This window comes from Phalacrocorax carbo, chromosome 1 (genome assembly GCF_963921805.1).
Source record: "Phalacrocorax carbo chromosome 1, bPhaCar2.1, whole genome shotgun sequence".
Classification (NCBI taxonomy): domain Eukaryota; kingdom Metazoa; phylum Chordata; class Aves; order Suliformes; family Phalacrocoracidae; genus Phalacrocorax; species Phalacrocorax carbo.
Window position 1 is genome coordinate 197,242,953 of NC_087513.1, and position 72,089 is coordinate 197,315,041.

General features: G+C 40.2%; 1 long non-coding RNA gene across 2 annotated transcripts; it reads left to right on the top strand.

The window, feature by feature from the left end:
• Positions 1–6,452: 6,452 nt before the first annotated feature.
• LOC135310467 (uncharacterized) lies at positions 6,453–39,813 on the top strand. 2 transcript variants are annotated; one of them, XR_010370544.1, is made up of 6 exons: positions 6,453–6,774; positions 14,064–14,128; positions 31,552–31,689; positions 32,149–32,228; positions 36,099–36,389; positions 37,963–39,813. It is a non-coding gene; the product is annotated as an uncharacterized LOC135310467 (long non-coding RNA). The 2 variants fall into 2 exon arrangements; XR_010370548.1 differs by lacking the exon at positions 32,149–32,228.
• Positions 39,814–72,089: the final 32,276 nt, after the last annotated feature.

Below are 72,089 nucleotides of genomic sequence, written 5' to 3' on the forward strand. Positions count from 1 at the left end.
TGCCAGCCAGGCACAGGGCAGAATGAACTGGCGTGGGTCATGTTGTCACTGAAAACTGGGAATAAATCTCCTTAACACTGGATGTATTAAAAAGCAGGCATTACTTTATTCGGCACCGGCTGTATGGGAGATCTCTCCTCCTAGAATGCACACCTACTGGAGGTCATTTTTGACATTTATACATGGAGGTTAACACACCATGTCTATCTAATACATAATAATTGACCTGACTGAGCATCCCCTTCTTCCGTTGGTCTGTATCTTTTCCACTTCGTTTTAAAGCTACATTAATTCACCGCTGTCGTGGTTTAGTCCAAGTTGGCAACTAAACACCACGCACCCGCTTGCTCACTCCCCCCACCTCTGTGGGATGGGGGAGAGACTCGGAAGAGCAAAAGCAAGAAAACTTGTGGGTTGAGATACGAACAGTTTAATAATTAAAATAAAATAGTAATGATAATAGTAACCTTTATGATAATAAAAATAAAGATAATATAATTAAAAGGAAAAAAAAACCACAAGCAATACAACCACTCACCACCTGCTGACCAGTGCTGCTGGTCCCTGAGCCATAATCGCTGTTTCCCCCCCCCCAAGCTCCTCCTAGTTAATATACTGGACATGACCTCATATGATATGGAACATCTCTTTGGTCAGGTTGGATCTCCTCCCAGCTTCTTGTGCACCTGGCAGAGCATGGGAAGCTAGAAAAGTCCTTGACTAGTACAAGCACTACCCAGCAACAACTGAAACATTGGTGTGTTATCAACATTATTTTCCACACTAAGTCCAAAACACAGCAGTATACCAGCTATGGTGAAGAAAAGCAACTCTATCCCAGATAAAACCATGACAACTATGCATGCTCAGGAGTGGGGGCGGTAGCCCTTTCGTCCCTCAGTTGACTCAGTGGTTGCAATCTCCCCCTGCTAGAATTACTTTTCCCCCAGTTATTGTGACTCTCACTGGTTTCATTGTTTCATGGTTGTGGCATCCCTCTGTCTTCCTTGTAGGAGAATGTTTCTTTCCGTTATCAGTCCTTGAAGTTTCTCAGCTTGCGAACCTTGAATCCCTTTCACAAGTTGGCTCATTGAGTCATTTCTATTTCTCAGGGTGTGCGTTTAGGTTAAAAAGGGCTCAAGCTGCAAGTTTAACCCTTTAGTTATTTACAAGAATGGTCCTGTCAAACATGTCACCTCCCCACCACAAAGTGGCAGCTGAAACAACCCAGTGGGACTTTATGCTCTACAGCCCTTTCAGCATGACAAGGAAGGCGCAGCTGATCCTCAGAGCATGTGGAGTAAGGGAGTGTCAACAAATGGTCATCAGCAAACCACAGAGCAGTATGAAAACATGTGGGTAACGATCCTTTACGAAATGGAGGCTCCTAGCCATAAAATGGTGGGGGAACAACCATTGACACTGCCATGGTGGATGGCAGCACTGCTGTCACCCACTGCCCTGTGCTTCAGCTTGGAGAAAGAACTGGGAGTCATCTCCAATGTGGTGGTTTTGCCATCCAGTTGCACCCCCTCTTTCAGAGGTATTTTGTGTGAGTTGGCAGTGCCCCGTGCTGTGATACAGTATGGCTAGGCTGCCTTGATACCTGCTGGTGGTGGCCAAGCTGAACCTGGTGGAGCTGGATCCTACCCCAAGGTTCAGCCATCTCCTGGCCTCCTTGGTCAGCATAGGTTCTTACAGGTCAGGCAGACACCTGCCACCACAATACTGCCATCCTCAATCCTGCCACAGGTGTGGAAGACGGAAACACAAAATGTGTCCTTGTTTGTGCAACAAAACACAGTGCATCTGTGCCTCACAGGGTGCAATAGCTGACTCTGCATCAGAAAAGATCTGTCACCTTGGGTTAGATGTCTAAAGCAATATTGGACTTTGTCCTGATTGCTTCATGGTACATGTCTCCTTTTCACAGCTGTACCTGCGATGTGATCTCTGTATATAACTCAGCATTGGTTTTGGCCTTTTCTAAAGTCAAATAATGATGGAAGTTTACTTTTCTGTCTGTTTTTTAGTCTTTTGACAAGCTTCTGTATGCTTGTTTCCTACTAAGTGTCTATGTTTGAGATTATTTTCCTTATTTTAAGAATATTACCATGCATTTCTGCACATATGAGTCTGTTCAGTCCTTTTGCATGTTCAAGAAGTTTGATAGCCTGTCTATTGTATCCACATCCACCCTTTTCTGACACCTTCCCAGTTGTCCAAGGTTTAAACTGACATTACTGTTTTATAAACAATTATGACACTTAAAGAATTTCCATTATGTATCAGAAGCATCTCAGTTCAATTTTCAGAGCAGTATTATGCATATAATACATACCCATCCCCTTTCTAGCAGCTCTGAATTACTCTTTTTTTTTCCCCTGAAAACTTATATCTGAAATAATCTTTGACTTCCAGCATTGCTGCTCTATCCCAGGAGTTGAAATTGTTGCTGAGGCTTTGAGGCAGGACAGTGGACCTTGTCTGCTTGGGCTGCAGACTCCTTAGGGTTAGGTCATGCTAAGAGGATGCAGGAGGCAGGGTTCAGATGCTGTCACGTATGTACAATTATTCAGCTGATTCGTTTGTTGGAGGACTAAGAAGAGCCTACATTTTTTGTAAGATTTAAATAAGTGAAAGATTACCTGACTGGCATACACAGTTGTGACACGGACACAATGTAATATTTAACATTTCAGCCTCATTCTGCATCAGACCAAAAAGAGGAAGAGGAAAGGGAAAACAGGGACAGTTTATTCAAGTTGTGGAAAACACCATTTTAGATAAAGTCTTGCATTTTAAACTTGTATTGAAAACTTATTTACAGCAATGGAGTTTCAGTTATCAAATTAAACTTTATGGATTAAACTCTTTTGAATTATTTGTGCTAAAAATTACATATTGTCCTCTCACCTCTGGTCTTTTATCTCAGGTTAGTACCTTAAAAACTTACTTCTTTTCTCATAATAAAATGTGCTGGGCTACTGAGAAAGGATACCTTTCTAACTGTTGCAGAGAGTTGGGAAGGTTGAATTGGTTTGGAAAGTAATGGTGAATATGGGGACCTTTACAGTCCTCCAAGTGAACCAGTGAGGTAATGAAACCTGCACACCAAAGAAACAAATACATCTGAAGATAAAAAAGAGGCATAAACAGTCAGCCAAGGACTAAAATCTTACAGAATGAAAAATGGCATCAGTTGTCTCACTTTGTTGAGGAAACTACCATTTATACTTGATGAGAATCCCAGGCACTACAAAAAAAAATGTGGAAAGAAGAGAGATCAGAGATTCTTAAGTCAAAACTTGATGTTGAATATTCACTTCTTTCTTTGGGAAAAATTAACAGGGAAGGAAAACAGAGACAACATTTTGCATGCTGACAGAGTTACTTGTAACTAAATATTAAAATATTCCTGCCTCCTTTTGAATTAATAAATATTGTTCATGAAGTCCCCTTTTCTGAGGACTTTCACAGCAACTTTTTACTTATAGTGAAGTCTTATTTAATGAGTAGGTTTTAAAATAATAAAACTGCTGTAGCAACACATTTACTGAACACAGTACAGGACAATTAAAGATGCTTCACTATATGCAAATTAATATTCTACTAACTTAGCCATATCTAATAAATATAGTTTCCCTTGACCCATCAAACCATCTTTTCTTAAGCAAATTAACTCCAAGTGAATACACAGCTTAAATATATGGCTATGATTTTTTTCTCTTTATGTAAGTTAAGTTGGGCATTTCTTTTTCCTCTTAACCACTTCAATTTTCCCTTAGTCAATTCTCACAGTCTGAAAAAGACACTAATTTCTGCTGGGAATAAGAAGGAAGTACAGATATAAATTTTATAACCAAATATGAGCTTTATACAATGTATTCTAAGGAATAATACTTGCTTTCCTATTTCCTTTCGTTTCTATACCTAACTTTATCATATATGCTACCTTTAGGAGTGTGACATTTTAAAATATTTTGATAAAGTTTCAAAGATGAGTTTCAGAGAGCAGTTGTAAAAGAGCAGACACTTTCCAGAACACATTCTGCTTTCTTGGTGTGCCTTTCCTAGTAATTCTACTCAGGTCATTCTGCTAATTCATATTCTGGTTGGTTTGGGATCAGATTTGTATTTATGCATGAATACAAACTGAACAGATTTGTTTCCTGAAATCTCTGAGAGCGATTAAGGGAACATAGTTGCATATTTGCTGTCAGGTCTAAAAGCTCTTGACGCTTGATAAGAAAAGAATGAAGTTTTCCCTGATATTGCTTGGGCTGTTCAGGTCAGATACTGTAGATTAGTTGTATTGAAGAAAGTCTTTGTGAAAATCCATGGAGAGGCAGTAATTTTGCAACCACTTGAATAAAAATTGTCTCTAGGAACATTATATTTTCTAAATCCTCAGCAGCACAAAGGGGATCCTTTGAATCTTAAGCGGGAGCTGGAGGAAATTGTATGGAATGAAAATGGCTTCAAAGGAAAATAAAAAGCATGTCTAGTTTAATGCCTTTCCCACTGAATATCACAAAATAAATGACTGAGATAAATCAAGGTAAAAATCTCTATTTCACCTTCCAGTATGTTGCTAAAAGATATTTATGTTTTCATATTTTTAATAAAGAAGCTTCTTTTTTTGCCCTTTAAATGTTTGCAAAATGTAGAGTCTACCAAGGCTTTTAACTGTATGTGCCAACAGTTAATGATCACCATCTCTGTTTTATAGATCTAAATCTTTGAATTTTGCTTGTGCAGACTGTTACCTATAAACTGTTGCTGATATGAATGCAGCATTTCCATGGAGAAAGTAGAGCTTGTCCAGTTCTAGTGACTTTTTCACCAAGGAAAGCTATTCCTGTGAGCTAATGTGTTTACTTTTAGCTATAGTATTGGAGACCTGGGCTGTGATGTAGAACATCCTAGGTTCAAATCTTGTTGAAGATCCAGACAAGACATCACAGGTTCCCCATCTTATACTGCCTATTTACAGAGAAATACTCAGTTTTCAGTGATTGATTTAAATTTATGTCCTCGTTTCAACTAGAATAGAGTTAATTTTCTTCGTAGTAACTAGTATGGGGCTATGTTTTGGATTTGTGCTGGAAACAGTGGTGATAATGCAGGGATGCTTTAGTTGTTGTTAAGTAGTGCTTACACTAGTCAAGGACTTTTTCAGCTCCCCATGCTCTGCTGGCTGCACCAGGAGCTGGGAGGGGACACAGCCAGGACAGCTGACCCCAACTGACCAAAGGGATATTCCACACCATATGACATCATGCTCAGCATAGAAAGCTGAAGGATAAAGAAGAAGTAAGGGGGGGATGTTCACAGTGATGGCATTTGTCTTCCCAAGTAACCGTTACGTGTGATGGAGCCCTGCTTTCCTGGAGATGGCTGAACACCTGCCTGTCGATGGGAAGTGGTGAATGAATTCCTTGTTTTGCTTTGCTTCTGCGCGCAGCTTTTGCTTTACCTATTAAACTGTCTTTATCTCAACCCATGAGTTTGCTCACTTTTACTCTTCTGATTCACTCAGCTGTCCCACCAGGTGGGATTGAGTGAGCGGCTGTGTGGTGCTTAGATGTTGACTGGGGCTAAACCACAACAATTCATCTACTGTTTCCTCATTCCACCTGCCTGAGGTTCTTTTTGTCATTTATATATTTCTTATGCTTCTCTGTCATTGTTTTCAACATTTGCTGAAATTGCTCTATGTCCTGGGCATAATACATTTTTGCCTCTATTTTCTTTACTCTTGGGGCTTAGTGGTTGCATGTTTTTGTTGTTTGTTTGAGTTGGTGTTTTTTTTTCCTGTTAATTTGGGAGAACTGAGTTTTGCTCTATGCAGTACACAATGCTTGATACACTGTGGAATCATTCATATTTGATATCAGTATTCTTACCAGGGGTCCAAGGCATTTAATGAACAGTTATAGATTATATAACCTGCATCAGAACCTCTTCATTACCCGCCCCCCCCTTGAAAAAAAGAAAACCTGGGAAAGATGGAAAACTGAAAGTATTATACAACTCTTTAAATCATGAAAAAAACCTGTTAAAAGGCTTTTTGCAGGTCTAGCATGTCAACATGTCCCTGCCATCCTGATGTTCATCTCAAGAGTTTGACCTTAAATTGGGTTTCATTTTTTTTCATAGCTGAAAGTCCATCTGCATTCAAAAATTGTGTTTCCATTTTCAACTACTAATGATCAATAGTCTGGCTGAGCCAGTCTTTCCTGTAATTGTACCATCAAAGTTTGCAAGGTTATAATTTCCATTTTCAGGTCACCTGCTTTTATTTTGAAGATACCTGCAATTTGATTAGCTATTTCCCTTGCATCATTAACAGAACATGGTAAAGAAAGTTGCCACTGGTTAATTTTCATCTCGTCTAATCTTCTAGACTGTTTATGGTTTGCATAGTTACCCAACATGCTTTGCCAGCATACTGGGTTCCATAACTGCTTTGTGGACAAAAGAATTCAGTAACAGCTACTATTGAGTTATGGTGAAGCTTTCGTACAGCGTTTTTTGGGTGCAAGTCACACAGACTTCAGCCATCTAGCAGTACAGTGCCAGTCTAAATTAACTATGTAGGTTTCTGTGGTGGGTTGGCCCTGGCTAGCAACCTGGCTAGCAACCAAGTTTATCTATGCAAATAATGATCCGCAGGTTTCCTCAGGCAGAAGTTTCTCTGTCCCAAAGTAACCTTTGCTGACTGGTGAAGACTTTCACATCTCATAGCATAGCAAGGCCTAATTCAAGCTAGTAAGTCAGTTTTATGTTTTTCCTTTAGTTATTCCTTACCTTTCTACTGTGCCTCGTAGCAGTCCTCACTCTGCCAGGTCCCCCTAACCCCTGCTTGCTCCACTAGCTGTTCCAGCAGTTTTTGTCACTTCAGCTCTGAAGTGTGTGTGTGTAGCATGAGAAACTAAACTTCTGTTAGCTAATGAGAGACTTTTAAACAGCTTTATTGCTTTCTACACCTTTGCTTGAAGCTCTTAACTCACAAAGACTTCTGCTTCTTTCTCTAGTCTTTGTACGCAGATGTTGGGAGCACATTTACAGAGAGATAGTTCACATACATTTCTGTACACTGTTTTCATTACAAACTTTCTCCTGCTTTATGACATAGCTTCCTTTTTGGCAGAGACACCTCTAAAATGTGGCAGCATACCACAGCTAAACAACTATGTTCAGACCTATTCATTTATCTTCCCTCCTCTCTGCCAGAAGGGAGATGAGCACAACTCTCTCACAGGCTCCTCTCCTCTGTGGAGCTCTTGGAGAAGAAAGGTCATATAGGGATTTTCCCCTTCTGCTCTGTCCATCAGGATCACATAAATGTATGTGAGATGAAACCCACCTTTTAGGGTTTTTTAATTGGTCTACAATCAGTGCCTTGCTACAGAGCAAACCCATCTAGAGTGGGTGCCCGCATGTCACCACAAACTGCTCTGTGAGTCAGGAATTAGCTTCTTTCTGCTCCAGAAAGCATCAAACCGCAGAGTGCAGCCACACAGAGAGCACTTGACACCACACTCTTCTCTCCTGATGAATGCTGAATTTAACAAACAAGTGTTAAAAAATCTCCCATAGCAATTGGAAAGCCCTTGTGTACCTTTTGAAACTGATTCTGCTTTTGTTGTTTGGCAAATAGTTCTGGCTAAGGTAACAGTGCCTTGTAAGACCTGGAATCATCCAGAAACAAAAACTAAATATTAATTGGTTACAGCTGAAAGTTAAATTCACAGTGAGATAGAAAGTTGACCTTTAAGTTTTGTTACCCTCGAGTAACTCTCAGCCTTGGGAAAAAGTACCACTGTCAAAATGTTACTGTACTCTTGTACTAGAATTAGAAAGCATTTGTTCAAAATGAGTCTAAAAGTATACAGTAATCATGGAATAGTCTTATCACAGGCTGGCTGAATACAAGATCAGATACATACAACTGTGGTTTATTTTCAGGACTAGTAGGTGATCATTGTGGGGAGGCTGATAATTGCTTTAAGTGGTTGAATAGCACCCTCTGCTACTCAAATACCTTGCTTGTCTCATTAAAACTGCATCTGGAAGAATCATGATATTTACTTTTTCATTATTTAAGGAAGGTACCATTCTGACTTCTTCTTGAATTAAGTCTCTGTTATTGGTAGTGTCTCTGCCACATAAAATATATTATTCCTAAAACCAATTCCCAAAAAGTTCAAAGCACTATGTTTATGTCTCTCACGTTACTGTAACTGCAAGGCTTTATCTAATACATATATATGTTTCCACATGACACAATAAAGGTATTGATTCTAGGTGTATTCTAAACTGTCAAGTAAATAGGCTTGATCACAGCAAAGCAGAGATCCTATTGACTTAGCTGGAGAGAGACAAATAAAGCTCCTAAGCTTTACTTGGCCCAAAATAACCCTTTGAAGTCTGATTTGTTGTTAGAAGAAAAATAGCCCACAGACCCACACCAACTTTACTTTTAAATTTGTGCTCAGTGGTTTGTAGTTTTTTTTTCCAGTGATATAAACCAAGTATAAACAGGGAAAGTTATCTACAAGGACAGTGGAAAACAAGGACACCTCTTTGGTCTATCTTGCTTTGTGTCTTGCCTTGCAGTGGTAGCACCTCAGTTTCCCTGCAGTCCTATTCAATAACCGTGACTGCAGGGCAAGGGACTATTTAAAATGAGTATGAGAGGCAGAACCTGGCCAAAGGGCATAAGTCATGCACAATCAGTGTGAGCTGAGCCAGTGATAAGAAAAAAAAAAATGCTACAGCTACCGTGGCCCTTCCTCCCCACAACTTCTGATTTTTTTCACGCACGTGCTATGTACATTTTATATTTGGATGATGGCCCGTGTCTTATACATCACCCAGCACATTGGGTCTAATCTAAGGATGTGGAACTGCTTGAGTGAGTCCAGCGGAGAGCTACCAAGATGATCAGGATGATCAGGATGCTGGAGCATGTCTCTTATGAGGAAAGGCTGAGACTTGGGTTTGTTCAGCCTGGGTAAGAGAAGACTGACCAGGGATCTCATCAATACCTACAAATATCTAAAGGGAGGGTTTCAGGATGATGGGACTAGGCTCTTTTCAACAGTGCCCAAGGACAGGACACAGGGCAATGGGCACAAGTTGGAACACAGGAAGTTCCACCTCAATATGAGAAAAAACTTCTTTCCTGTGAGGGTGCCAGAGCAGTGGCACAGGCTGCCCAGGGAGGTTGTGGATTCTCCTTCCCTGGAGACATTCAAAACCCACCTGGACGCGGCCCTGTGCCCCCTGCTCAAGGTGTCCCTGCTCAAGCAGGGGGTTTGGACAAGATGATCTCCAGAGGTCCCTTCCAACCCCTACCTTTCTGTGATTCTGTTATGTACTAAGTGAGCTGGCTGCACACTGCAAGACAGGTGTTTGAAAGCTTGACAAATGTAGCCCTGCCTCACCTAAGGTAAATTTGTCACCTTTGAAATGGGACTCAATAATTTTTAGATGTAAAGGTGTGAGTCTGCAGCTTTTTAATGACCAGACACTGTTCTTGCCAGGCATTAACCCATTGACATAGCTACAGCATAAATGCTACAGAAATAACAGAAGCAGTAGATGGATACAATCATAGTTCTTATAACTGGATTTAAAATAAGTGATTTCTTTATGTAAATCTTATATCCTCTTCCTTTCTCCATGCCCTCATCCTTACAGAGAAAGTCAAGTGGATTTTTTTCAGTCAGCTCCATAGGATCAGGATGAGGTTGAAAGCATTAAAAAAAAAGGGTTGTTAGGAGGTCTCTGCACCAAAAAATTCAGATGCAGATGTGGAACTGAGAAGCATTAGAATGAAGTTTGCTTGAAGAGGTGTCTGGGATTACAGGCTCAGTGGACAAGCCCTGCTGACATGGCATTTGTGTGTGCATTGGGCAGGAGCTGGACAAGGACATGACTTGGGAGACACTTGTGTGTCAGCATTAGGGCACACATGCACAAGGAAAACTTCACATTCACTTAATAGTCTGTGACAGCTTCTTCAGAAACCCTTCAGAAATGGCATTTCCTTCATGATGCAAGGCGAGTGTCAGGCTACTGTCAACATTAACAACTAAATTGTTAGTCATTAATCCCCTGGAACAGGGGAATTATAATAGGCACAGAGCCTGGACCATCACTTGGTTGTGTTAACAGGAAGATTCTCATTCTACTTCAGTTCTTTGGGGAAAAGTGAGGAATTAAAAATGGATGTTCTGCCTTACAGAAGAGAGTAATCATGACTGTTCAGAAAGCATGGCAAGTTGCAGCAATGACTGTGCGGCAAACCCTGAGGATTCCCACTTACAGATGAATTGGAGGCTGTGAGAAGAAGCAGGTTGCCCTTCCCTGCTCCATGCAACAGCTGCCCTCTGACTGAAGGAGCAAAGACTGCCTGGAGGATGTTACTTTGCTTGTCTGCCTTTCACTGAGTGATAGGCATTGTCTCCTGATGGTATAGTGCCAGGTTTGACCTCTGAATGGGATGGATTGGATGATTTAACAGTTCTGTTTCTTTGACTCCTTGTATGAACATGCACAGTGAATACTTGAGAGGGAAAAACCCACAAGTAAATAAAGAGCAGAAACAAACGAAAACACCTAGAACCAGAAAAAAACCCCTTTGAAATAACAGTTTGGGGTTTTTTTTTCTGTCAATGTCTCAAATTGTCTTGTCATCAGATAAAGTAATAGGTCTTTGATTCCAATTTCTCTGCCTGGCATCTGTTATTTAATTTCAAATTTATTTCCTGAGCAGGAAGCTCAGGTCAACTCTGTCTGAATTGTGGATTTCTCAAAAGGTGAAAAGAGCTCCTGAGGAGGATTCTCTGCATGGGAGTAAACCTCACCACAGTTTAAACGATGTCTGTAATGCAGTGCTCGGTATTCTGTGCAGCAGTCTGGGAGGTAAAATGTAGACCTGGCTGTCCTGCAGGAGAGAAGGCAAGGTGTGCTCAGTCCTCCCCTGTACTCTCCCTACTCTGGCGGCTGATGAAGGAAGCCACCAGGGTAATGTGGGCAACCCAAGGAACTAATTTACTGTAGCACGTACTGCTCAGACCCACTGACAGGCAGAAACATTGTGAAGACTTACATTAACAGTGTACAACACAAACTGAGGGGTATGTGGCAGGACTTGCTGCAAGGATGGCACTCATACAGCAGCAATTTTCTCTGACTAATAAGGCAATAGGAAACTTCCAAATTTACATCAGGCACTCTGTGCATTAACACTATTAGGGAACATGCTGATAGAAAAAAAATTAATCTACTTCAGTTTATCTAAGATTTACTCAAATAAGTACGAAGTTGAAATAAAGATATATTTTACTGCAGTAAAACGTGGCTATTCTAAACACCTCTAAAGAGGTGCTTTCCAAACAACAGCAATTAAACCATGACTGAAACCATAGACGCCTGAATTTTAGTAACATATTGTAACTATAATTAAGTACCATTTGTACCATTTGTTTGTTTTAGTAAGAAGCTGTAAAAATCAACACACAGAGAAAGAAGTATTCAGTTATGAATATATTTGCCACACAATCCACAGGATAGGCTGAATTCCAGTTCCCAGTGTGTTCCTACAGAATACGCTGAAGTGTACTTCATGCATTAAAAATGTTTGAAGTGTGACATTCACTGGAAACGAAAGAAAGAGCCTCAGGGCAGATGAGGCACATGAGTTACTCTTACTTCCAGTGTCTATCTACTGTGTTATGACAGTTTTCTTTAAACTTGCAAGAGATTTCCAGCACTGATGATTGAAACATACTTATTCAGCGTTAGTAAACTTTCCTTGGTCCAAATGTTTGGAATCTTTTAACGGCAATCAGCAGGTGTGATGGCTACAAACATCTCTGTTCTTCAGCAGCAACATGACAGGGAAGACAAGTTTGCAGTCATGACATCCATAAATATTCAGCTGTTACAAAGTTCTCCAGAACTGTGGCCATGGATGTCATACGCCTCGCCAGCCGAAAGGGTTGGAAAACAATAGACAAAATTCCAGGTAGTAAAGTTTTGCCTATTGTTTTCCATTTGCATTTGATGCTCAGAGAAATGATATTTCCTAACCATACAAATCTTGGTGCATGTATTTATCTTGTCATTTTTTGGTTGAAGTTATTGCCCGGATTCCTTAATCTAGAAAATCTCCCAGACTTCCCAAGTGCTGCTGGTTGTAAACTTAGTTTGCCCACTCCCCTTCTACACAAAGCTCTTCCTTATCTGTTGTAATCCTTCTCTAAAACCTGAGAAAAGGTAATTTTTGGACTGGTTTGTGGGCCAGTTAGCCCATTCTGTGTAAGCTAGGGTGAGAACGGCCATATTGACATTGCCAAAAGCATCAGCCCCAGAAGCAGTCCCTGGCCCATGAACAAAATGGTGCTGAGCTGTTGGTACTGAGGACCAGCACCACCTCTAGAGTAGAAGACACACTACCCAGCACCTTGAGTGAATGCTAGCACCTACATCCACAAGCCTTTGTGCCTATTCACAGGCCTCTCTAGCACAAAACACATGATACACACACAGTGCAATGTGTGCCTGCAGTGTGCATTCAATAACTGTGCAGGCAAAGCTCCATCCTGTGGTCCCTGGTGGTTTCCCCTTACCAATGGTGATCATGGTGCCTGCTTTTGCTGGACAAAAGGTATCACATGAGGTAAAGCAGGAGGCCTCAAGGACTTTCAGTGCAGCTGTCAGTCCTGCTCCCAGTCCAAACGCTCTTTCTACTGAGACCATCTTTGGAGAACAGCAGGAATCATTCCTCAGCCTAGTCTTATTACACTTGGCATTGAACCATCCTTGTCATGGACAACAGTACTGGTTCTGCTTCTGACTGACCTCATCCAGTGTCGCAGCTAGTCTCCTCTGCTTCTTTTCAATTTTCTCAGCCTCAAAGAGTGGTAACTACAAATGTGTCTGCTGAAGAGAAATAAAGGAAGGCCTGCCAGTTATTGCCAGCTTTAGGTGGCAAACTGTTTCGTGCACTTTAGTCCATTAGTCCTCCTTACAGATGTCTGCATCACCAAACCCACTTTGCACCTGTGGGTGCATTCCTTAACAGAGTGCACCCCCGAAGTATAGCTTGCAGAGGAGCCCTGGACTGCAAAGACCACTGAATAATAATGAATGTTCCTGTTTCCTGTGACTGGAGAACCAGCCTCTAGGTCTTGGCTGGTGAACTGTGCATCCTCACAGCAGCCTGATGCTCCACAGTTCTATATGTCATGCTGTATGATTTACTATAAGATTTTAATCCCCAGGCTCTAATCCCTCTTTTTAATTTCAGTTCCATTTTTCACAGGTCCCTACAGTTTGTGGGCATTCCTGTTTGGTGTTATGAGTGGTTGAGATATAGCCTGATAAAGTAAAATTTTCAGTTTGTGGACAGGAATGCTTCTTTAAATTCCCTTTTATCGAAGGATCCACGAGCTACTTTTTTATTTTGTGTATGATTTAAACTTCACATTTCTAGAAGATTGGAGTTAGTGGAGGGAATGAGGAAGTAACTTTCACTTTTTTTGCAGAAACATTCAGTATAACTCCAGAGATGATGTGGATTTTGTGGAAATGATCAGGATCTGTTCGAGAAGATGTTGTGTTGCTAGGAGACACTGATAACAAAGTACCATGAAAAAAATCTTCTCTTTTAAAATTGCATTTGGGCTTTGAAATGAATGAATAAAAAGTAGTTTAATTAAACACAATATCAAAAATATGAAAGATGTAAGAGTATTTAATTTCGATACTAGAAAGCCAGTGTTAAGTGCAAAAATGCAGTTCCAAAAGGAATGTGCCATAAAGAGCAGAACAGGCACTGTGGATCATTAACAGCTTGATTAGAGGCACACCGATAGCCTGAGTCAAGAACATAAAGGAAACAAGAACAGAAAAAGGTTCATGCAACTGCATGACTGTTTCAGCTTGCTGGTATTAAACCAGGTTCAACAGTACACATCACAGATATCTTCCTCCAGTTAACTGATTAAGCTTACTAAAAGAATTTACTCTCTTTTTCTCTATAGAATCACAGAAAGTGCAGCCAGAAAGGACATGAAGAAACATCTAACCCATCTTGGTGCCCAAGGAGGTCAGTTAAACATCAGTCATCCCTGGGAGATATTTGATCAGGCCATTCAAAAACCTTCTATTAATAGAGACTCTTCCTCCTCAGGCAATCTTGTCCATTACTTGTCTTTCCTTGTTGTTAGGAAGCTTTTCGTAACATTTAACCTAAATCTCTCTTGTCAAAGTTTAAGCCCATTGCTCCTTGTTGTATCCTCAATTGACATAAAGAATAGTTTATTTATTTCCTATTTCCAGCAAGTGTTTACATACTTAAAGACTGTTATCATGTCTCCTCTCAGTCTTTTCTTTTCTAGACTAAATAATCCTAATTCTTGCAAGGTGCATGCATCCATCATGTTTTCAAATGCTCTGATCACTTTGGTATTTGCTCTGGAAACTCTCCAATGCAAAGGCACTTTGTGTAAAGATCAGATAACTTCCCTTGGACTTTGGAAATAAGTGAATAAGAAAGAACACAGGTTTATTAATTCATAGCCAAGGAAATGCACTCAGGAAAACAGTGCTATTTTGATAGCACAACCTTACATTTTCAGGTCAGGAGTAAGTACTCAGTCTCATCTGTGATTGCTCATCACAAAAAATAAGTGATGCCTGAAAATGGCAAACAGAAAATAAGAGATATCTAAAAATGTCAAATGGCTTCTCGCAAGCCAGAAAGTCCAGAGAAAAGCAGTCCTTTTTCTGGAAATAACTAGGCTGTAAATGGAGATAAACATCTTTCTGTTTTCCTATGTTCTCAGTTTTGCTGAGGATCTTCACCTGCACAAGTTTTAGAAATGAATTTCTATCATGGTCTTGTTGTCATGTCTGGCGAATAGTGATGTTACAGTTTTAAGATTTTAATTAAATAAGATGCAGATTTATAATAGCACAACAGAGCTTCATACATTTTGTGCTTAATGACACCACCAGATTTCAGCAGCTCTACTGATGTGATAATGTGCCTGAAAGGGCCTCTGATACGGAAGTATGATAATAGCTTAGTCCCATCTCTCTCATTTTCTTTTAAGTTTTGCCATTAAATGTGAAGTCAATTAAGAAACAGAAAAATGATGTTCAAATAAAATCAAGTGACTGAGAAAGCCACAAAATGAAATTCAGAGTTCAAGCCAAAGCACAACAGGCACCAACCAATTGTGACTGTGTACTACCAGGGTGTTTGTCCAGAGGGAAGGGTGAATTTCGTGCATGAATAGCAGCGTGTGATAGCCTTGCAAATCCATGTGTTCAATGATTCACAGTGCAGAACTGAAACTTGTATCTACTGCCACATTTCATGAATAGGGAATTAAATTTCAAGTGGCAGCCTTACCTTAGAAATTATTTCCTTATTTATGTTAGTAGCAGACTCAGGCTCTATAGTAACTAAACATATTTCACCACCCCAGTATTTTAACTTCTTTTTTATTTCCATAGTGATGGATTCATGAGGATCCAGACCCACCAGAGCCTCTGACCTATGTTTTAAATGTCTTCACTTTTATAATGGAAGATGTGGTTGAAAAAGATTAAAAATTATTCAAGATGGTCATATTTCTACCAAATCCAGTTACAAACAAAATTTGAAAAAGATTATATACTTTTGCTGCAAGTTGAAAGCCTGCACTGAAAATATTTGAAAAAAAACAGTTAAAATTTTAATTTAATTTCCTAGTAATCAATGTACTTTTCTCTATATTATCAGAAGTACCTGGCAATTATAATAGAAACCACCTAGTAGGCTATGGTGGCATGTACATTACTGGATGAAATAAAGCAGGAGAGAACTGACATGGTGTTGCAGAGCTGCTGGCTCTCTCTGTGATTGTTTTGGACCATACACACTGACTCTCCCAGACAAAAAGCCCAGGGTTTTTTTCAGGAGCTGTTTATTGAAGGAGTGTTTAATATACTATCACATGTATCTCACAGCATGGATGAAACTAAGCTAGGTTTAGCTAACTTACCTGTAAGTGTCTGTGCTGATTTTGGCTGGGATAGAGTTAATTCTCTCCACTGTAGCTGGGAAAGTGCCAATGGCACTTTGATGCTTTAGTTGCTGTTAAGCAGCGGCTCAGGGTCAATAAGTAGCACCTGTAGTGGTTGGGGACCTTTCCGGCTTCCCGCGCTCTGCCACGTGGGCAAGAGGCCGGGAGGGGCGGGGCCACAGCCAAGACAGCTGACCCCACCTGGCCAATGGGATGCTCATTCCATACCATGTGACGCCATGACGAGTACATTAATGGGGGCAGTTGGGGTGTGTGTGTCAGGGGTTGTGGCTCAGGGTCTGGTGGTGTTGGGTGGTGAGTGGCTGCATCATGTGTGGATTGTGTTGGTTGTTCATTCCCCTTCCCCTCCCCCCGCCCTGGGTTTTGCCTCTCTCATTATTTTCCTTTTCATTGCATCATTGTTGTTGTTGTTATTGTTTTATTTTAATTATTAAGCCATTCTTATCTCAACCCATGAGCTTTCTCAGTTTTACCCTTCTGATTCTCTCCCCCATCCTGCTGGTGGGGCACTGAGCAAGCGGCTGCGTGCGGCTGAGTTGTCGGCTAAACCACAGCAGTGTCCTTAGACACTGCCCCAGAAGACCTTGCAGTTTAACAAACACCCTCAGACCAACTGCTCAGACACATCTCATACACTCTTGTGTATGTTGCAAAAATACTATGTCCGAAAGGCTGTGAATAATCCTTCTCATGTGGAAGTATTACGTCTGGACAAAAAAAAAGTTAAAAATATGTTTGAGTATGAGGAGGCTGTCATCTGTGGGTCTGAAGAGACCTCAGACTTTGCAACTTCACAAGTGAGGTGCTGGCCCAGGAGCAGGGTGGATTTGGCATTGGCAGCATGCTCAGAGACAAGACCTTGACTGGTTAAGAGACTTCTGTGTCAGTCTCTAACTTAGGCTAATACCTGGCTCACACATCTGATCAGCAAGGAGGAGGAGACAGGATGTGTTGTCCCTGCTCAGCAGCAAGGTCAGATTTTTATTGCCTGGCCCAGGACAGTCTGTGTGTCAGCTCCAAAATGAGTACATGCTCTCTCTGCTCTAATGCAAGTGTTCAGGATGCTGCCATACTTCTGCACAACTGTGCTTTAACCTACAGTTCTGCATGATCCCACTCCTCCATCCAGTGTTCACTGTAATTCAAACCCCCGTTCTCTGAATGAAGACCCTGATGATTACAGTGCTTTAGAGCCTCTCCTTGTATAAGTAGAAGAATTAGGCAGATGCCCTGGAGCACGTGAATTACAGCCTCAAATTGCTACCTATCTGGGGAGAGGCACAGAGCCCAATCTTTGATATCTGCTTAGTGAAATGAAACATGGTTAAAAGGCTGACAGCAGTTCTATGCATGGTTCTTTGGTATAAGTTAAAAACAACAAAGCTGCAAAAAGTTCCTAGAGAAATCTATACTCAGTGGTTGCAGAATGTCCTTTATTAGTCTGCTCTGTGTGTATTTACAATCTTTGATTAAAATTAAATTATGTGTTATTTGTATTATAAATTTGTTTGTTTGCAACTCACCCATCTACTCTGTACTTTGTGCAACCTCCCATAGCATAAGCTAAACCAAAGGAATTGTATTTTTTGAAGACATCACTGTGTAATGGCTCACATCACAGTATCAGACTATAACTGCTCTCTTTACTTGGCAGTCTGTCACTTTAAAGTTGTGGTGCTAATAAAACACAAAATATTTCACAACTTAAGAACACTGATCACTTTCTACACAAATGTTACATCCTTTTTTTTTTTTTTTGCTTTCTTTTTTTTTTTTTTTTTGGCCAGTCTATTCCTTTTATAATTTTGGCATGGCACTCTGGAACCTGGAGATGAATGGCAGTTTCTCACCACTTTATACTGCACTGGAAACCTTGATGTTTCACAAGAATACATATGAACTAAAACCCAAGTGTACTAATAATTCCTGTGAATGACTCATTTCATACTTTCTTTTAGCTATGGTTCTCAAAGATGGGGATGTATCAAACTGTATGTTGAACAAGACTTTAACCTGGCTTTACACTGCTTTATGCTTTCCTTTTTCCAAAATGTAGTTCCAAGTGCATTATGGCATTCCAAATATATTCAGAACCTGATAATTTATTTATTCCCATCAGCTCTCACATCAATACAACACTGTTTTTCTGGAATTTGTTTTCTTTTGGTACACTCCCACATCATGTAATATTTCAAATAGAGGTACAGTAGTATGAAAAAGTTACTAAGGGTGTAGTTTTCCTGTGTAACTTGATTCAGCATTATAACAATGCTGAAAGTTACAGCTTCATTTTATTAGTGTGTTAAGGTCATTTGCCTTGTAATAAACAAAACCATCTCAACCTATTTCTTTGAGATCATCCTGGCTTCGACAAATTTTGAAAAGCAATTGCAATAAATATTTTCTGCAGTAATTATCACACAGTTAGGAGCAGGGAGTTGGGACACAACATTCTTCAGCTTTTTCTTCTGCCCAAATTTTAATACCTATGAAATAGAAGGTTTTTCTTCTCTGGGTTACCTCACCTGTAGTTTCACTAGTTCATGGCTGGCTAGAGCCAGTGTGTGTCTGCCGGCACCATCTGCAGCTAAAGCATAGATACCATGAGGCATTATCACCAGGAATAAGCACCAGAGGCCAAAGTTCCTGTCAGGGAATATATAATATATATTATAATATATATAATATAATATATAATATATTATATTATAATATATAAAATATATAATAGTATAATAATATAATAATATATAATATATATAATAATAAATATAATATATATAATATAATCAGCAAAGCCGATGTTAAAGCTCTAGTCACTCGTCAAAGCAATGAAAGTGTAATTGTTGTTGTTCACTCTCCTTCTCCCATGAAATTAAAAGAACAGCTTGACATAAGAAACAGCTTTCTCTAACTTGGCTTTGTAAATGCAGCCTTTAATTTTTAAAAATCCAAGAGCGGTCTTTCTAGATTCATCTTTAAACATAAAGGCTGACTCTCCACTGGAGAGCTTAGGTGAAATGAAGAGGAAAGAGCAGCAAGCAGGGAACTGATTGCAGGTCCTTGATCTCCAACAGGTAGCCCCCAGGGTATGTTAAAAAGTCATAAGGGCTACCTTTAAATGTTAGACTACAGATGTAAGCCCAGCACGTTGCCACAGCCGAGCCCTGACACTACCCTGTCACCTCCTGCCTGCCTTCCCTTGCACCAGCTAGCAGAAATGTGGCTGGAGAGCCATGAAGAGGGGTGGCCATGAAGAATGATCTCTTCTTTACATCCTTAATTTTACCCTAGTAGAGATAACCCTGTGATGAGGGAATTCTTCAGGCAGAGTTCCCTGATGCCTCAGAAAACCTGAACCTATCAGTTCTGCAAGAGTAGTTGCATCTGCAAGAGTTTTATAGCAGCCACCTCTCTCCTCAGGAGGAAAGGAAATAAAACTGATAGGTGTGGTCTACGTTTGTAAGACAAAGCCCACAACAGGAAATAATTTCAGTTTGCCACATTTATTCTTACACTTTATCTTCAAAAGGAAGGATTTCCTCTTGACTCTGTACCAAGGAACTGTCTGAGAAAGGTGCTGCATGCATTGCTAGAGGTTCCTAGCACGAAACATGAGATGAGGTTCCTGACAGCTGAAGATCCAAAAACCCTTCACAGAACCTGCAGAGTGTGAGTTTTGCCATTTTCATGGGGTTACATGACAGCTTAAAGACTCTTCTGCCTCCATGTCCATTCACCCGCTTCAGATTTTTAGGAAAATAGGTAATTTATTTTGGTTTTACCTTCTTCAGAAAAGCAGGATGCCATCAGCAGGAAAAACTTTCAAAATGAGTTTTTCAGTTTAAGTCAGTATAGAGCAAACAGTGACAAAAATAAGACTGAGAAACAAAGGTAAGAAAAAGACATATCTATTTAAATATACACATATGTATATTGATGTATTTATGAGAAAGGGAGGAGGTGTGCCGCAAGGGCTGTGCTGGCTGCCTCTCTCCTCTGATTAATTGCTTTGGTGTCAGGGAACTGGCCTATCCATATATATCTGCCAGTTCAATTCTTTATGTTTTCTATCACCACTTAACCACTGTTCACCAAAGAGTCAAAAGCATTTAGCAGTCACACATTCTTGCACAAGCATACCAATAAATCCGTCTGATTTTATTAATTATGTTAGTGACAGGCTCTAGTCAGAGTAGGGGAGGAGAAAGACTTACTTTAAGTGCCTATAACCGGCAGTTTATATGTACATGGTGTATAGATGTTCATGCTTCAGAGTATAAAGCTGTGACTAATGAAGCTTTGGAAGAACTATCCTTTACTGGTACTTTATTTCATAATTGCTTAGTTTAAAGTTTCTTGCCTTCTCCTCTGAATCATCCTATTTGTGGGCTCCAGCAGAATGACACTTGGTGCAGCTCTAGTCTGAACTTGTTGGAGGTACACTGGGTACCTGCCTTCTGCCACCTTGGGGCTCTTACAAAATGTTTTGCATTGGAGGTCAAGATGGCCCATCTGGAGAAGGGGTTAATCTGGCTGGAAGCAGGGATGCCAGGGACAGAATGACTCACTGCAAGGGAGTAAAGTTTGCAGATAAGATAGGAAATGCTGCAGTAGTGTCTTGTAACAACTGGGGAACATTAGTGCTCGGGGGCCACTTTTGGTAAATAGACCTGGCACTGGGGGATGGACCCAAGACCGGGCTGACACACTCCACACCAACACTCACAGGATTGGTGCTGGTGTAAGTGTATATAAGGAATCACTTCATGCCACTTCATGATTATTAAATCTCCTTATATTTAAGCACAAACATGTGTTTCATTTGCCTCCAGGGGTTCATAATAAAAAATTCCCAACATAATATACATTTCAGAGTTCACCACTGTATGTGGAAGGATTGTTTTTCCCAGCTATACATGTCACTTTTGGTTTGTCTGCACTGAGATTGAGCTTCTAATTCTTCAGTCAGTCAGCACCATGAAATCTTTTTGCAACTCTTCTCTGTAAGGCTGGTGCAGTGGTTCCAGTCTATTTACTGGCCTGCAAGGCTCCTTTCCTGTCTCTCTCCCTTTCAGCTGACTTTGGCTTCCTCTTTGATTACAGCAACTCTGAATAAGGCACAAAAATTCTTAAGGCAAGTACTGGTTGTGATGTTTTGAAATAACTCAGTCACTGCTTCTCACAACCCAATTCTAATGGTATCTTTGAATGTCTTGTATCCTACTTAAAAAGCACCACATGAGTCTTTAATATATTTTCCAATTTTTCCAAAGGAAAGTTATACTACCTGGGGAGGATTGACGCACCCATCTTAACAAACATTTGGTTCAAGCACAGTACCAATAAAATAGACATAAACCTATCTAACATAGATCAACACAGATGATCAGTGGGGATCACCCCAACTTGAAATTATAACTCAGATCATATAGGTTTACAACCTCTCCTGTAAAAAACTTTTATTTCTGTTAGCTCTGTCAAAAGTATGACTCAGTGAATTGCAGATGAAGCCAAACAGATCAGCTAGCCGTGGGCAAAACAGGGGGGTCACTTCTGTGCTGAAAAAATCTGTCCTGACTTTGCTAGTTAATTTTTATACTGCTAGAAGGGTATAGGGAGCTACACAGTCTGGTTGCATTATTCAAAATACTTTAAGTGGATAAAATAGCCTGCATCTGTCTCTGATCTGAGGCTGTCAAGTTCATTTAAAGTTGAAATATTACATGATCAGGGAGAAGTAAAAGCCCAGTGTAGAAATGCAAGCTGAACTAATCTGAATGCTAAACTCTTATATTACTGGGAGTATCCCATCTCTTAATTTAACCCTTAAGTCTTGCAGAAAGGTGGGCAGAAGTAGGAAACATAGCCTTCAGATTAAACTATCTGTTAAAATGGAAATTCGTTTACTTTTCTCCCCATCTGTATGGCTGACAATGGATTGGGCTCTATTTTCAACCTGCTAAGTTGGGGCTACAAAAAAAGTTTTCCTCAAGAAGCAGATTTGCTGCCCTGTTTCTTTATTTTTCTGAGGAAAAGCAAGATGGCAATTTGTAGTGTCCAAAACAAGCTGTAAGGGACACACACCTAAGTGCTGGATGCTCAGTTAATGGGGAAGCCTGCATGTTTTGGGATTTTTAATCTCCTGGTCCCTAGTGGGACACATGAATGGAAAAACAAAAGAAAACAAAAAAGACAAGTGGGTACAATTTTTGAAGATCTTTGTTCCCCTCATCTGAGTTAAGACAATTTCCAGTACTGAGTTAAAAGCAAAAATTCTAGTAGGTTCTTCCTTTCTTTTTCCTGACTCTCTGTTAATAAATGAGGTTAGAGCAGACTCAGTCCCAGGGAGGGTAAGAGTCTGAGTCTGCTAATTCATCTGTTATTCATCACACATTTAAATAACCACTGTCCTGTAAAGGCTCCTGAAGTTTGAATTCACTTACAGCAAGTGCAAAAAAGAAAACCTGGATAAATGAAAACTCATTAAACTTTTCTTCTACAATTTGAAATTCATTATATTTGGTTCTTAGGAATGAGCTTTTTTTACTAGTTCACTTTAGAAGTGAAGCCATAGGTATTCTATTTATTTTCCTTGGTACTGCACAAGTAACCAGAGAACATATCTGGCTCCCAGAAAACCTTTTTCTCTGCCTGTAATCACTATGCCAGCTTTAATTGCTGCTTACTGACTGCCATGCAGTGTTCTTGTTACTTTTTGATAATTTACAAAACCACTGTAGACATCTGGTACTTTGAAAAGCCTCATGCTGTACAGTGATTTCTTATTTGCCATCAGAACAAGTTTCCTTATCAGGGAAAACAGTTTCCCCTTTTTGTATCCTCAGATGAACAGAAAAGACACCTGATGTGGCCATAAAGACCATGTGATTAATTTCCTTTCGTTTTCTCTTTATCTATTGTAGAATGCTTTTACACTTGTACTTACAGGGAAGAAGTAACAGTGGAAGTTAAATGAAAATGGTTTTATGAATTTCCTGCCTTCTGATGTATAGAAACTTCTTAATAATTGATTTGAAAACCAATTTTATTATTTTTCATACTACCTTCAGCAGGGTGGATTGCAACTTAGTGTAACAAGGTTTCCTGTCCAATATTTTCACCAGCCCGATAGTCAAAGATTTCTCTGTGTTCAATACTGTAGAGAGGAAAAAAGACAAAACAAAGTATCTCCCAGTTCTTTGTGTGCTACAGCTTGGATTTACAGAAGTACACTAAAGACTGTGCTGATCGACCCAGTACTAGATATTTCTATGGGACATCTGGTTTTGTCTTCAAGAGGGCAAAGGAATAGCAACAGAACAACTAGGTTTTGAGAAAATAAATTATAGCAAATTGTCAAAAGTTTGGTTTATCCTCAGAGAAAAAGTGACCCTGCAGTTTCTCAAGTAGAAGGAGAAACCTCCTGAGTGACTTAATAGAAGTTTTCTTTATCTCAATAGATGTGAGTTCGATGGAGGTTATGTTTCTTCAGTGTGTTATATGGACCAGTAGGAACCTTGAAACCAGGGGTAAATGAAGGATTCTGGAGATGCTGGATACAAATGTTAAACAGAATTTGAGTTTGGGGGATGATATATGCTTGAGGAGGAAGGGAAAATGCTCTTCCCTTAGGAACTCGTAGGGAAGAAATGAACTAAATGTATCTGGAGGCAAGAGGCAAAGTAGCTTTTATTCATTTCCTATCATGCAAGCCCTGATTGTATCAAACATAACAGGCCACTTTATCAGAGGTAGCAATTGGAACAAAGAGTAAATGAGTAAATGAAATGTCTTCCTGGCTGTCAGTAAGTTAGTGCAGATCTGTTATCATCTGTGAATATTCATAACAGAGAACAAGGGACAAAACACTCCTGCTGTGAAGGGACAATTGAAATAGTCTGCACAAGGAAGGCAAGAAAGTATCTGATGAATTGTACTCCAAAGAGTAGACAGATGCTGCAAGCCAACAACAGGTGTTAACAACAGCTAGTGTCAACAACAGGATTTTGTTTTTTATGACCATCGGATGCTCTGAAGACTGAGGAATGCTTGGAATAGATGGGATCCACCTGACAAAGTTGGGCAAAACCATCTTTGCCAACAGGCTGGTCAACCCTGTGAGGAGAGCTTTAAACTATGAATGACAGGGAAGGGAGACCAGCAATCAGGGGAGGAAGTGGTGCATGGGATGACAAGCAACGGGTGCTGAGTGATGGTGACAGGAGAGACCTGGTTATCAGCTGTACAGGGTTGAAGGGGGATCATCCCAAGTGCATGCACATAAATAAAGGAAATGTTGAAAGAACAGCATGATGAGGGCAGCTCTCACACATTTTCTGTGAAATTAGCGTAAGTGGTGAAACTCTGAAGTGCCTGTATACTAAAACACATAGCACAGGGAATAAACAGGAGTTAGAGATCTGTATGCAGTTGCAGGGTGATTATTTAATTGGAGTCACAGCAACAAGGTGGAATAGCTCACACAACTGGAGTGCAGCGATGAATGGATACAGGTTCCTTAGGAAGGACAGACTAGCAAGGCAAAGTGGAGCGTCATCCATTATGTGAGAAAGCATTTATGAGAGAATGCATGCAGCTCAGCCTTGGGATGGCTGATGAGCCAGCTGAGAGCTTAAGGGTCAGAATTTGAGGGTGAATCAATGTGGGTGATGTTTTTATGGGAATTTGCTACAGATTACTTTGGCAGGAAGATGTAGGTAAGGCCATCTTCAGACAACTGAAGAAGCTTCACATTTGCAGGCCCATGAGATTTAATAGCATGCATCCAGAGGTGCTGATGCAGCTGGCTAGTGTCACTGTGAGGCCAACTCTCAATAATATATGAAAGGTCATGATACTTGGAGGAGGTTCATGAGGACTGGAAGAAAAGAAATGTCACTCCTATCTTCAGAAAGGGCAAGAAGGAGAGTCTGGGGAACTACAGACCAGTCGGCATCACCTCAGTCCTTGGGAATGTGAAGTAGCAAATCTTCCTAGAATTCATTTCCAACCAATGAAGGGCAAGAAGGTGATCTGGAGTAGTCAGCAGTGTTTATGAATGAGAAATCATGCTTGGCCTACCTGAAGCCTTCTGTGACAAAATTACTAGTTTGGTGGATGAGGGGAGAGCAATTTAGTCAGATTTTCAATGCTGTCTGCCATAATATCCTCATTGACAAACTGGGGAAGTACAAGTTAGGTAAGTATACACTGAAGTGGACTGAAAATTTGTTGAACTGCCAGGTTTAGGGGGTTCTGATCAGCAGTGCGATGTTGTGATGGGTTGACCTTGGCTGGACGCCAGGTGCGCACCAAAGCTGCTCCATCACTCCCCCACCTCAGCCGGAGAGGGGAGAGAAAATATAACAGAAGGCTCATAGGTTGAGATAAGGCCAGGGAGAGATCACTCACAAATTACCATCATGGGCAAAATAGACTCAACTTGGGAAGATTTAATTTATTATCAGTCAAACCAGAGTAGGATAATAAGAAATAAAATCAAATCTTAAAAATACCTTCCCCCCATCCCTCCCTTCTTCCTGGGCTCAACTTTACTCCCTAGTTCTCTACCTCCTCCCCTGCAGCGGTACAGGGGTTTGAGGAATGGGGTTTGCAGTCAGTTCATCACATGTTGTCTCTGCCGCTCCTTCCTCCTCGGGGGGATGACTCCTCACACTCTTCTGCTCCAGCATGGGGTCCCTCCAACAGGAGACAGTCCCCCATGAACTTCTCCAATGTGAGTCCTTCCCACAGGTTACAGTTCTTCACTAACTGCACCAGCATGGGTCCCTTCCACAGGGTGCCATCCTTCAGAATAGACTGCTGCTCTGTGGGTCCTCTGCAGCATCACAAGTCCTGCCAGAAAACCTGATCCAGCATGGAATCCTCTCTACATAGGTTCACAGGTCTGCCAGGAGCCTGCTGCAGCACAGGCTTCCTATGGGGTCACAGACTCTGGGCACATCCACCTGCTACTACATGGGGTCCTCCAGGGGCTGCAGGTGGACATCTTCTCCACCATTAACCTCCATGGGCTGCAAGAGGACAGCCTGCCTCACCATGGTCTTCACCATGGGCTGCAGGGGAATCTCTGCTCCAGTGTCTGGAGTACCTTATCCCCCTCCTTCACTGACCTTGGTGTCTGTAGGGTTGTTTCTCTCACATATTCTCACCCGTCTCTGGCTGCTGTTCCACAGGGTTTTTTTCCCCCTTCTTAAATATGTTATCACAGAGGCACTACCACCATCGCTGATTGGCTCAGCTTTGGTCAGTGGCAGGTCTGTCTTGAAGCTGGCTGGCATTGGCTTGGTTGGATATAGGGGAAGCTTCTAGCAGGTTTCATAGAAGCCACCCCTGTGGCCCCCCCACTACCAAAACCTTGCCACACATACCCAATACAGATGTTCAGCTGAAGGCCAGTCACTAGTGGACTGTCTCAGGGGTTAGTGCTGTGGCCAACACCAACATATTCATTCATGACCTGGATGATGGGACAGAATATACCCTCAGCAGGTTTTCAGCTGAATCACATCTAGGAGGGGAGGCTGACACACCAGAGGGCTGTGCTGCTACTCAGAGCAACCTCAGCAGGCTGGAGAAATGAGTCAATAGGAATCCTGTCTTGCTAACAAAGATAAATGCCAAGTCCTACATGTGGAGAAGAATAGTGCTATGCACAAGTACTGGCTGGGAACTGACTGCCTGGAAAGCAACTTTGCAGAGAAGGCCCTGGGGATCCTGGGGACCCACCAGCTGAACATTACCTAGCAATACACCCTTGCGGCAAGGAAGGCAAGCTGCTTCCTTGTCTGCATTAGGGGGTTGTCCTTCTCTACTGATAAGACACATCTAGAGTGCTGGGTCCAGGTCTGGGCTCCCGAGTACAAGGCAGACATGGACTTCTGGCAGCAAGTACAGCAAAGAGCCATGAATAAGATTAGGGGATTAGGGGATCTGACATATGAGGAGACGCTGAGAAAGCAAGGGCTGTTCATCTTGGAGACAAGGCCTCTTCAATGTGTATGAATATCTGATGGGGGAAGGCGATTAAAGAAGACAGCCAGATTCTTCTCAGTAGCACCCACTGATAGGACAAGAGGCAATGGGCACAAAGTAAAACACATGCAATTCTATCTAAATGTAAGAAAAAAGCTTTACTATTGCTAGAGGGGTCAAACTCTGGAACAGGCTGTCCAGAGAGGTTATGGAGTTTCCATTCTGAAGCTATTCAAAACCTGACTGGACATGGTCCTGAGCAACCTGCTGTAGATGACCCTTCTTTGGAAGGGGGTTGGACTATATGATCTCCAGAGCTGTTCTCCATCACCAGTTATTCTGTGAGTCTGCGAATCCTGCATTGCTCCTTACATAACAGTTTTGTCTTGTGTCTTGATAGCACTCAACCTGCAAGGACAGTAAAGAGATTTTTATCCAGCAAAGCTTCTGGCTTCCAGGAACTCTTTCCTAGCAACTACTCCATCTGAAAATTATCACACATTTTTTTCAGTCCAGGGATACTTTTAATGCCATTGTCATGGACAGGAGCACAGGCTCAGTGGACAGCATGGGGACAAGAGCAGAGATGATGTCTATTTAAAAGTTAGAAAGCATGGATTTCTTTCCTATGGCATTTAGTACATCTGTCACAAGACAGGACTTGGAAGAACAAAATATGTTCCAAAAAATATGTGTTGGTAATCTGAGTTAAAATACTGGAACAGTTCAGACATTTTAGAGGAAAAAAAGGGCAATGAAAGTATTGTTCAACTACAATACTCGTGTTTCTCCCTCCTCTCCACCCCAACCCCCACAAAAAACCACCACACCCAATGTTTTCCAAAACTAGAGATATCTGAGAAAGGAATTAGAGGCAAAAATCCCTAAATATAGTTTAGAAGGTATGTATTAACCTTTTCCCCTTCACTTATATGTACATTTTCCACATATAGTTTTATAACTCTGGTTTCAAGCACAGACTTGAAAGGATGTTCAGTCTGATTTGTTATTCTGAACTGATAGGAACTCACTGGATTTGGTTTCGCCTTCTGGTTTTCAATTTATTTTCCATTTCTTTTTGTACCACCTGAATTTTAAGTTCAAACAAAACAGAGTCCTTAGTGTAAGATTCCCCTCAAATCACTTTTCCCTACTTTAAGACAAGGCTTGAGAGCCATCTGTTCTGGGTACAGCTAGATAAATGTGGTCCTGAGCACAGAAAGCATTCCCCATACAGTCAGCTACCTTGTGCATTGCCACTGAGACAAATTATCAAGAAAAGGAGAAAAAAAAAAAGTGCAGCAGTTGCTTTTAGTTTGGCTCAGGAACTTTAATTGTTGCTGAATAAGCAACTTTTAATAGGTAAGAAATCTGCAGGTGTCTCTTCCTGATTGCTCAGGGAATAGTTTTATTTGTGTTACCAATAACTACAATTATGTGTTGAAATCTCCAAAGGCAGCCATAGGTTTCTCCCAATGTGTTAACTATGAGCTTTTAAAATTACCTGAGGCCTGAACAAGGGTAGGCATGGACCACTAACCCCTATCCTGAGTGTTCAACCTGTCCTGATAGGAGTCATGAATAAGAACAGCACAGCATCAGTCAAAGCATAATAGTCAGACTGGGAATATAAACACACAGACCCATCATCATCAGAGAAACACAGAAAAGGAACCCATAATGACTAAAGTAGATCCATCTAAGAGACATGTAAGTCTAAACTGCAAAGTTTTTGCAATTGGAATGAAAAGAGGTTTATACCAATGTGTGCAATTCTTTCTTCTAAAAACATGGCAGTCTGCTAGTCCTTCTCATTTTTTTTCAGGGTGAAGAAACCTGAACCTCAGAGAAAGGTTTCTGTGTAGTGCGCATTTGTTTACAGTTGGAAGAAACTGGCTTTTCTCATGGGTTCTCAAAAACAAAGTCCTCTGTGAAAGTGTCAATTGTTCCACCCTTTATCTTCTCCCTAATAACAAGTTCAGTTTTACAGTACAGCAAAGCCACAGATTAGCAATTAAAGAGGGTTATTGCATTGTCTGGCTGGTTCTGCACCACATAACTGAAGTATCCTGTAAAATATCTATCTATAAATAACTAAACCCATACAAGTAAAACCGTAGTAGCACATTTTACAAGCAAAAGTGAAGAATATTTCACATTTTAAACTTAATCTTCAAAGCTGAGTGGGAGGACAGGGAGATCTCCAGTAGGGCAATAGTGCTCTCTGGTGGAACCAGAGCACCATCTAATTCACCAGGCTAAACATGATCAGTGGTGACATGAGGTGTTTTCAGTGCAAGGATGATAAAAACAGGAATACAAGCTGCCAGAAATGGCATACTCTGCTGAACTATTGAATTTGCTGAACTACAGGTTATAATGGGAGCCGCAAAACGGTTTCAGAGGGGAAGAGTTTGTGGTTAGCCCAGCACTAGCGTATGTGGGAGAAGGGAGGGGAGGGGAGGTGGGGGGAGGGATGTATCATAGATGATACATTAAAGTTTAGGCCTATATCTGATGGGATTTTCAAAAGACATTCTTTATGAGGTAGGACAGCAAAGGCCTGCTCGTACCACGGTGTTTGGAAGCTGCTTGGTACAAAATCAGAGACAGACATAAATATTCTTCTGATTGTAGCTTCTGTTTTCTGTTCTATGATTAGGTAAATGAATGCAGAACTAGCAGCTCCTCTGAGCCTCTGAGAAGACTTAACAAGCAACTTATCACCTAATCATGAAAAGGCCTTACTGTTAATCTTTTAAAAGTACTTATAATTTTCAACAAAATGTAGAAAGCTGTTAGTCAAAGATGATGTAAATTCTGTTGACTCTGATTCATTTATTGGCAAGTCCATCTCTCAAAGTTTGATTAAAAGCGCAACCGTATCTTATCGGTAGGAAGTATCCCACAGAGATAAATGGATGGGATAAACATGCAAAATAAATAAATGTTAAATCAAATATACATGTACATATAAAAATTCTTGGAATTTAGTTTAGACTACTTCATAGCATTAGTGCCTACAGGCAGTGAATGAGGTAGCTCAATGCCTGTTCAACTCCAAAATAGAAAGATCTTTCCTGTGCCAAAAGGCTTAAATACTAAGTAGAGAAGAAGAAAGGAGAATAAACATAAAGTATTATTATCCCCTTTGACAGAGTTGAAATTTAGGTATAAAAAGCCTGAGTCAGCAAAACACATAAGCACGTGCTTAAGCTCATTCAGTTCTTCAAATATTTTTATGTATTTTGCTGAATGGAAACAGCATTAAGCACATTCCATCATCTTCATCAGATGAGGGTTATTTGACTTGTTTACACTCAGAAAGAATTTCTGAGACACAAATAAGACTTTGCCTGGGAGCAGCCCTTTCTAGACCTTGTATCCTAAACACTTTAATTTGTAAGTTTTAGTCACCCAAAGTAACCTATGCTGCCTAAGCAGAGAAAGTAACTGGATTTAGTAGAATTACCTACAGGGGAAAATAATTGCCTTACATTATCCTACCCCAACATGTATACTGGGAGCACGGCAGGAAAATTATAGGATGGATGTTTAGGAGGGGGACATATCACAAAACTTCAGCTGATGATTCCTTTGACAGAATGCCATTTGTGGGTCAATATTTGCAGTACAGGTTAATGTTGGCTGAGCATTAACATGAAACAAATGTGTCTTATAGTGATATCTGCCAATATTTAACAGGGAGCTCATACAAACATTTGTCCCTTGGCCTTTCATTAACTCTGTTTCAAGCACCGGTGTCCCTGAACACAGAGAACTCAGGGTGATGGAAATTTGGGCATTTCATCGTCACCATCTTGGAATCAAGCAAGAAAATAACAAGTTAACACAAAGCGGAAATATTATCCCCTTGTTCCAGAGTACACTGATAGCCTGGAGGAAGATTGCTGGTGCAACAGAGCACATCTGTACCTAGAGCACAAAGAAAGAATTAGTATTTCTAGACATAGCTCGAGTAATTAATCTCTGGGTTAAATTTTTATATGATTTTAAAATGATTGGTAAAGCTAAAGCATCTTTATGGAGGCTAATGCAATAACACCGGAGGAGTGTGAACCCTGAGCAGCAAGAAAATCATTCCAAACTTCCATTTGATTTTGTGGTGTTATTTCTAACTGGACATCCAGAGGAATTCCCTCCTGCTTGTGGCCAGACCAATTTTATTGCCTACATGTTTGGTGTTACTGGTGGTTTGGAGAACCAGGTCATGCACAGTCACTGGCAGGGCCAACCTGTCTGCCTTCACCTTCCAACTCCTGGGTCTTCGCATGATGCTCACTTACTTTCTTTCCCAGCTTCCCAGTTGCTGAACAGTAAAGTTGACTATGTCACCAGAAATGAATAGTGGTTACCATTTGTATGAAAAACAAATCACCATATATATCTTGACATCATTATTTGTGTTCATCCAAAGGAATTTAGAAACTGGAGTTTTCAATTTATGCAAACAAGGTGAATGAAGAAATTGTTTCCTGGACCTGAAGGAATTGCCTCTTCAGGGCCCATCTATTACTCCTGAGAGATGTCAAACAGCTCTCCATTAAACTATAAGGTGATTCAAATTCAAATGTCTGTTTTCCATATCTTTTTAATCTTATCATCTGTCTGTGAATTGAGGCACAGGTACTGGGTTTGTCTATTTACCCATTGGGGTTTTTGCAAGTTACACAGCAATTATTTTTTCCCCTGAAAAATATTGCCTTCCAGGCAGACAGATGAAATCCCATTGCAAGTATTGGTCCTTTACTATGATTTAGGTGCTGCAGTGTAAATGATCTAACTTTTTACTGACTTAATTCTGTAAATGAAGAGGAAATTATTCAAGGAATGTCCTTGAGAATATGAATGTGTACACTTCTGCAAGTCATTCCTAGACGAATTAGACACAGCAAATAAAAATTCAGTTCAACTTTAGTCTGTATTGCCACATGGTGGCCACATAACCGCAGCGATGTGGGCTGCTGCTGCAGCAACACAGAAACCACTGATAATTCCAGTACCTGTTTTCTAGGCACCCCACGTGAAGAGATTTCATCTATGCTAAGGTCTGCTGTGCATGTCCTGCAAACTCACTAACATCTAAAAACTCAGGTAGTGTAATGCCACAAACTATGCAGTCTGATTATAGGACTGATTATTTAGACTGAAACTAGCTGTAATCAAAATACTAGAAGTACAAACATAAATGGATGAGAACTGGAAAAAATCTTGTAGAAATCCTCAAATTCTGTTTTTCAAGTTCTTCTGAAAATGAGTGCATTTACTGTAATAGACTATGGTATTTTAACATTATTTACATTTTACTTTTAATAATGACAACATGTAACATAAAAATAATGAACATTTTAATGATACACATCACCTGCTCCCCTGGGATGCCTGGGAAATGTTTGAGAGCCTGACTTCAATCAGTTGTCAAAACACATGTCAAAATACAGAAAGAAGTCCATATAAAGGCCAAATACATAGAAAATAGGGGCCAGTCCACCTGTCAGATTTTTAACTAGAACCAGTTGGAGATTGTTTTTATTTCCCCCAGGGATAGTTTGGCATTCTTGGGGAAAAAATCAAAACCTGAAAATATCAAACCTGAACACTTTCCAGTGAACATGCCAAATAGTGAATCAAAGATGCAGCCATGGGACCTTGTAAGAATTATGACAATAATGCCACATGCATCCATCATCTACTGTGAGCAGAGTGTCCTGCAAAACAGGGCTCTAGGTGAGGGAAAAGAACTTAGTAGTTGCCCGTGCTGCACCGTGAAAGAGGTCCTTTGGCCAGGAGCCCGTCTCTTAAACCGAATGGAGCCATGAGGCAACAGGACCACATCTTCCATGAGGCACTGTAGCATCATCTCCAAATCAAAATATTATATTTTTGGACCAAAACCCCGAATCTTTTCAGGTTTAGGCCTTTTATTTTTTGGATCTAAATAAGTATTGAAATTTTTCCATGGAAAGCAAATAGTTTTCTCAAAATATTTTCTCTCTTAGTTTTTGTCATTGGAAATAAATTACAAATGGTTGGGTTTGATCTGCTCACAAATTCTGAGGAACCATCTCAAATAAAACTAGAAAATTTGCTGTTTAAAAGCAACCTTATTTAAACCCTTTAGCCTGCAACACAGTATGTCACAAACAACAGCAGTAGGAAGAGCTTTCAGAAGGACTGTCCAGCTTCATCTTAACCTGGTGGAGATGATGCAACTTTTACAGGGCTGCCTCTTACAGCAAGCCATAGCCAAACCAATGCCTACCCCAGACTAAGCTGGCGGAACAGGATTCAGATTTGACAAGCCAAGGCTTCTTGATGGCAAAGTCTTTTCCCCACTCACCCATGACCCATTGCATGGTACATCTGCTCAGGTCTGCAGGCAGGGCCATTTTGTTCTACAGTTCTCCCCAGGTGATTGCAGCTTCTGTAGAAAAATACAAACTATCAGCACTGACGTGGTACAGTTTCCTTCCTCACTGCAAAGAGGACAGATTCCAGCCTCCCCACTCGGAATTGGAATGTGGGGTAAGGCCAGGTCCCTAGATAGCTGATCTAGCCTAAAATTCAAATACCTAGAGAACCAGCTGACAGGAACATACTACTTTCTGTGAACATATTTTTCTGTGTAGAAGCCCAGATCTAAAGCATCATGTTTAAAAACCTGCTAGTAGCTCCCCAGGGAAAAGAGATCATGCACAGAACAAATTCCCTGAGGGACATAGTTATTCAGCCAAGGGAGAGGGGACCAGGCAGCATGCAGGTGGGGTGGGGACACTGTGGATGATTTCTGCTATGTCACAATGCCAAATTTACAATGCCAGAAAACGTCAGAGGGACGAAGATCCTGCAGCTTCCCACACCTTTTCCCCAGGATTTTTGCACCAGGCCATAAAGTCATGGGATTTAGAGCAATGAGAAATTCAAGTTCTTTCTGAAATGGCTTTGTAATAATGAGCATTGTCTCAGAAAACTGGAATCACATCTTGCATACTCCTGAGAAAATGCCTTCATTGAGAAGAGATGCATTTCAGGGAAATACCATTATTGTTTCGGTTTGCCCCTTTGTGTGTTCAATAAATCTTCAAAGTGGTTGTGACTATAATTCATCTGGGCCGTGGGCAGAAGGAGACATTTCTCCCAAGAGAGGGAGAGACTACATGTGTGTGTGGTCCAAGAGAAAGCAGCTTTAATCATGCGCTGAGAGTAATAGGCATTGTACTGTGACTAAATTTACTGTGCTTTCTGGCAGACTCTGTGGGGAGAAGTGGTGCATTTCAAGCTCTAATCTTTGTTTTGTCTGTAGATTTTCACTCTTTCTATACTAACTTGTTACTAAGGGCCTGTTCTTCAGAAAATGGGGCCCAAAGTCAGCATCTACTTTTGCAAACTCGAGTATCTACCACATGTGCATCTAAGTGCAAATCTGAAGTGACTCATAAAGAGCTTTGGACACATGGGTCTGCAAAGTCCATTTTTGCTTTCATGTATGTTAAAGATTTTGCACAACTGTAGTTATGTTTCTGAGAATAAGATGCTCGCTGTTTAGTTCAGAGATACATTTTATTCTCATCTCATTGCCAAAGGCAACTGAAATATTGAAGTACAAGCACGGTGCCAACTGTGTGGTTAAATTGAAGTCCCCAGCTCAGCTTTTCTACAAATTTAATTGATAGGGCTGCAGTCTTTTCAGATCTTTTCAGATTTGGTCATCCTCTTTGTACAAAATTAAGAGAATTAAGGCCAAATCCAAGCATAAAATACCACCATAAGTCCCTCATTGTTCTCGTGTAATGGACAAACATGATGTGTTTTCCTTCAGTTTGATTTACACCATCAGCATTTGGAAGCACTGTCATTATTTAGCTGAATCTGCCAAATGTTTTCTATTTAATTACACAATGCAACCACAGAATCTCCTAGGAAAAGATTTCTTATTTATTTATTTAAGTTTATGAGATACTACCAAATAACTAGACATAATTCTCAGGGGAAAAAAATCTTGAAGAAGGAGTTTTTACAAGCAATGTAAGAAAAAATTAGTTGTATGGTTTGGGAGATTTTTTAAGTTTATCTGAGAACAAGAAAGAAGGAAGTGCAGAAAATAGGACTGAGGTTTTCTTATTTTAATCACAGTAAGTTCAAAAATCTACAGAAGAATAGGGAGATAACAATGTAGTGAAGTTGTGTGTCATTTTCTGCTGCAAGAGCAAGTAAGGGGTGTGTAACATGCTTCCTCAGTATTCCTTCTCTCCATCTGTCCTTCTGCCCTGCTCATTGTCTGTCACAGCCAGTCCATTCTGTCAATCTGGAGTTTGGCTTTACTTAGCTCTGAAGAGAAGGTGTCTCATTGTCACAGGATGTAACTAGAGTGAGTAGTTCAGATTCTTTCAAAGGTAGATTGTACTTTTATGAATAAAAATATCATCTAAAGTTATATTATCTTGAGTCATAAGTATAATCCTTTAGGGCATAAACTGATCACCAACAGGTTTGACAAAGGAATGTCTTCAGGCAGTGTATTATTACAAGTGATGAGTGATAAGTTATGCTATTTTCCATACAGGATTATTGACTTGAAGTCAAAATGGTTTTTTAATTTATCAGAACAACACGACAAGGAAAAACATACTGTAATGTCTTTCCAAGAAAGACAGGCTTTTGTACACAAAGCATCCACTCATTGTGGACAAGGCAGCAGGCACAGTGCTGGAGTCTCTTTCCAGACAGCAAACAATTTTCAGATTTAAAGGAAAATTATAAAGTAACCTTAAATTTATCATTAAAGAAAGCAAACATGCTGCTCAGAAAAAGGAACTCTTTGCTCCTCCAAAAATATTCCTTTCAAACTCCCTAGCTCTTACCCTCTGAAGGTATAGGATATATCTCCTTTTGCTTTCCATCGCTTTTGTGGTGAGAAAGACAGCTTGACCCTAGTAATTCCTTCTCCTACATTTTGTTTTTCAGAGATCTCAGGGGCTTTGGGGTGAGCAGTTCCACTTCTGACCATCACATCGCCTCTTGTCAAACAAAACATTTTCTCAGGGGACTGAGAGTGATTGTCTCCTGTTGCAGCTCCTGGCAAGAGGAAAATGAACTCACTGGTAGCCGGAGGCTGCTGAGTGCCCTTAACTGCTCTGGGGCAGTTGGGTAACAAAAGAAAACTGGTATTTTCAAAGCACAAATAGTTGGCTGCAACACACTGTGGCATGGCTACCGTCCCAGAAGGATGGACTGCTGGACATCACCAGGGAGAAGGTAGTTAACAATATTGGTGGCCAGTCTTCAGCAGTTGGGGTGATGCTCTGGTGGAGGTGCTAGTGGTGGTGAGAGACATTGTGCCTTCAGCCCCCAGGAGCTCTCCCCACTCGTAATGGTGACAGCACGTGTAGGTGTGTCCTCCAGCAGCAAAAAAGGGGTCAAAGTCCCCAGCCGGGGGTGGAGCAGTGAGGGTGGCAAAGCAGCGTCTGAGGGCACCCCAAACCAGCACCATGTGTGGGGGGAGCTCAAAGCCAACAGGGACAGAGCTGACCAGGCCCCCGAAACACAGACTCCAGTGTTCAACCTTCCCCAATTCCTCTGGCCCATATGCAATTTCCTGAAAAAGGGTGTATCATTCAAAGAGTTTTAAAATAGGCTACACATCCCTCATCGTTATTTTAATTTTAAAATGTTCTGCAGAACTAATTATTTTTAATGTTGGTTAAAAAAAAAAGGTGTGGTAAAATAATATTTTTAACGCTAGCAATTTAAATTGAAAACTCCTATAAAATTACCAAGTCTTTTGAATTGCAGCTCAGAAAGAAATATTTCCTTTTATGACACTCACTCCCTTCATTATATAATATTTAACCTATGGAGCTGTAAAGGTTATATGAGCTGCATACTTTGGAAGGTTTATTCCTCATCCCACTGTTAAGATACACAAATAAGTGACCGAGTAAGTAAGTAAGTAAAGCTAAATAAATGAAGCCAAAGATACACAAGCCAAAGTGAAGTATTGCTTATTCTTAATCCTGCCTCATTTGGGGCACTTCTTTGTGAGAATCCCGAAGTAGCTGAAGATCCCTTCAAAGAAAAGCTAGTTACAGAAAACTTATCCCTAGCGTTCATGTGATCAGGTAATGTACTTGATTCACACAAACAGGTAATCCACAGGGCTGCACTCTAGGCAGTTGAGTGCCTTTAATGTAAACTCCTATTGCAGAGGGCTGGAAAGCAGATAAAAGCTTCATTTGTCTTCTGAGCCCTCGCTGAAAATCTGCCCATTATACAGTGCAGACCTCTATGAAGGCTTCTGGTACCTTTTTGATGTGGGTGGCGGCGTGCTTTCAGGGAGGAGTTAATGACCAGCACACTCCTGGCTCGACTGGCCCACTCCCCACGACAGGATCAAACCATTGACAGGGGCTTTTCTATGTTGCCCAGCATCAGCAAGCTGTAGTGGCTACTCAGCTTGCCCAAAGGCATCGCCACGGGAAGACACGTCCCTCAGTTCACAGATAGAGAGAGCAACAAAGGTTTGCTTATGGCTCCCATGAAAAATAGTTTTTTTGTGTAAGGATATTTATCATCCTCTCATGTCATCATTCTTGGGTTTCTGGTGACAGTTGTGGCATGGACAGCGTACAGAGTCTTTTATCTGTGAATGTTAACATTTCTTTGAAGACTATGCATGAAATATATTACAAGTTTACTGATAGAAGAGCTGGAATGCCTTCATAAGAGGAAAGGATCACAGAAACAGACACATAACTGTTTGTGGCCTCTGTTTAGAAAATTAAGCTATGTTCAAAAGCACAAAACTAAACAAATTTTGCATTTGTTTCAGAGGCCTGAAGTTGGGACCCAATCCACCCCTCAGTGAAACCAGCAGGAGTCTTCCCATTGACTTCAATGAGCTTTTCATCCAGCCTCTGCTTGGTCTTAAGTTCTTTGTGATTAAACTTTCCTTTTTTCCTGATAATGCAGACAGGATTTGATGAAGTTGGCATGCAGCACACATCCATCACACCCTGAGACATGAGCTTCTAAAAGGGATGCAGCTACCCAGAGCCACTTCCCTGGGAGCAGGGACAACTGTCCTTCCTTCTAGGTGGCTGCAATGTAAAATGGTAGGATACTGTCAGCCTCTGCAGCTCCACTGCCTGCTGCAGCTTCTCATGCTCTTACAGTTCAGGATAAAATTTGTTTCAAATCTTGAATTTTTGCAATCCTTGTTGATACTTTCTGTATTCTTTGAATGCCAGCTGTTCTAGGATTAAATAAGCAAACCATCTGATTGACAAAAAACACCATCCTCAAACCCAGAATTTTGGGTGTATCTTTTAGGTGGTGTGCCGCAAACCAATTTGCGATTAATGAATGCCCGTGTCATCTAATAAAGTTGGATCTGACAGTGCAATGTTAATATCTAAAAGCAGATACTGGTAGCTGATGGAGATTGGTAAATGCATGTTCAAAATCCACATTCCGGAAATCTCCTCATTTTAAAAATTGTTTCCTTTCCACTAGGGGGTATTCGTTAAGTTTGGGGCAACTTGTGCTGCTGCTGCTGCCATTACAGTATTGAAAATGTGATTCTGAAAGAAGTTAATTCATTACTTTGCAATTCTGAGCTTCTGGAAGCAAAAGCCCACGTGGGCTGCATGCCACTGAGATATGCTACGCCAGTTCTGCAGTCTTCGAACCCTTCATAATCTTTTGTGTTTGCTGGTAGGGGTAGCCCACCCAGCATAAAAAGGCATGCAAATGATTTTAACAGACAAGCATTGCGTTAGATCGAGGTTTCCAGTGCTAAACTATCCAGAAAGATTTAGACAATTTTTTCCCTATGGTAAAATGCATATGTTAGTTTAAAGATGAAGAGAAATGAAATGTGTTATTTATAGCATGAAATATCCTTAATATTACACACATGTGTATTTCACTTAATCATTGTTTTGATAAATGCCCGCACTGCTAAACACCTAATGTACAACAGGATGTGGTTCCCACTTAAATTAGCAGATGCTATAGTTTCTGATTGTTAATGATGGACCTGTTTGCCAATAAAAACAACTGATGGATCAGCATGTGTGAGCTACTGAACCTCAGCAAAAGCCCAAACTAATGAGAGAGAGAGAAAAATGCTTCAGGTCACAGTCAGCAGATGGGAACTGGCCAGATGTCTGTCTGGGGCAGGGAAAGTGCAGCATGTATTTAAATATGTATCTATGTTTTTATATAGTAGCAATCACTGGGAAGTTCAAATACTGAGGCTAACCAAAGCAATGGTTTTGAAGTTTACTTTTGCAATTGGGGGAGAAAAATAAATGAAAAGGGCACATCTCTAAATCTGAAACTTCAGCTATCAGATGGCACTGAAATGGTCATTACATGCAATTTAGAACTCAAGAAATAAACTCGAAATGTTGCAAGTCAGAAGAAAGTTGCATTAGGTGATTTTGGCAACATAAAATGCCATCTGTGGGCAGCTGAAAATAAAATCATGTTTTAATTTTCTCTTATATTTTTATTAAGCAAGACATGCTATAAAACATAACATGTCTAAACAACATTTTTTGCAAGACTGCAAACGAGTGGAGAATATTAGCTAAAAAAGATTAAATTGTGCCATTCTAGTAAAGAACCAAGTTATACAGTTACATATTAAAAGCTAAACTAGCTAATTTCCTAAACATGCAGGCAGTAAATGTATGATTGAAAATGTCAGGATTTTTTAATCACATGCTACTGCAAAATTACACATATCAAATATCTCTGAGTAAAATAAATAAAATCTGCTTATTTTTCACTGAAAAAACTTGCACTTCTGCCCAGATTCAGCAACCTGGTCACACTGTCTCTGAGAGATTTATTCATCAGCTTAAAGATACGCAGGTGCTTAAGTGCCTGACTGGACTGGGGCCTATAAGACAAAATTCATAAGTAGAAATGCAATTTGTTCATGGATTGAAGCTATTTGACCATTTCATTTGACTCCTCTATAAATGGAATTTCCCTGTATGCAGTTTGCAGCAAGCATATTTTTCCACAGGGATCTGATCCAGACCTCACCAGAGTCAGTGACCATCTTTCCACTTGCTTTGGTGGATTCTGGATCGATCCCCAGCTGTGAGCAGGGTATGTCTGCCTGCCAGCACCAGCCCTGTTCTTCCCCCTAAGCCAGGGTGCTCTTGGCTGATGGGCGCTCGCCGTTATGTTGAGAGTGCCGTAGTACTCAAAAAGGAAGTTGCCATGGGAAAAACAGTTGTGTTGTGTTTTTTGATGTCAACATTAAATAGGAAATACAGGGATTTCCCTTTGGAGAAGCACCCCCAACCCCTGAGGACATTGGGTACAGAAAAGCCCCAGCAAGGGCAAGAATCAATGGGGGTGTTTTTGCCAAAACCTTGGCTCCTGCTGTTGCACCTGGAAAATGGCCTCACATATACCATAGCAGTGGCAAGAAAATGCTGATAGCAAGTAGGGACAGTGCTGGAGGGCAAGGGAAAAGAGGAAAATGGGAGATACTTGGCTGCCAATGTCTTTCTTGGCTGGTGCAAACAAATTTGGATGCCGTATGACAAAGATACCCCCACATTAGGGTAAGAAGGTTGTTGTCAGACAAGCACCCATTTCTGTGGCTTTTCTCCTGCCTTCACACCCTCTTTGTCCAGTCAACATCCCTGTTATTCAAGAGCTATAGCTAGGACAGCTGTAGGATAGGAGCCTGTATTACTGTCTTTCAAAAAGTTTCAGGAAAAAAAAACACCCCATGAATCCTACAGTGTCTGTCATGGTGTGTGTGCTTTGTATCATGCACAATATTGTGTCTAAAACATACGCCATTCACTCATTAAAATGTCGGAAAGAAAGGTAGAGTTTATTCAAGCACAAGAGAGCTCCTGTTCGATGGTTTGACTCAACAACAATAGAAATCTGCACCTGCACAAGTTTCTGCCAAAACTGATCTCACACAACTGTTGATCTTGATTAAATTCATTAGACTGGGAGAGATGGATTTCTATACATCTTATTGTGTGTGTTTTATGGGTTATGCTCCTGGGTGGAATATAAGGTGGTTTTTGTTCAGGAGACAGTAGGAAAATCATGCTGAGACCCAGGCCTGCTTTAGAATTCAACAGATTCAGCAAAAACTTTGGCCAGGACTTATTTTGGACTTCAGTAAAACTCTATTATAGGAGTTTCCGTAAGTTTAAAGGAACTGTCTGAGAGTTTGTATATATTATAAATCCTATTCTGTACAGATTTTGCCTGCAGTAGCAAAGCAGCAACATTTTTCAACGGTTCTGGCTTAAGTTATAAAGCTCTATCCCGGAGCGATGAAATTAGAAAAATATTTTACAAAACCAGAACACAGGTCACATATTTGCAATATCTTTCTTTAGCGTTAGCCCTCTTTGAAAGAAGTTTTATGTCACAGCTGCACAGCACACATTGACTGGTTGCATCCAAAATATGGAAAATAAATCACAGGTTTGTCCACACATTTGATAAAGCAAGGAAAACCAGCAGGTTTTCCTTGCTGATACGTATACCTCCCTTCTATCTGTGCTGTGAGGATGTGTCTTTGTATATGTATGTATAGACATACAGAAACATACACAACTAATTTCTGTCTTTTCACTTCCCTTTGATTTACGGTTGTGGAAACAAAAGGCTTGAGACCTGATTATAATCTTACTAAGTTAATCAGACTGTTTATATCAGTAATTAATCAATGTTGCATGTAAAGGCTCACAACCTGCCCCAAGGTACATAATTTACCCTTGCCTTTCACTTTGCATCATCATTTGCATCAGTACAAAGGGAGCACAAACACGCGCTGCTGTATTCTCTGTTCACCCTTCACTCACTTTGTGCGGAAGTATATGACAACAGGAATCTGTAGTCAGTAAAAACATGAGACACGAATAATATAGCAGCGTAAGGAATTTGGCATTGTCTGATGTGAAATGGGATGGTGGCTTTGCCCATGTCCTGGTGAACAGAATGTCCATCCCACCAAGCTCCCCTGCCAGAGGAGCACCAGATGGTGCTCCTGTCAGCAGATGCATCAGAAAGAATGGGAATGGGTAACTCCAACGCATGAGCTCCCCTTTTACCTGTAGGTCTTATACAACTGTGTACTGCTGCAGGTTAAGGGTCTACAGCAATATATCTTTTCAAGAGATCTGCATTGTTGCAACTATGCTGAGGTGCATCTATGGATAAACAAAACAGCTCACTGGGGCTGATATTCTGGCACTGAGATTCATGGACACATTTTGGCCTAAGTGTGCATATATTTGTGTACACTTGGGTGTAGGCTTCTAGAGCTAGAAACAAGAAGTTGTCACAAAAGCAGATAAACAGAGTATGGTGCTGAATGTATAGCTTAGAGCTGCCCTGAGCTCGCAGCATACTGTTTATAAAGGAATTATTTTATGTAATGCAACCCTTTCTGAGATAAAACATGGGTATTTTTTGAGATGATGTAATGACATTATTCAACACTCCATACCAAGGCAGTACCTACCTGATATCCCAATGCCCTTTAAAGCAGGATTAGTGTGTCCATTCAAACTGAAATTTGGGCAGAGTGGGTTATATGAAAAGGAATAAGATAAGTGAACCTATATTTCTTTAAAGAATGTGGCATCAGTAGTAGTCTAAATAGAGTTACTAGGTTCTTGGGTTTTGCAAAATTTAAGAAATTGGTGAATATATATTTTTAAAAAACTGGTTCCTGCTGATGTTTTTTATGGCAGACTCAGGAAGAAAACACAAAATTAAAAGAGTGTTTGCAAGAAAAAGTGTGAAAATATTTTAGTCCTGACACATAGAGGGGGTCAGCTGACCAGAGGACCTGAAATACCACAGGACTAGGAAAAGTTAGGGCACCTTTAAAAAACAAATGGTAAAAGCAGCAAAAACACTTTCAAATATACTGGCACTGAGGACTTGTGACTGATTTTAAGAAGAACTTTAAAAAAATTAAGGAAAAAACCTACCAGCTTAACCCTTTAATCCTCAATATGTTGCCTAGGGTTTTTGTCCACATCAGAGATGTCCTTTCCTCCTATTGCTTCCTGCCACTGAATAGAAATATCTTTCAGGTTCTTGAATTGAGAATTATTATCCAGCTACCCAAATTCTGCTTTACTATGGTCTTTTCTATGGCAGGATCTGAAGTAATTTCTGAAGTAAATAATTGTACATCCAGATGAGAATTTCTTTGCTACATTGTGTTATTCTTAGCTAAAGATGGGATGAATAACCCTGAGGTAATGCTTATTTCTCCTCACCTAATACAGAGAGACTTACACAACTGACTTACACAAGGTACTTAACTTTCAGACAGTGAAAGCAAGGTAGGATAGTTCCTATATTGTTATGCACTGAATTACTTTGCCGGGGCTATAGTCAAGGAAGGCTTCACCTAAAACCTTAATGTACTTGCTGAGAAACATGACGAGATTGGGGCAAGAGAAATGATTTGACATTATTTTGGGATCCTTCCAGATAGAAGGGGAGGACCCTCCCCTGGGGTCATCTGATCCCAGAAGAGTCCACAGTACTGTGTATGACACCCCTCATCAGGGGAATCAGAGGCAGCTGTGAGCAGCCCAAACAGCAACGGGCATGAAAGTATCCTCTCGTTTTATTCAGAGACAAAAATTCCACTGAATCCAGTGATACAGTTTTATCCATTTGCTAGACACCACCCAGCAGTGACACCCACGCTGTGGTTACAATGGGGGTATGGAAAATCAACATATTCTCAAGGCAATTTCCATATTCTTAGCATATGGCCCATGCACTGAGCCCTTATTTGGGTCAATGAGAGTTTCTCATGCAGAACGAGCACAGAAAACATGCACAGCCTGTGCCTGAGAGGGGGCATATGCCTCCAATAGCTAAATATTTTAATGGGAGAAACACACTTTAACGAAGGAGCTAACTGCATAAGCCTAGGCAGGTTTTATAGAGGGCATTAATCTACACAAGCTGCATGATTGTGTTCTCATGAAATCTGCCATGAATAATTACTAAAGATGTTAATAAATACTCAGCAAATCAGAACAGCTGGTTATGATGATATCCAGCTTTTCTAAGAAAAGCCAGACTTTAACCTCACCACCATTAATACTGTGAAACATACTCTGGCCAGTGCATGTGATGGGAAACCCTAAATAGATGAATATCCATTGCAGTCCCGTCCTGGATAGTGCAAAAAGGCCTAAGGTTGGCATTTTCTTTGATGTGGACCTTCCAGCATAATTGCCTTTAGTTGAAAAAATAAAACCCAAAGCAAAGCCCTATAAATGATGCAAAGGGAGGAAGGGTTTATGTTTTCCTTTGAAGTCATGTGAGATGTTCAGATACAGAGATTGATGCTGCTTGAGAATGTGGCTAGTATGTAGCTGCAGTCAGTTTTCACCACTTCTTTGATAAGAGTGATCCATTGAGTTTATATTAAAACCACAGTTGTGCACACAGAATTAATCCTTTTTCTGTATATGATATAAATTTTTTTTCATACTTTACGTAGCTAAAAGCCACCTCTCTTCCCTTCACCTTTTGCCAGTTCCAGCTAGCAGTTTTGGAAGTCAGTCCAGCAAACCATCTGTGTTATGTCTGTATTGCAAAGGCCAGCAGACCCACTCTTTGTATTTCTTGTTTTATTAATTACTGATGTATTTATTATGAGTTTCCTCCCATCCAATCACACTACTGCAGAGCTCTCTGTGTCCATGCTTAGCATGCTAATAAAGTGTGGCTACTCAGATACTGTTCAGGAAGTTCTGCTCATCAACATACATTATGTGTCAGAAACCTGCTAGTTTGGAGCAGAACGAAAACTGAGGATAAAGTATCATTATTATGGCTGGCTGGCAGCTTGGCACCTGGAGAGGCCTTAAATTTCCTCAGCAAATAAGGGCTGACATTAAGTTCATGGACTAGCGTTCACATAAGCATCATACAGAGCGCTCCCTGGCTGGATGTATCATCTAACCTCTTTTGATGGGTTGTCTTTCCCAATAGCTTCTTTCCATGTTCAGCTCCAAGAACCTCCACTTCCCTTAATGTTATTGCTGCTATAAGTTAATGTCCTCTACACCTAAAAATAGGTCTGATGAAATGTCTGTTAAGTGTTTATTCCTCTCCACTAACTAATACAGAAACATTAGCTCTGATACAGATATCTGTATTGTATAAGACAAATACCATTTCCTTAGACCAAGGAATATTTTATTATATATACAAGACAAACACACCCAACAGGACCATTTATTTGCTCCATCAGAGATCCAAGTGAGAGACTTTGATCTCATTCAGCCAGCAGGGGACTGTGGTGCTGGGTGTCCCAAATGCTGGGAGAAAGCCCTACCCATAGGGGGAAGGGTCCTTGTCTACCCTGGCAAGACCTCCGTGCTGTCCTGTGTAACCATTCAGTTCTGAGAATGTGCCATCAAGGGCACCACAGGGAAGTCCCCAACCACTTCTACCCCCTGATTGTCCCATGCTGTAATCCTTCTGTGCTATTCTGTCTATCCTATTGAAGTGAGTGACTGGCCAAACTGCATCTCCTCTCAGGACTGTGCCCATTGCTCCTGACCCATTGCAAACCCTTACCTCACCTCCTTTCTCTCATTGACATTAGCTTCAGCAGAGGCTTTGTCATTGTCAAAACTGAGCTGCTTATTTCTTTGGCAACTGCCTCTCCAAGGCACAGAAACCTCCAGCCCACCAAATGTGCCTGAAGCAGTCCCATCCCACCGCTGGCAGGTTCCAGTCTCCAGACATGACCCACAAGAGGTGGCTGCCAGCCCCACTGCCGGCCTTTTAGGAACACCAATATCCCCCAGAAAAAAACCTATTCCCTAAATCTCAGAGATGACAGATTGTGGCAATTAGCTGTGAGAGTATCCAGCCTCCTTTGTAACCGACAATAGCAGCGTCAGGTTTGGAGGTAACAGCAGGCTCCTTTGATAAAGGCCTCTTCCAAATGCCAGCCTGTCACTTCCTGGAGGGAGAAGGACTAAAAGCATTTCAAGGGAAGAATAACAGCAGTGGGCAAGTTACATACCTCAGGAAGCTTATTATAAGCTGCTGCTTTTATAGTGTAGCCTTTTATTGTTTGTGTTTATACATAAATCCTGAAAGGTAAACTTCTACATTGTAGTGTTTGACATTAAAAATGCAGTTTTCTCTTTCCCTGTAGCAGCTCGGCTTCTACCTAACAATCCACTGAAAAAGCCACAGGAACATTTCTTATATAAAAGAGCACTTCACATTTCTCCCCGGATGACAATCAGAATTATGAGTCCCTTTGACTTAGAATTAGATAGGCTAAGTGACAAATACAAATGTGGACCTGTCTGTTCCCCAGATTGGTAGGTGTTTTCCCTTTTTTCTCAGTTCCCTATTTTTTTCGATATTCAGACTATGAATATTCTGAGTCTGCTCTTCAGTATATCACAGCATATCTTGGCATTCCGGCACTGCAGATGCAATCATTTGTAAATAGCTAATCAAAAATTAAATCCCGATTCACACAAATCTCATCCACAAAAATAAAATGTATTTTATGTGTTCTGTTTTCCCTCAGTCTTTGGTTTTTCAAGGGCTCCAAAATACTTTCAGATGTCAGAATCTGCATTACATTTTTCATTTTAAAATCCAGAGTGAAATTATGAAAAATAAAATACATTTGTGACCATATTCCCACCTGCAATACTGCTTAAAACGTTCCTAATGTTGAAAAACAAGACAGGCAGTGTCCTTTTTTTCTTCTTAAATCTGTGCTGACTGCTGAGAATTTTATCAAGGATGGATGTGAAGAATGATTAGACTGAAATGCTTCATCATTTCTACCCATGGACTGAAAAGAAATAAAGCAAAGAGGCTCATTTTTTCTCTTCCCACATCCATCATAGTGATTATTGTACTCTGAAAATGGGACAGCAACACCAAAGTAGAAAGTTTCTCTTTTTTTAACCACTTTCCATATTATATGAGATTTTATGTCATCCCAAATAGGACTAAAAAGAACTAACACAAATAAATTGTTCATTATAAATATAATGAGTTTAAATTTTACTGTGAAATCAGTAAATTTTTTTTTTATTTCATGAGAAAGTGGGCAGACATAATATCAAAGGACATAGAAAGCAATGTGGAAGCCCATGGGGAAACTCAGAACAAAATATTAGAGGGAAATAATTTGATTTGAAATAAAAAAATCTCAAAATGAAACATGGAACTTAGAATAAAATGACACTTCAGGAAAATATAAAACCCATTATTTGATCTAGATCCACTCAAGACATTTTTTAGTGGAACTAGAATGATTTTGTGCTTTTCTTTAAATTGACAAGTTAGAATTTTAATTTAGAAAATGTCAGTGTTTTGTGGCCACTTCTATCACTGAGTCCTTATCTCCAGATGATGAAGTACACCCTCCTTCACGACTCTGTGTGTGCTTTTCTGCTTCACCTTCCATGGGGCAAGTTCTTCTGCACTATCTTAAAGTAAATATTAGTTAAGTTTATGAGGCTGTTTATTTCATGGTAACTTGTGAATGATTAGTCAATGAAAAATCACTGCCTAGAGAAAGATGATGATTGTTGAATGAAAAACTGTAGCCAGGAAAGTCTAATACATCTAGAAGACAAGAGAGTAATGATCAAAACCCTGTGTGCTCCATAGTCTTATAATTTACCCTATGTTCTGTCTCCCAGACACTCTGCCCTGTCTTTATGTAGGCACACAAGCATATAGATTTTTCTTGCTGAGATGTGAATTCAAGTATTTTCTGCCTTGTGTTAGATAAATCTAGAAATCCTAATCTTCCCTGTCTTCTCTGGTAAGTCCATGCTACTTAAAATACTAGCTCCATACACTGTCTGAATTCTCTCCTAAATATTCTGGCGCCAGAAAATAGCTGGAGCTACTTCTTGTATCACAATCTGAATAAATGAAGTTTGTTCTAAATTTGAAAAACTAATTAGAATATACTTTCTGAGATCATATTAAAAATGCAGAGCTATTTGTAAAAAATATGAAGCCACAAAATACCAGTACTTAACTATGCTTCAATTTTAAAATACATTTTTAATAGTAAAGAATCCCATGCCTCATGAGCTAGGATAGTGCCAGGTGAAGGCTCAAATCAAAAGCAGCCCTGCAGAAACTTCTGTTATTAGTAAGTTAGGAGTCTGCAGCTACTGAACAGTAATTTCACGGTTACTATTTCTGCCATGAGATATTTGCAAAGCAAAACTTTGAAAAAGCTGGTGAGCCAGCTCCAGTTTCTCCTTATGATGGTTATGCCACAGTGCATTTTGAGTCCATTTCATGACATGCTTTACGTACTAATTAGTTACTTGTCACAAAGTGGTGTTTCCGAATGAATCAGATATAACCATTCCATAGGAACAGACACTGAGGACCACAGCAGCTGAGACTAAATTTTGCAAACACAAGTGCTGTAGCTGTGTCATTGCACAAATATTTTTTTCATTTTTTAACTGAAAGGAAAAGAAAAAGTCTGGTTCACTCATTTGTCTGGTAGTTTGGCTTGAGCCAATCAAGATAACTCGCATTCTGAATAATCAATTTAATGCTTTAAATATTTCATCACAAGACACGTCCATCTGCCTTCTCCTCTAAGAACCTCTCCTCTCATGGAAGCAATGGATATGGGCCACATGTGCCTTGAAGGAGCGCAAAAGCACATTTCCTTCATGGCTTGAAGTTTATCTCCAATGACAATGAAAAAAGTGAGGCCAAGGCTGGAGTGTCTGCCCACTGTCTTGTACTCTTCTTCTCATCCCCAAGTACAACAGGGCATGAAAAGTCCAAGGGCTGGTGGGCTCATGGCGTAGCTGTGTGGTAACCTTATAGGACCACAGACAGTTTCATCATGGTCTTCCCTTTCTGCCCCCGGAGCCAGGGAGTTCTCTGGTATTAATTAAGCATACTATGGTCGTGTACAGGAGCTCCAAGCAGAAATCAGTCTCTACTATCCTACACACATGTAAGAAAACATGGGTTCCAAACCTGCAGAGACAGCTTTTCATCTAAATAGGACTGTCCACTCTGGCAGGCCATCATTTATAGTCTTACAAAGCCCATTTTGACTTCACATGCGCCTTTGTCACAGTTTTGCTCCCTGGGACCTTCCTACTGAAGGTGTGTGATGAAGAAATTGGGTTAGACTAAGATTTTAGTTTGAAATTATCCTGCTTCTATCAAGTGAACTGTAAATTACCACTTTGCCATGTGGTGGAGCTGGTAGACAGCAGTTCCCAAGTTTCATTTTTGTCACTGTGGAGGTTGTTGCTATGTTTGGAATCTTTCTTTTTTTAACAGTTTTCACAACTATGTTTAGTCTGGTAAACTACCTATAAAACTTAATCTTTGCTTTTGTATTTATATCATAAACCCTCAACAGTGAGGAAAACTTCAAAGCTTGATTTTTGGAATGAGAACTGCCAAGTCTGACGGCAACTTTCCACACCAATGCTTAATGACAACTCATCTATTATTCCATGAAAAGCAACGCCTCTGAAGGGGTCTGTAGATCTCATTTTTCAATTTCTAGATGACAGAGGAACTTCTAGACCAACACCAAGGACGGTCATATAGAATAATGCACACAGCATAGGTAGAGCTGGAAATGCATCCCCGAAATAAAATATTGTACAATATTTTATGTCTCAGCAAAATTCCTCATTTTCAGCACACGAGACGGTGTCATGGATACCGAGTGGATCTAGAGTGAGTCAACTGAATGTTGTGTTCTTGAAGTAGCCAGCACCCCAGTGATGTGCTGGTGTCTTGGAGACACATCCTATGGTTCTACAGTTCTGCTCAGCTTTACAAGGCTCAGACCCAGGTGCTCACAGTGATTTAGGACTCAAACTCCTCCTAGATCTGCACAGTGCTTTGGAAAGTCCTTATAGGTTTCTGCCTGCAACTTTTCATACAAATCTTTCCAAATCTGGTCCTAAACGCATGAGAAGTACCACAGAGAGAAAAAGGTCTTGTGATTAAAATAGTACAGTATAATTCAGAATTACTAATTATATTCCCTGCATTCCCATAAACCATCTGTGTTGCCTAAAGCAAGTGATGTAAATTTGCTATGCCTCAGTTTACTCTTCTGTAACACCAGCATAATATTTGCTTCTATTATAGCACTACATGTGTAAAAATTCTTTTTAAATTCTCAGATAAAAAGTACTTTGAAAGTATATGGTAGTATGGTCATTATTACTTTCAGTCTTCACCTCATGTTATTTTCTAGACTATTTATTATTTTACAGTCCTCCCACCTCTCAGTACAGTAGTCAACTGTTTCATTCCTGAGAAACTGCGTTTTAGAGCATTTCATAGAGGTGTTGGTGGCATATGGTCAAATTCCAGTATGACCAGTTTGCCAGCTGAAATTCTCCCAATAGTTTAAAGTGGATTAAGTATTTTTCTCATCCTTTAATGTGTTCAGCAAGGCTATCCACCATGAAATACCCTTTGCATTTCATCCCTATGTAGCAGTGCAGTAGTCAACCAAGTTTATGTTTCTGACTGTTTTGACTACAAAGTAGTTTGAATTATTTGGGGAAATGCAAGACAAAATTAATAATACTGACACTGTGTATAAAATACCAGTGTTTGAAACCACATTTGTGAATAACTGTTTTATTTCAGATTTCTTGTGGGCTGGTCCTTGCACATTAAAAGACGACTTATATCCTGTCCAATCTCATGTGTGCATTCTAAATTATAGAATGAAACAGAAATTCAGCTATTTCTTTTCCATTTCTGCATTCCCATGGCTTGAAAATAGTTCCATTTGTTAAAAATAAAAATACATTATGCACCATTTATAATGTGGATTGACTCAAACAATGAGAATCTGTTGGATGCTAGATTTGTTTGGGCTATTACAGAATGCTCTTTCAAAGCTTATTAAGACAAGTACACACAGCTACGTTAACTTTTAATGGGTGACTTAAATTTTTGTGTCTGGAGAAGAACAGGGTACTTATATTTTAAAATCCCCAGACAAAACCATACCACAGAACCCAGCAATGCTCTGTGTCTACTTGTGGTCAGTTGTAAGATAAATGATGAGAGCAAAATTCAGATTTAAAACTGAAGTTTGAGTTTGAACTATCAAGGAGTTCATTTGGTTCTGGAACTACTAGCTGATCTCATGTTTACATAAGCTGCAATGACAAAGTATATCTGTGGATTAAAAAATGAGGGCCAGATTTTCAGCTAGTGCAAATTGCGGTAGGTCCAGTGAACCCAGCAGAAATAAACTGATTTATGCCTCTTATAACAAAGAAATTATTTGTATTATTTGTTTAGAGAAAAAAAAAAACTTTTAAAACTCTTCACAGATGCATTTGCATGCATTCAGTTGTAACACAAATGTTTAAAAACTATGGATAGTGGTTTCAAGGTCACCTTCAAAAATGTGTTTATTGTATATGAATCAACCATGTGTAAAATGAGGACATATTCTTACTGTATAAGAACACGTTGCAGTAAGCTGCACATTTCTCTACCACTTTGCTATATATTTAAATCACTTCATCCCACATGACCTTGAAAGGTTAATTTAAAAGCAATGCTTGATTTTTTTTTTTTTTTTGGTATTTGCTTTAAAAAAACAGGTTTATGTAGGACATGTTGTTCACTTGATGTTAAATCTCATCTTACAAGGGTGTTCTGGAATGTGTTGGAATAAATCTCAACAGTCATATTCCCTGAATAATAGCTAAATGTTTGTGAGTGCAATAGGAGGTATAACTCAAAATCTTTCATGACTAGAAAAAGCAGTGTTATTTTAAGAGTCAAATACTTAGCGCTTTCCTGTTTTCTCTCAGCATTGTATCAGTAGGTACATTCTTTAAAAGCAATCACATCTTGGTTTCTTTAGTCTGCAGAAACCCCATCTGTATATGCTTCTGATAGAAACCAGATTCTGCATGGTGGAATCCACTGGAGCAACGTATGTGGAGCTTGTTTGCGCATATTCTCCACCTCATTTACATATAAATTACATAATGCACAGCATAGGGACTATTTTGTCCCCTCAACAGGGAGGTCATTCTGGGAAAAGGAAGCACAGTGGTAAAAACTGCCCCTGGCCCATGCCTCCCCCAGGGAGGCGCAGGATGCCCATCAACCCCCAAAGCAAGCAGGGTCTGCAGAGGCAGGCTTGGCATCAGCTCAGCAGGCTGCAGTGCCCATCTTAGGTTTTCCTTAGGACGTGCATGCTGGTGGCTGGTGTGGGACGTGGACAGAGGTGTAGCCGGGCTGAGAAGGCAGCAGCCACCGCCCGCTGTTGTTCAGGCATGAGTTCCTCAGCTGGCACTGTTGCCCTAAAGCCCTTTATATCTGTTTGATCCCCATCTCTCTTCTTAGCTTTAAAAGTACTTCCTTGAGTGGTGTAATCATGGTGCAATTTTCCTCTCATGCCAAGTTTAGATATTGTATATACTACTTATATGTTGATTTGGGTGACATTGTTTCCCAGTTCCCAGTGAGATAGGGATCAGACCACCTCTGTGCAGCTCAAAGACCAAAGTGTTGCACCAGACAGCACAAGATTTCTTCAGAATATTTTGGAAGTGGAAATTGAAGTCATTTGAGGATTAGCATTTTGTTAGATGGGGAGAAGAACCCCCAAAACACGACATGCTGAGATTGCTCAGCTGTTGTTCATCGCTGAAGGTTTGAAGGCAGAGATTCCAATCTGTTCGTGCTCTATCTGCCTGCCATAGGATTTGCAGAACAACAAGTAAGACAGGTCAGCACTGGCCCCCCTTTTCTCTGTCTGTGTAACCTGGTATTAGTGAAAGAAAGCAAAAAGGTTTGAAATCCTACTTGAAGCGGATACTGGTTACTGAAGTCAGCCTTATGTTCAGTAACAACAGACACAGCTGTCTTGACCACACACAGACCATTTTAGCAATTGCCAAAGTGCAACACTCGTTATGCAGCCAAGTCTTAAATTATGGTAAGCAATGAAATAACCAAAGAAGTTTTAAAAGAAAGCACATCAGTGCCATTAATATGAAATTTACCTTTCAGATAATTCTTGACTTGTAACAAATGTACATTTGCCAGTTTTGTGAGCAACAAGACTACGGAAAGTAAAAATTACTTCATAAAAGTAAGCTAGCCAGGATTTTATGTGAACGGGACTTAATGACTATGCAATTATAATTTCTAAGTGGATGTAATTATTAAAATAGAAACAGACACACAGTCTTCTGTTTTCTGTAGCTTTTCCTAGGCTTTTTCTTTTTTTAAAAAAATCAGAGTTACAGTGAAAATGCATACCAATCTCAAGGCTTGGAGGGACAACAGATTTAGGCTTCAGTTCAGAGAACTTAAACATGTGCTTACAATTGAGCATGGACTTAAGCTTTTTGCTGAGTTTGAACCCTAAGAAAGGTGCACAGGCCTTTCCAGGGAATTTTGGCATTTTCAGATATTCTGAGCTGGGCAAGGAAAGGAAAATTTTGGATTTGAACGCTTTTAGGAGAAAGGGGGAAAAGTTATTTTCCAGGTTCCTTCTACTCAGACTCCTACTTTAAACTGCAATAACCATTTTTTGTTGGCCTTTAAAATTCAAAGAGTCTTGGGGATAAAATGGAGGCTAAAACATCACACAAGGCCACATCTCAACCAGAGAAATAAAAGAAAGAGAGAATTACAATTCAGTGATTTCACAGAAACCTATGAAATCCATGTGCTGTTTAACCTTGTCCAAGCACCTGATAGCACACAAGACCCTAACTGCTTCTCTAAACCTGACTTTCCTCTCCCTGCAGCCCTTACAATTCTTTTCTTCAAGGTAGATCCAGAAGCTACATAGCGTCAAAGGAATAGCATCAAATCTCTGTCTGTCTATGAAGGATATTGTAACTACTGCTTCACTTCTGTACCATCAACAGAAAGTCCATTCCTTGTTCCTACCTTCATGTCTGCACTAGTCTTATCTGGCAATGTTAAGCACAAAGCACAGTCTAACAGCCCACAGGGGAAAGCACGCTTACCAAAGTGGGCCAAGTTTGGCTTCTGCCTGCAGCCACTGAATGGAATGAAAATGCAGCAAAAGAATAATTCATATTCTGAGGTCAGCCATTTCCCCCCTTTCATTCTGGACTTCTTATAGGTAGTAGCATAGTACCAGGATGGAAGTAGATGGCAGCTGTAGACAGTCTTCAGCTGCTTCTCAACTGCTGCCTTGGCTTGGGACTATCTAAGAAGAAAAGAGGAGATACTTTTGTGGTGGCATGAACTGGGTCATAGAAGAACTCCTCCTTTTTGCTCACAGAGATGATCTGTAGGTGCATGCTGCATGGTGGACAGTACCTTACCAGCACTGATGGGGACAGGCAAAATCAAAGAGTTTATTAAGCTTCCTTGCAGCCCTGCTTACCTTGTAAAGGGACAGTTACTCCTCACTGTCATCTCCCTCTCTCATTACTTTTAAAGTGTGCATAATTAATTTCCATTATTGTTTTCTGCCTCAAAAAAAGTAGATTTACTTCTTCTCTAAATAAATTTTTTCTTAATAAAAAGGAGTACCACAAAAAGCGTCACAGCAATATTGGAAAAAAATTAGATCCTTTGCATATTGCTTACAACTGTTGAAAAAGTGAAAAAGAAAAAAATATGTCATCATGATGTGTCTGTAACTGCAAAAAGTACAGCTTATTTTAAAAAATGCTCAATTCTATGTATTGTGACAGTTGCTATGGTAATAACACTTTTTTCCCTTGTATAGCAAAATAATTAGTTATGAAAACCTATGGAAATTTTTACTAGGTTGGGCCTTGCTGACACTTTTGGGTTCAGGTTTTGTCTTTCCCATGATACACATATTTGTTGCACCAAGTGTGGTCAGCCCTGGGCAATCTGAGAGGTGATCAGTTCTGCTGAGAAAGACAGAGAGAAAGAGGAGATGTGGTGAGGTCCAGGAAATAACACATTCAAAAGACAAACACAGCCTTCTATTTTTCTGTACTTTCCACCGAGCAATGACCATGGAGCAGATCCCGCCTGTTGTAGGGCAATGAATCTCAGCAATGGGTTTACAAACTGGAGATGTCTAGGGAAGGGGGTCTAGGGTTCAGTGCACGTGGCCTTCCAGTATTGTCTCAAGTGCATTCATACCCTCAGCATTGCAGGCTGTAAAACCTAGAGCAAAACAGACCCAGAAACAAATTATTTCAGAATATGATTTTACGAGTGCAGTGGGAACTTACACTGTGGCTTTTCTATGATAACTGGACATGACTATATAAACAGGCTTAAGAGGAAACATTTTAAGGCGCATGGTCTGTACAGTTCCACCTTTGCGAGACACCACTGAAGCACCTGTGTTTGAGCCCCCATGTGCTGGGCGTTGTGCTTTGAACTTTCCTTTGTCCCAGAAGGCTGCAGCAGTATCTCTGTCCAGAGGCTGTCTGGGATGCCTCATGGGCACAGGCTGTTTACTCTCCCCTGGTGGCACTGAGATCCTGCAGTACAACTGCCCTGGGCCACCACACTGGTCCTGAGTCCCATAACTTTTTCTTACCTTCCTTACACTTTCTTCTCATCTCCAGTTATATTGTGCTGTGGGTTTGCAGCTTGGTTTTCAAGGATGTTTGTCAGTGGGAATAAACGAAGGAAAAGGTTGCAATTTTCTTTAAGCAATAACTCATGGCTTTATTTATGACAGGAAATTTTCAAGTGTAGACAAAATTATACATTTAGGTACATTTCATTGCCTCATGTCTGGCAGTGTTAGAGGCCCCTGCATTGCCAAGATCCGCCATCTCTCCCCACCTTTTGCATGCTGCCTCCCTCTCCAGAGCATGGGAGCCTAACTGTTTCTCTGTCTTTTTTCTTCAATTCACTCCCTTTAGGAGACAATTAAAGACCCCATCAAAAAGTAAACAAATATGTTTTACTCTCATTTGTCAGGCAACCTCCTGTTCTAGCTCAGCGTGCAACAAAATCCAGATGATCTGTCGCATAGTACCTTCACTGGTTTGGTTCAGACTTGAAAAGTAAAGTTTCCCTTGAATTCCAGCCAACTGTGAGTCCAGTAGTGGCTTCCACATGAAGTGCCCAGTTTCAAACAGACCTCACAAATTACATATATCTTTCCCCATAATTAAATTTCTTCAATTTTCATCTTAGGTCTCTGAAAAAACATGAGGAGATTTTTCTGTTTTTTTCCTGAGTTAGAAGAATTGATAAGATATGGACCACTCCGAAACCAGGAAGAATACTTTGCTTTTGTTGCATTGAAAGATACTGTGGGCCCCTCAGTAGCCCAAAAAAGGGAGAGGACAGTGAAGACACCAACATAGAGCAGGAGAACTGCTGTCGTCAGCAGGAAGAAGTTGAAGGCAACTGATCAGGATGCTGGGAGGAACAGTTTGGGGTAAAAGCACTGATGCCTAGGAGAGAAAAGAGCCTCCATCATGAAGGAGGATGGTGCAGAGCCCACGGGAAGGTATTGCAGGGACTGAAGGGAGCTTCTGGCAGGAGCAGGAGCAGCTCAGGAGCAGCCTGCAGGCATCAGAACAACAGACTGGGATGTGGACAAGGCACGTGGGTGAGGCTGTACCCCAACTGCCAGCCTCTGAAAGTCAAGTTGTTGCTTACTCACTCCTCAAATTATCCCTTTGTCCACATTTTTTCAGCCTGCATGTGGGAATCAAGCCCTGCCATTTTAAGTTGGAGGCAGTTATGTGAACATCACAGGCGCAATATAAGGATTTCAGTGGCAGTACCTCGGCATACCAAGGTTATTCTTTGACGTGTACTTCAAGATTACTCCAAGTGCTTGGTAATATGGCAGGATTTAGTTTCTGCATGAGTCAAATGTCTTGCTGGTGTAAATAGACACAGTAACACTCACTGCAGTAGGATTTGGTGTATTTATATCAGTGGGGAATTTCCTTCTATTTAGTGAGCCTTTAAAGAAAATAATAGACCAGAAGCAAACAAAATTTTTCTCTTATCCATCAGTTTCTAAACATAAACTTATTTCCTCCTATGTTGTAGTATTTTAAAACCAGAACAAAGAGTCGGTGAGAGTAAGCACAGCTATGTGTTAATTTATAACTGCTCAGAGTAAAAGGCAGCTCCAGCTGACAGTAGCTTCAAAAAAATTGTGACTCCTGTAAATTAGAGTAAGGGAACTGATCACTGAAAGTAAACAGGTGATGAAATACTTCATTAGTACCTCATTTGTAATTTATGTCTGCTGAAGTAGTTGACAAAGAATCAAAACGTAAGTGGTAGATTTCTCAGAAGTGCAGCCTTTGAGGTCACTGAAGTGGATTAATTATAACCCAGTGTAAAGCACAGCCTGTCTCTGTGTCAATTACCAGTATTTGATAACTGAAATTATGTCAAGCTCTGTTCTTCTTCAAGATGCAGCCACACATTTTAAAATCATTATGACTGTAAGCATGAGCTTCACATAGCTAATGAGTTCAGCTCATTTATTAAAGTTCATTTTGACTAAGCAGATAGTAGTTGAGATTCAGAGGGGAGTGGGTGGCAAGGGATCCAGTTCTGCAAAAATAAACGCCTTTCCTTATCCCCTCTCCCAATCCTGTGCGGGAGAACCAAATTTAGTTCACTTGCCAAAGATTCATTTAAATGTACTGTAGGAGAAAGAGTTGAGGGAGTCAACTGCTATTAAATATGACCTGCTTCTAATGGCTATCAGAGCTCCAATTGTTAAGTGAAAATGCTGGGCTTAATGGACTACCTGCTGTTCATATTCATAATAGCAAAATGACTGATAAAGCACCCCTACCACATCTTGGGATTTTCTTTCCCCTCTTCCTCCCTTTTTCACACTTTTCCCTGGAACTGCACAAGTATTGGGTAGGGTTCGGTGGCATCTGTTCGTATGTTATTAAAACCTACCACAGTCTCTTTGGTGAGTAACTCTATCTTGCCATGGCCACACAATCTGCTGCTACTGCAGCATGCAGTCAGCACACACTCCCTGCATCCTGACCCATGGCAGCACTGCCTGCACACAGTAAGCAAACTTTGAAAGCAATGGTCTTGGGCTTGGTTTGGTTTTCTGATGAAAGAAGCAGCTAGTGCACTGGGTTGGCATCAGTAGACTGATCACCAGAACACCAACCTTGCTGCATGTTTCATGTGCACTTTATGCTCAGTGTAGCTGCCTCACCAGGGCCTGCAAGCAGCCAAAGCTGGTGCTGTAGGTTCCCACCTCTGGGACAAATGAGGCCAGACCTTGGCTGTACTTTCAAACAGAATGGCTCCAGCTTCAGCTGAGGTCAGACTTTGACCAGAGGCTAAGGAACAGTGTTTGGTCTAGTGAGATATTCTTTCACTGTCCCCCGCTTTCACCTGAAGTATCTCAGTTGTAAATGTCTCTTACTGAAGTAACTAGTAACATATGATCCTGTTGTGAGAGTAATTCCTTATTCTTTTGCTCTAACTAAATGACACACAGTCTTGGGTCAGAGAGTTTTTTATATGGAATCTTGCATTTGTCATGGCTGTAACTTTATACAGAACCATATTCCAATATTCATCAGCAATCTTTTAAGAAAGCAACAAGTTAATTCTTTGAGGTGGAAGGGTACAGTCGAAAAATTTCTTCTAAAGAATAAATTTCTTTTTAAGATTAACAACATGTGGTGTTAATGTTTAAAGTAGAAATTTTAGTTTGTCAGTGCAACTCATCATTCCTTATTACACGTTGTGAAATCATTTTAAGATTCTTTATGCATCTTTAAGCCAAAAGAATATCTGAAAACCAACCAAGACCTCTACTAGAGTCCAGAGTAAGTATACAGCTGTGACCCAAACCATAGATGTCTAACCTGAACCTCATGAAAATAATTGAGGAAAAGATTTATTTGTGTCTTTGATTTAATAGTAGTCTCTTTTCCAATGGAATTGATCACTTCAATTTGCATCAGATTGCTGTTCATACCTTTAGGACCAGGATAATATGGTTGTCAATTTTAGAAGCACCTACGTATGTGGAGAGGTCGATTGAGCAGAATATTCACCACAGGGTGGCTTTCTGGCCCTGCTGAAATCAACAGAAGTTACAGCATCTACGTCAATGCATATGGGATTTCAAATCTCATATTTTAACCTCCACTGTTTCAGGGAAAATATTTTATTGGATAAACAGCCAGAATGTTGAAACAATCCCTCCCTAAATATTTTGCAGCAATAATGACAGTGATTTCTCCATGGTATCAGTCAAACTGGAACACTTAAAAACACTCATCTCGGTATAAGTAAAAATGTGCTACAGATTGGAAATGAGGAAAGAGAACTGGTATGAAGGGTACTATAAGCTATGTCTAGACTTACCTGCTAGGAAAAATGATGGCTCCTGTCCAGCCCACACCTCCAGTTTTCTTTTCTGTGAAAACCAGATTGTGGGAAGGTAGGAGGGAAGAAGGAGGGACAGCTGGTGCACGCCTGTGTTTTGTCCCAGCAGGGAGCTGTGATGTGAGAATATGCAACTGGAAAGTGGAAAATTCTCCCCACATCCCTTGTCTCGATACAGCTAAGTGCCCACAGTGACCAAGGAAATAGCTTTTTCATAGGAATTCAAAAGTGTTTCCATTTTTTCCGCTCATTTGGTTAAATATAGCTTTGTAGACTCAGACTTTTCAAAAAGCTGGGCAATAGATGGGATTATTTCCTTGTGTGCCACCACTTTAATGGTGCTACATTTGAGATGAGCTTAATAACTCTGATGACTCAAAGCCAGGCTTTTATGAAGGTACAGGAACAGACTTGCAAACTCCTTGTGTTCCCAGATGAGCTTCTACATGGCACCAGAGTAATGGCCACCTTGCAAGAAAACCAAAATTCCCACTGTCTCCCAATTCCAATGCTGCCACCTGAGCTCAGAGTTTCAATAAAATGTCAGCACAGATAATTTTGAGTATTTGCAAAAAATGGGTTTGCACTGAAACCTGAACTAGACACTGATTAAGAAATGCAGACAGAAGAAATTGATTTTTCTAGGCTGCTGCTCATGCTTTCTGCCCCTTTTAGCAGATATTTATCCATGGCTGGTAGGAATGTGTGTACCTCTAGAAAAGGTGTGTGGCTGCACCAGCCTGGAGAGGGGTGAGACAGCTGGCCCCGTGGGACGGGTCAGGCAGAAGCAGATGGCCCTGAGCGGCCGGGCTGGCGTGGGGACAGATGGCAACACAGGACAGCTCAGGAAGGGGGACATATGGCAACATGGGATTGGCAGGAGCACAAGTCCTTACGCTGGTCCCAATTATGGGCCTGGTGGGTCTGGATTCGCCTGGGAGAAGGTAAAAGGGCTTTTACCTCTTCCCATCTCTCCTCAGACATGGGCAGACATGGCACCACAGAATGCTGCCATGGCTATGTGCTGTACAGTCCGGACAGGGATGTCAGCTACTGCTGACTGGTGAGCATTTCTGAATATTTTTTCAGTCATTTCAGCATCTAACAACTTTCCACCATTCTTACACACACTTACGTGTTTTGATTTTCATCAGCACATGGTTCTTCAGAGGTAGAAAAGGATAAAAGGCAACGTGTGCACCACTGAGATTTAATGGGCTGATTCAGCATGCTGAGACGTGGAAGACAAATGAATTTGCCTGTTCATCATCTTAGAGAGCTGACACATAACAGGTATCAAAAACACTTAGCACACAGAAAAACATAAAAACATGTAACACCACAATATATCCATTGTAATATAATATATAATAATATATCCCCCTCCCACTTTCCTTATTTTTGGGTTGGTAAAGACATTAAGCAAGAAATTTGCTTCAGTTCTGAAGGACCTCTTTAGGCATAAATACTTCTTCACCACTAACCACTAACTACCACATTGCACATGTAGAGCATAATTAAGAAGAATAATAAATTAGGAGTTGGATGCCTTCCCATGTCATTTTGAGTATGGGAGGCAAAATTAAAAAGCTTTACATGCTGAATATTATGGAGTGTGCTTATATACACAAGCCTAATGTTTGTCAGTATGCCTCCTGTATTTCCTTGCCTTAATACAAGCTGTCCACCCAGAAATGAAACCTTTTGGGCATATTTAAAAAAGATGCAGGGGAAGTAATTTAGTTTGGTCACATTAAACTGCTGAAGGACTCTGTAGACAGTGCATACAGCCCAGCCTGCTTCCCTGGTGAGAACAGGATGAGATTTTTTATAGACAACATTAAGAGTATTGAGCAAATTGCTTTCACTATATTACACTGTACCTTTTATAATTATTGTCATTGCATTTTTCAATTTTCCAGCATACTTCATCATCTCTTTCATCACCTCTTTTATTGAATAGACTATTAACAGAGAAACATCCATTACAGAGGTATAGGAATTAATTAACTTGAAGCAGTTGTGATCTCTGGACACTGAATATAACAGATTTGGTGGTCATATCACTGAGACCGATATCCTACCCATGGACAAGAGTACGCAATCACAGAGTACTATAGATTGAAGTTCTTTTTAATAGGATTAATTTCCTTTTTTTGGGAGGAGGGGAAAGAAACGGTGCTTCAGTTTTGGGAAGAGATTCAATTTATTCTAAAAGAGAATATCCTAAACTGTGAAATCTATGTATGGATGCAGAACTGGACCGCTCCAAAAATGCAGCAGTGTTCAGAAATGGATTTTTGTGATTCTATCTTAGCTAGATAGAGAATCAATGTTAGATGGAGATTTGCAGTCTGAAATCCCTCTGAGCCAGGTTTGCTGACGCCTGCTACTTCCTTTTACTTTTTGTGAAAGTCGATTTTCATGGATGCTCTAAGGCAATTATTTTAGCCATTCAAGAAATACAAAGGGGTTTATAATGCAATTTTTATAAGGAGTATATATTTACATGGTGACATCCTAGAAAGACTAAAAGTTAATCTTGCTGCATCTGCTTTGCTATACAAGTATGAGAAATATGGCTCCGTTTCCTTGTAATAAAAGTACACAGAAGAACCACCTATATCTATCCATCAATAGCATGATTTTATCTGATACTGAATATTATCTCTGAGATGATACATATCTATTTGAGTACTCTATTGTCTGTCTTTATCAGGCTGATAACCAAACACTGAGAGTCAGAGTCACAAGTGATTTGTGTTGGGATAGTGGCACTCAAACAGATGGAGATGTGATGACTGATAGCCACTGATGACTCACCTGAAGATATAAGTTTGACAATTACTTTGTCTAATACAATTTCTTTGAAAAGTCAGATTTCTTTAAAAAGGTCCATTCTTATTGCCTACATTTCCCATAGGTTTTAATTCAGGTCTTTCCAAACGCAGAATATGATTTTTTTTTCCTTTTATACAGGAATGTTTTCCTATATTTTGGGAAGATTGTCCTTGTATTTCATAGCTGTGAAATGTCTCTTAGTACCAGTGTCCTACTTGTTACAAATGTATGTATTCTGCTCCATTTGGATGACCTCTGGATGATACCAAGAAGTTATAGATCTTATAAAGTAGAAATCCCTCTGTAGAAACATCCTGAACCATTTTCCTGTGGGAAGAGGGCTTCCCCACCTGCAATTTTGATAGGATGTTTGTTGCCTCAGGAGAATGGCTGAGAAGATCCACAATTTATTTTGGTAGTTTGAGGCAACATTCTGACCACTGCATTGAAAAGGCCCAAAATCCACAAAATATAAGAATGAAAATAAGTGTTTTCATAAGCAAAGCACCATGGTTAGTCATGATGCTTCCAATTTGCAACATCCCAGAAAGATGAATGACCTTGCTTATATTTGTTATTTTAGTTTTTCTAAGGGATGTATGATGAATGAGATTTTCCAAACGCATTCGTGAATAATAATGTCATTTTAATGATATTGCATCTTTGCATACAGCAGATGATTATGAAGAATGCCAATGGGGACTGATAACCGGGTCCCGTAATTGAAATCATGTCTAGAAGAAATACTGTAGCGTGGCTTTGCACATTTCAGGACTTCGCAGAAACCAATATCTCTCCTAAAAATGGTAGACTGCCTACAGCTATCATTCCAGCTATTTCTGAGTAATGGTAATTGCTCTGGAATGACATCTGACTTGAAGCAGTCAGGTATTAAAATACCAGACAAGCACGGCTGCCTGTACCTGACTGTACTACAGGAGCAGTGATCTGTGGCAAACTGCCATGTTAATATGTCCCTTTAAGATGCAACCTCTCCAAAAGGCAAAAGTTCAAGTAGGTTTGGTATTGGTAAAGTATATTCTCTCATATCCAGCTTTAGCAGGGAGCTCTCTGTTTTTTTTCCTTTTCTTCTAGCAGTTGCACAAGTAATGGTAAAATACTGGAAACAGGAATGTAAGAAAAAAATATACAAATTCTATTTAGAGCATCTGCAAAGTAAATATGAGCTCCCCCAAAATGTAAATGTAATGTGTTCCTTATGTTAGAAGAAGTATATATTAAGCTGAAAGCATTACTTCTTTGAAGGTAATGGTGAAAATCCCACTGACACCGTTTCAGTCTGTTCTGTCCTCTCAGTCCTGTGTAACTACCGAGCTTTTTTTTTTTTTTTCTCTGAGAAATAATGGAAATAACTTAGATGAAATTAAAGCTTCGTTTTCTTGGGCATAATCCACAAGCCTCAGGAATAGCTAATGAAATATCCTTGCATTTTTAACCAATTGTACTAATCCAGTCAACACCATAATTGCACTCAAAATCCCTTAGGCCTAATTTGAGTGTAAGGAAAAGCTACTGTGCTATTGTTAAACTCCTTGGGTTTAATTTTTTACCAGCCAATAATTACAAAACACAGGAAATGACATGGTGAATGATGGAACTATTTTGAAGTGCAAATTTATGAAGCAGCTGCAGCAAATAAAGTGGTAATTTAATTAGGCATATGTCCTAAAGCTGAGGTGTAGTGAAGAACATCTCTGAGATACAAGCTAATTCAAACCTGGAATAGTAATCCCACATTTAGTAATTTCAGTGCTATAGCTCAGTTAATTACAGCATATTAGCAAAATAATGAGATAATTAATCTTCAAATGCAGTTCTTGTCTACATGCATATTACAGAAGAATTTGACTTATCCTTTCTTTGTATGTTTTTCCAAGAACAAGTTATGACTAATTTAACCTAGAGAAACCCTTTCTCACCAAAACACCTAGATTGTTTTCTTTTCCAAACCTATCAGGTTTCGGACAACTCGTTCTTTGTTTAAATGAGAAAATTCTTTCATAATAGAATCTGTGAGAAGAATCTCAAAAGGTATTAGATTAAATTTATTTGTCAGTTAAAGACTATTACATCTACTGCTTTTGCTTTTATAAGTAGAATGTATGGACTACTGCTGAGCCATTTAATCTGTCCTACTCCAGTTTTATTTGTAGTACAGTGGTTTCTATCTGAGCTTTAAAAACACATGCTTTTACAAGCAAAGTACACTGCTACAAGCAGTAGCTGTTGGCACACTACATGCAATGTATTTTATACATTAAGCATAGCACCAGAAAATAATACCTTTTCAGAAATATTAACAGTCATAACTTTAGTAGGTTTCTCAGTGAAGTATTTATTTTATATTTTATAAATATTAATATAAATAGAAATTTTATATTTTGAGCCTTCTCTTTTGTCCACAGAAGACTCAGCATCACCTTAACTATATACATACTTTTTGTTCTTGCTTGTATGTATACTCAGCTACAAGAGGCAACTGCTGTATGACAGGTGCACTGCAATCTTTTCACACCATATCGAAAATTCTGGGCATTTTTGGAGGTCCTATCTATTGCAATAGGTGCATTTCCCATTAGCTTTACCATCTTATTTGCTTGCCTTGCAAGTCTGTAATGGTTTGCTTCAACTGATTTTATGACTGCCACAGACTATTTTGAGTTTTCAATATTTCATACTTCTTGTTACTTTTATCACTGGATATAACTGAACTAGCTTTTCACATCCTGCCCTTACTTCCACAGGGTGTTTCACTGGGTCCATAACCCACAAGCCTCAGGAATACCTGATGAAATATCCTTGCATTTTTAACCAGTTGTACTAATCCAGTCAACACCATAATTGCACTCAGAATCCCTTAGGCCTAATTTGAGTATAAGGAAATGATGAGTAGGGTTTTGCACACTGGGCACATAGTCACAAATATCACATTTAAATGCATTATTTTTAGTGTCCCAAAGGCTAATGTGTTAAGTAACTACATAAAACAGATTTTATCCTCCATGGTAGGTGAGAAAATATGTAACACTGGCAAAACAAAAGAGGAAGGAAAACACCACCTGGGAAAGAGGAAGACTTCATATTTCTTGTTCCATCTTCCACACTTGATTGACTCCTCTTTGAGGAACTGATGAGATCTACTGGTCCTAAAAATTATGGGCCAAATTCAACAGACTTCAAACTATGCACTTCTTCTCTAATAATGGGCAATGGCTCCCAATAGGGAGCATGTGGCTTTAAATCATTTTACTTAAATAAGAGATGCATAGTGTTTGTCTCATGTAATTGTTGGCTTTCTAAAGTCAACTGGAGAACTGCAATCTGTAGAAGAACACTAGTCCAAACAACCCAGATGTTTGTATTCAAATTATACTTCACTAGAAATCTTGGAAGATGGTAAAAAACCCTATATACCTCTTAAATATTCTTGTGTAACAATGTAGAGAGACTTGAATCAATATATATATATTTTATGATGAGGGAGGAAACAGTAAAATAAGAATGCTGACTGTTGTTTTTCCACTGTACCCTTGTGGCCTGTGTCACAGCAGGCCTGGGTGGACCAAATAGTCTGTACCTACCACCATACCTGTAGTCCCCTCTCTGCTGAATGAACTACACAGGTTTAGGCTCTGGGCATGACTCAACATATAGAAGCTGTAGCTTTCCAGTGCAATGAAGAGATCAGGAGACTTCATTCCACCGCATGCTGTGATCTCCTCTACTGCAGGAAGAAAGACCAAAACAAAAAAAAAACAAACAAGGATCAGCTAAACACATCACTTCCCAGATATTTACAGTGGGTTGGTTTTTTTCTTTTTTATTTTTGAGATCCAGTAGCATTATTTTCCTAAGCTTCACCTTTAAGTTGGAGGGAATTGAATTCCCAAGTTCATATTTGACTGTGAGCATGTCTCATAATGGACAGAGGAATGTCTCTTATATTTTTCTGAGTGTAGATTAACCTCAGGAATGAAAACTCTGAATCACAGTAACAGCCAGAGGTCCAGAGCAGAAGTTGTTGCCATTACCCTCTTTAGACAGAGAAAGCATGCACAAGCCGTCATATGCACAACCCAGAGAGTTGTGGTGAATGGAGCTAAAACCAGTTGGCGGCCAGTCACAAGCTGTGTTCCTCAGGGCTCAGTTTTGGCACCAGTCTTGTTTAATATCTTTATCAATGATCTGGATGAGGGTATCGAGTGCACCCTCAGTAAGTTTGCAGGTGACACCAAGTTGGGTGGGAGTGTTGATCTGCTTGAGGGTAGGAAGCCTCTGCAGGGGGACCTGGACAGCCTGGATCAATGGGCTGAGGCCAATTGTATGAGGTTTAACATGGCCAAGTGCCGGGTCCTGCACTCGAGTCACAACAACCCCATGCAACGCTACAGGCTTGGGGAGGAGTGGCTGGAAAGCTGACCAGTGGAAAAGGACCTGGGGGTGTTGGTTGACAGCCAGCTGAGTATGACCCAGCAGTGTGCCCAGGTGGCCAAGAAGGCCAAGAACATCCTGGCTTGTATCAGAAATAGTGTGGCCATCAGGAGTAGGGAAGTGATTGTGCCCCTGTACTCGGCACTGGTGAGGCTACACCTTGAATGCTGTGTTCATTTTTGGGCCCCTCAGTACAAGAAGGACATTGAGGTATTGGAGCGTGTCCAAAGAAGGGCAGCAAAGCTGGTGAAGGGTCTAGAGCACAAATCTTCTGAGAAGCAGCTGAGGGAACTGGGGTTGTTTAGTCTGGAGAAGGCTGAGGGGAGACCTTATCACTCTCTACAACTACCTGAAAGGAGGTTGTATCAGGGTTGGTGTTGGTCTCTTCTTCCAAGTAACAAGTGGTAGGATGAGAGGAAATGGCCTCAAGCTGCATCAGGGGAGGTTTAGATTGGATAGTAGGAAAAATTACTTTACTGAAAGAGTGATCAGGCATTGGAACAGGCTGCCCATAGAGGTGGTTGAGTCACCATCCCTAGAAGCATTCAAAAATTGTGTAGATGTGTCACTTTGGGACATGGTTTAGAAGACATGGTAGTGTTGGGTTGGCAGTTGGACCTGATGATCTTAGAGGTCTTTTCCAGCCTTAATGATTTTAGGATTCTATATCTCAGGAACATAAAAAAAAGAAAAAAAGGTCTCCTCCAGTTTGTTCACTTAACTAAAGCATGTGGTGATAGCCCCAGTACAAAAAATCCTTCTGCAATCCCCCCTTTCTGCCCTGTGCCAGCTTCTGGGGGTGGGCAGAGGGAGTGCAGTACTGCCTCAGCAAGCCTGCTAATCTTGCAGGAGGCTGAATTAGGGACAGCTATAAGACATGGTTGCCTTCTTGTGGTAGGAAGCTTTCTCCATGAAGCCTTTGCATCAAAGCTGACATTGGGAAACAGTAGCAGGAATTTCACCTTTCCACCATTCCTTCTGTTAAAAATCTTATTGCCTTCACACCTTCACCTTGCCCACACACATCTACAGATTGATGAGGACAGGCAGCCTTTTAAGGACTCCTCGCCTTAGTTTATAGTTTAGAAATTGCAGTGTGGGTTGTGGGAAGAGCCATCCAAGATCTCTTGTCACTGCAGTGGGCTGAGGCAGCGTATGAGCACATCTAATTTATCACTTTTCTAAAGCTTAGTAGTTGATCTTGGTAAAGTGAAAGCCGTTAAGTTCAATAGTGGAATATTTTAACCCAAAGCCTAAAATTAGTTCTCAGGGAAAAGCACTTATTTGTTTTTCTTTTACTTAAATGCTGTGGGGATCTATATTCCTTTTTCAGTAATTTTGTTTCACCCAGAGACTGACAACAAAAGAGGATTGCCTGTGGGATGGCACTGACACAAGGCATTTACTGAGTGGTTTGCAACAACTCTTCCCCTTCTGCAGCACCTTTCTGCACTAAGTCAACAGTCATCTGAATCTCCTTCACCCTCCCAGTAAAGGAGGAACCATGTAACAGAAACATTTATTGTTGAATTTGTTCTCCAGAGGCGTGCTAGTTAGATGGGTAACATTTGCTGACTCCCCTCGGCCGGGAAGATTCATAATTTGACTCCCTAACCCCGTAGTCCTCAGGCAGGTGTCAAACTGTTGTAACTGAATCACAGCTTCAAGTCATATGCTGGTTTTATGCAAAATTACTTGATTTCATAATACCACACATCTTGCTATCCTAGAACTGCATTTTCAGCATTGTGCAAAGCAATTTTAGTAACAGGAAATACTTAATGTCATTTTTCTTCAATGCAGTGCAACATCTTCATTATTAACTTTCCCTCAGAGATATTTAATGTAATATTTAAAATATTTGGGGAGAGAGCCAGTCCATGACAGATTTTTCAAACCTACCATCTGGTTTCCATTTAAAAAATGAGGAGGGTCTCTAATCTGGTTTACACCAACTGTCCAGGACTCTTGCTTTTGGTTACTGAGGCAGCCAACTAACAATTGTAACAGAGAAAAATATCTTACTAGAAAAGTGTTTACAAGAACTGTAAGGTTGTGACGCTTAAATACATCCTTCCTCTCCAGAAGGTACTTCTCAAAATGCTATAATTCTTTTAGTTTTGCAGGTCTTTATATTCTGAGATCATTTTCAGTTCTTCCTTCTCCATTGCACCACACAATTATTCATCTGTGCTTTCTCATTTTTTTGCTTACTTCATGGAGTTTTCTACCTGAATTTAGCCATGACTTGAAGAAGAGAAGCAAACTTCAATTTTATGACCAAAAAATTGTTCAGTTATGCAATACACTTGCTTCAGCTTTTATGGTCACAGTTGGGATTTTTTTTTTTTGGAGGGATGCTTGGAACAGCTTTACAATCATTACCATAAAGTGGAAGAGTACTGTCCATGGATTTTTGTGTTTTCCCACAGGTAAGTGAACTGAGAACAGCTGCTGAAATAATTTGGCCCCTCATGGTAGCCATTCTGTGCTCTCCAGAATGACTGGCCTTCATCAGAGGAAAGAAAAGACTTAGCACACAAAATCAAGGTGGTGGTGTGATGGCAGAGACATAGACTGTTTGTCTCGAGGTGGTGCATTTCCCTGGTAAAATATATAACCAACTGAAGTTAATGACACCTTGTAGTGGTTTCCAGGATTTCTAATGAAAGACAGTGTACCTCAAATGCTAGATCTGGTCTCAGGAGACATACTTCTGTCTCCCTCCATCTACCAGCCATGGCTCTTAGCCACAGTACTTAAAGCTGTCTGTACCTCCACTTCTCCACATGCAAACCACAGGCAATGATTTATTCCCTCCTTAAGAACAATCTAAAAACTGTTGTTGCTATTATTAGTTTTAGTAAATGCACACAATAGCATGCATTAGGAGATAAAAGGTACAGAACCCCTCCAGAAACTCCTTCCAAAAATCATCCAGGAACACAAGTAGAAGCACAAAACATAAACCAAGATAAGCAATCATAGAAATGTATTGTAGTATTATACTCTGACTGCCTCATGGCATAGCTGGATTTTGTCTTCTTAGAAGCAACCTTTCTTCAAAAAAAAAAAAAATTAGTCATATTTTGAGCAAGGATTGATTTTCATGCAGTACATTGATTTTTCAGGGAGGCTGGGAATGGAAATCTGATACAAATGAGATTACAGTGAGCTGTTTTCTCTCTGGGGTGAGGCAGCAATTCAGCGAAGTATTTAACTATGTAGCTAATTTTAAGCATTTAAATAGTCCCAAATCAATTTCCTGCAGAACTCCTCCTGAACACAAAGCTGTGGAGGCCAAATGTTATCAAACTGTGCCATCCAACCCCATTTTCTTTGTTTTTCATTAACATTCAGCAACAGATTTTTACTTCTATCTGTGGAAAGTGAATTTTAAGGTGTCATAGTAGCAGACAGGTTCAGCAGGAGACCGTGATTAGTCCTAAAGGTATTATATTTAGTGTGGAAGTGGACATTGTTTAAAAACAGGAGACAAAAATATTCCCCAAAACTTCCTTCAAGTATGCCAGCAAAAAGGATATTAAATGATACAGGAAACTATATTATGCAGCAGAACTATATCTCTTCTAGCAGATGGCTTGTGTGAGTGTGACCAGGGAAAATCTTTGTGCCTATCTATTTTGGCAAGACTTGTGTGATCCAGGAAACAAAAGGCTACTACACCTTTTTTACGTCTTTTAAGTTTTCTGAAAAGATCCAGGGCCCCAGTATGTTCCTCAAATGTCTTTTTTCCCTCATACTAAATTAGTTGCTCCTTTTTTTCAACAAAAACATAAATATGTGACACTTGCTGGAACTGAGCAAGGGTACATCGTGGTACATCTTGCTTTAAGTTCTCATGGGCTTGTGTGCCCCAGAGTGGATTTTCTAGCATAGCCACTATTCTGCTAGCACAACAGTCTGTGTACCAAACTCTATTGCATGATTTAGAGATGGCTTAAGTGAGCTTACACATGAAATAACAAGCACTATAAGCACCAAATATGCTTGGACAGCAGCTGCCTAATGGGCCTGAAACCCTGATCCAGTCAATAATGACAATATTCTAATTAAAGCTTTGTTTACTCTGCTCAAAAAGAAATTTACTCACTTAAACAAAGAAAAAAAATCACTTCTAAAGGGGAATCAGAGTGTGAAAACCTACTATGCATGAGATTGGAGAATGTGGTCTCTATGCTCTTGCCCCGAAACAGAGAAGCCAGGTGTTCAATGTATGTACTCTTCCTAATCTCATTTCCACATGCCCTCACTATTTTGTGTTGCTGGTACCCTGAGCTGCTTCACCAAGACACATTACAACCTGAGAGAGTCTCTCATAGGACAGGCAATGGTAAAATGTCCCACAAGGGAAAAATAATCCAAACACATCTCTTAAAACAAGGGTCCAGCCCTGGGATGGTTTCTGTAGCAGAGCTCAAACCTCTGGTCTTCAGCAATGCAGTGCAAAGCTGCAGTACCTCAGCCAAAGAAATATCTCATTACATGGCATAAGCAGAATGCTGCTCTCCTCCATCTGGACCAAGTCACAGAGAAGACCTGACACACTCTAAGGCCATGGCGAGAAAGTATGCTGAAATAGAACATTCTGAAGGGCTTGGTTTATTCATATTTAAATGGAGTTCTTCACTATACAAAGATTTTCTTTGGTTTGATATTTAAAGTCTCCAAACATGGAGTACTGCAGTCTGGGAGTCACTAGAAAGGTGAACGATAATTTCTCAGGTAAACGAGTACATTGGTATATAAGGCAAGCTGACTGGAGTTGGAAAGGTGCCTTTGGATTTGATTTTGCTTTCAATGATACAATAAGGTTTGGGCTTGTGCTGAAGTCGACTGCCTTGCCAAAGGCTATTTTTACAGGGAGTTACTGTGGAAAGAAGCCAATTAGACATAAAAGAATATTTAAAAGTGAAAAAATGCTTTCAATGGATACAGGGAAGGGGTTCTATTGAGAAAGCAAAGCACATAGCTAATAATTTGAGCCATATTCTTCCCTCAGGTACACAAGTGTAAAAACAGATTCTTTCCAGTGACTTGTGAATGAATTACTCTGCTTCTAACTTGGGGCAGAATCAGGCCTATTTTGTTCATTGGATCTATTTAAAAATGTGAAGAACGTGAGCTTTATTGCCAAACATGAGTCTGCGCTGGACCACCTTCTATGTTGGCTTCATTTATGTAGGCAGCAAAAACTATAACCCCTTTTTCTCTGTCCTGGTTTGT